The 72,089-nt window shown below is 48.4% G+C and overlaps 1 protein-coding gene and 2 long non-coding RNA genes across 3 annotated transcripts in view; 2 read left to right on the forward strand and 1 right to left on the reverse strand.

Annotated features, from left to right (window-relative positions):
* LOC144591030 (ribonuclease T2-like) overlaps positions 1 to 15,508 on the reverse strand; it is a gene marked incomplete at its 3' end in the record, with an annotated part of 21,779 nt that extends 6,271 nt beyond the window's left edge. Inside the window, exons 1-4 of the mRNA XM_078395377.1 lie at positions 15,411 to 15,508; positions 9,800 to 9,866; positions 4,124 to 4,182; positions 3,031 to 3,085 (exon numbers count right to left, since the gene is read on the reverse strand). Of these exons, the coding sequence (XP_078251503.1) occupies positions 3,031 to 3,085; positions 4,124 to 4,182; positions 9,800 to 9,866; positions 15,411 to 15,463 (234 nt within the window). The remainder of the gene's footprint in view (positions 1 to 3,030; positions 3,086 to 4,123; positions 4,183 to 9,799; positions 9,867 to 15,410) is intronic.
* Positions 15,509 to 28,504: 12,996 nt separating this feature from the next.
* LOC144591029 (uncharacterized) lies at positions 28,505 to 35,629 on the forward strand. Its single transcript, XR_013546665.1, has 3 exons — positions 28,505 to 28,530; positions 34,163 to 34,221; positions 35,575 to 35,629. It is a non-coding gene; the product is annotated as an uncharacterized LOC144591029 (long non-coding RNA).
* Positions 35,630 to 41,131: 5,502 nt separating this feature from the next.
* LOC144591028 (uncharacterized) lies at positions 41,132 to 55,499 on the forward strand. Its single transcript, XR_013546664.1, has 5 exons — positions 41,132 to 41,181; positions 44,493 to 44,579; positions 46,554 to 46,587; positions 50,111 to 50,155; positions 55,460 to 55,499. It is a non-coding gene; the product is annotated as an uncharacterized LOC144591028 (long non-coding RNA).
* Positions 55,500 to 72,089: the final 16,590 nt, after the last annotated feature.

Below are 72,089 nucleotides of genomic sequence, written 5' to 3' on the forward strand. Positions count from 1 at the left end.
ACCTACATAGCTTCACTAGATGAACTGTCCGTAATGTTACCTCTGAACTTAACCTCTGAACCTAGCCGTGCCATCCTCCTTAATAAACAATGCAACTCCCCCTCTGCTTTTTTCCTCACCCATGTCTCTCCTGAAGCTCCTGTACCCCGGATCATTGAGCTGCCAGTCCTGCCCCTCCCTTATCCAGGTTTCAGTCATGGCTATAACGTCCCAGTCGTGCGAACCTAACCACGTCCTAAGCTCATATGCCTTACCCATCAAGCCCTTGCATTAAAATACATGCAGTTTAAACCATCAATCCTTCCTCGCTCTCCGGGTTTTTCCCTCTTCTGTCCATCAACCTTTCCTACACCACCCTCCATTCTAACCTCTCCTGTGCCTCTGTCCTGCACGAGATCCCACCCCACTGCCAATCTAGTTTAAACCCTCCCATGTAGCATTAGCAAACCTTCCCGCTAGGATGTTGTTCCCCTCCAGTTTAGGTGCAACCCGTCCCTTTTATTCAGGTCACCCCTGCCCCGGAAAAGATCCCAAAGATCCTGAAATCCGAATCCCTGCCCCCTGCACAAACTCTTCACGGAGTTGGACAAAAACAATTCACCAGGATGTTGGCTGAAAAGGAGGTTGATAAAGGATAATAAGATCATGAGGGGCATTGACAGCATAGATAGTTGGAGTCCTTTCCCCAGGGTAGGAATGTCCAGATACATGGGTAGGAAAGGAATAGAGAGATGAGATCCCAATGTGGTCAAATGGGGTCATGCAGATGATGATCATGGTCAGCATAGACAAGGTTACCTGAAGGAAACGTTTCTGTGCTGCATTACTCTACAACTCTATAAGCATCGAATTGAGCTCTTTGGCATACTGGGTTCATGCAATTTACCCAACTACACTAATCCCATTTGCCCACATTAAGACAGTATCCCTCTCTGCCAAGTCCTATTTAAGCATTTGTCTCAAAGCTTTTTAAACATAGGATTCCGATTAACATTTAGTGCGGAAACAGGCCCTTTGGCCCAAGTCCTCGCCAACCAGCGACCCTTGCACTATCCTACACACACTAGAGATGGGGTTTTTAACATTTACCAAGCTTACAACCCAAGAGTATGAACATGGAATCCTCCAATTTTGGGTGACCTCTAACAACCCCCCCTCCCCCCCCCCCCCCCCCCCCCCCCCCCGCCTTACCTGGCTCACGCCTATTTCTCCCTTCCCCCTCCTCTTACATCTCTTCCTATGGCTTCACAATTTGTAATCCCCCTCCTCTCTTCCAGCTTTCTTTTCCCCCACCCCTTACAATCAGTCTGAAGAAGTATCCTGACTTGAAACGTCTCCAATCCACATTCCTCAGAGATGTTGCCAGACCCACTGAGTTACTCCAGCACTTTGTTTCTTTGTTTAACACAGACCAGACTTAGACCCAACCAGTGACCCAACCAACACAATCACTGACTTGTCAGACCCTGGTCATCCTTCTCCCTGTTCCCTTCCAGCAGAAGGTACAGAAGCTTGAAAGCGTGCAACACTAGACTCCAGAACTGCTTCTTCCCCTCTGTTATCAAGCTTCTGAACGGTCCTTCCATTAACTGGGGTACTAAACCAATTCACCTCTACTGCATTGCAGACATTGGACTTTGTTTCTGGAACTAATGCACTACAAAGCTGAGAAACATATTCTTAGTTACTCCAGCACTCTGTATCTTCCCTTTTGTTCTATCTATTGCACTCGAGTTTGGCTTGATTGTATTTATGTATAGTATTTTCTAATCTGATTGGAAAGCATGCAAAAGAAAGCTTTTCACTGTATCTCGGAACATGTGACAACAATAAACTTAAGCCGAACCTAGACCTAATATTTTGTCGGAAAAAACTGCAGATGCTGGTTTAAATCGACGGTAGACACAAAATGCTGGAGTAACTCAGTGGGACAGGCAGCATCTCTGGAGAAAAGGAATGGATAACATTTCGGATAAGACTTCTTCAGACTGAAGGGTCTCGATCTGAAATGTCACCCAGTCCTTCTCTCCAGAGATGCCTCCTGTCCCGCTACACCTAATATTCACAGGTGAAATACTACAAGATTGGAAGGCTTGAGTTATTAGGTGACATTAGATCAGCTGTGGACACAAGAAACTGCAGGCGCTGGAATCTTTAGCAAAAACAATGCTGGAGTAAGATGCTGGATTCAGGCAGCATCTGCAGAGGGAATGGACAGGAAACCTTTTGGGTTGGGAACCTTCTTCAGATTGATCAGACTGAACAGACAGGGACTGTTTTCCCTGGAGTGAAGGAGGCCGAGGGGTGATCTTATGGAGGTTTATGAAATCATGGGAAGCATAGAGAAGGCGCATGGTCACAGCCTATACTCCAGCATAGGGGAGTCTAAAACTAGAGGGCGCAGCTTTAATGTGAGAGGGGAGAGACTTATTCCCACATAGGGTGCTGGGTATAAGGAAGAAGCTGCCACAGAAATTGGTAGAGATGGGTAGAATTATAACGTTTAAAAGACATTTGTACAGGTTTATGCATAGGAAGGGTTTAGAGAGATATGAGCCAAACAGGCAAAGCTCACTAGCTTTGGTAGACATCTTGATTGGCATGGATAAGCTGACAGGTCTCTTTGCATGCTGCATGATTCTAATATCAGATATCTGTGGGGGAGTAACATGCTTGGATCTATGGCAGGAGTTCAGATAGTTTATGTGTGGAAATAACAGATACCAGAGTTACAGAGTGGGAAGTCATTCATTGTCTGTAGGAAGTCATTTACATGTTGAATAACAGATACTAGGAGTGGGTTACAAACTGAAGGTTTTCAATGGGTTTGTGTGTTAATGTACACAATCTCAAATACTGCAGCTGAGGCCAATGTAAAATGCCCAGAGTACAGACCTGAGGACACTTCCTGCTGCTGTGTGATTTGAAAAGCCCACCCACCCTCTAGAGAAATTGACCAAAGGCCTGTGTGCCAGCGTGTCACCCCAGACCCAAAACCCACGATGGTCTTGAACCGTAAGTACTACTGACCTTTATTTTGTTGTAGTTATACGGATCCATATTCACATTGCCACCCTTGGGGGGCCTGGAAGATAAATGGATGGGATGAGTTACTACCTCCAAGCTGAAGAGTTCCTGCACTTTGCTGACAACTTCTTCACAGGGACAACACTTCCTGTTCTGTCTCAGTGCCAGAGACCAGGGGCTCCGTGGTAACTCCAGCGTTGCAGAATCGGTGCTCCCACACTGCAGCTTGGAGCAATGACAGCAAATATACCCCGTCCCGGGTTTGCCGGGTGTGAAGTGTAATAGTGAGGAGGTGTGGGAATTGTGGGAAGAACTGAACTGCTCTCTGTCTTATGAGCACTTCGTACCGTGGAAATAGAACTTTATTTTAGTGAAGTGTCTCATAGGTTGAACATGTCTGACCTTGTACTTTTGATCTTTAATGTTAAGGCTGATAAGGGAAAGAAGAGAATTCTGGATCACAATAGTTAACCATGTTAACAAATATACGTGACCCACTCCACATTTCTTGCTATTAAATATGATATTAAAAGGTCGCATGCTCTGAGTCAGCAGAGCAGTCTCTGGCTTGACACGTTATTGTGAACAAAGAAGTTAATTGTCACTCACGTCTTGAATATATTATTCCAACAGAGGTCTGGCTTTGTCTCTGCAGACCTTTAGTGACATCACAACAGATTCTTGGTCCCTTTATTTAAAGAGAGGTATAGCTGCCATGGAAGCAGTTGGGTGAATGGTGAAAGGTTGAGTCCTGGGATGGGGTGCTGTATGAGAGATTGAGCAGGTTGGGCCGAAGCTCACTGGAGATTTTGGAATGAGAGGTGATCTTCATGAATTGTCTAAATTGTGAGGGGGACTGACAGGGTTGTGTCAGATTCAGGGGCGGCCATTTGAGGTGGAGCTGAAGACCTTTGCTCAGAATGCAGCCGTGCAGCTGCAGAACCAGCTGTTGTTCTGGTGCTGGTGTCCAGTTCCTGGGCTCAGTGGAGACCACAGACCAGCACCACAGCCCGACACTACCACTGGAGACCCCCCTGTCAGCTCTCCCTGACAACTCCCATCTCTCACTAGAACCCATCTGAGTAACGAGACTTACCACCAGCCATGGATGGTCCACCATTCAAATTCACATCCTTTGCCGGTCCAGTGATTCACCTGGAGAAAGAACAAAGAAAACCCATCACTGAAACAAAATGGATGAAAAAGGTTAAAAAAAAGATAGATCATTGGGGTCATTGTCAGGCAGAGAGTGGGCAGGCAATGGGAGGGTTTGGCAAAAGGACAGAGGGGTGAGTGAACAAAGGGAGGGGTGGAAGAGACAGGTGGATGGGTCAAAGTGAATGTGGGATTGGTTGCTTCTCTCCAGGTGGATGTTTCTCTGCTTCTCAGGATATGAGTGAGAGGGTGCAGAGGAAAGTGGGACCCAGAACAAGTGGTACACATTGGTACCAATGTGGAGAAGGCAGCAATGGAAGTCTGTCAATGTTGCCAGAGGTGGACAGGTGGCAATCTCTGGGCTGCTGGCACGGCCAGGCTTCAGGGAGAACAGAATATGAAGAGAAGGTGGCGATAGACTGGTAATATCCATGGTGCATGCAGGTACATTCAGATTCAGAGGCAGATGAAACCTGTATGAGATGGACGGGTCACAAGTTAATAGGATTGGGACAATGCCCAAGTCATGACAGTTGAATCAAGATCAGCAGGGTATGGGCATACCAGGCAATAACAGCAAAAATAAATAAGGTGAACAGAGGGTGTGAGTGTTGGATGATGACAGAGAAGGAATTGTTGGATAGGAGCAAATTGAGAGACACAATCTGGTGTCCACAATATACACAGAATGTGATGAGTAAGATTGGTGAGCTGCAGGTACAAAGAGCCATGTGTGATTATGATGTGCTGCTGATCACATGGCTCATTCTCGGCAGAACAGACCTCTTAATATTCAAAGATATGGTGGTCAGAAAAGGTAAGGATGGAAAACAGGAGATGGGAGGCAGAGGAAAATGGTATTATAGACTATCGATTAAACATTCCCTTCTCCAAACAAGACAGCATCAAAGCTTCACCGTCGCCTCTCGCCGATGGACGGATGCCAACTACTATAGACTGAAGAGAGGGGATGTCCTTAAGGCCATGCACAAACTCGCTTGGGCTGGAATTCACTTTGCAAAACTTCCTCTTCTTCCCGACGTCATTCATGCCCACGTGCACAACCACTTCTGGCTGTTCACCCTTCCTCTTGAGGATGTTCTGAAGTCGGTCTGTGACATATTTAACCCTGGCACCAGGGAGGTAACAGACCATCCTGAAGTCCCGCCTGCCGCTACAGAATCTCCTGCCCACACTTCGGACAATGGAGTCACCCACTACTATGGCTCTGCCTGACGTCGGTCTCCCCAGTCGAGTCTCCTTGCCAGGATTGGAGCCACCGACCTGTTCACCGCTTGGACTGGAAGCGTCTTCTGCTCCGACAACTCCTAAGGGGGCATACCTGTTTTCATTCGGCACAGCCACCGGGGTCGCCTGCTCTCCACGTTTACTCCCTTTTCTCCCAGTCACCCACCTGCTCTCCTCCTGAATCACTGGCTTAACAACTTCACTTGTCCAGGAAACTCTCATTTTCAGGATGGCCCTAAGGTCATCCAGCTGCTTCCCCAGTTCCCCAACACGTTCACTCAGGAGCTGCACCTGGACACAATTCCTGCAGGTGTAGTCTCCAGAAGCTCCATAGGCATCCTTGACCACCCATAACCTGCAGGAAATACACTGCACCAACCTGCCTGCCATTTCTTCAGTGGACAAAAAATCACAAGTTTCAAAGATCTGGGATACCAAAAAAAATTAGAGATTGCCAAATTTTATTTGGAGAAAAAAATAAATGGACAGAATACTTTTCAACTCTTGTTTCCTTACGCAAGCATAGATAATGTGCTTTGTGTTAGTAAATCGCGATATGGACTGCTCTCCCCAGTCCTCATGTATCACAAGTGTTGATATTGTGGCAGCTGGCACTGTCACTGAAGAATGGGGAATGTTTTATGTACAGACGAGGAGTATTCCCACACCAGGGAAAAGTAAAGGAACTCAGGTGCTCCCTGGATCACCCAGGAGGGAGTGAAGGAAGGAGTGAGCATGAGGAAGGTGAGACTTCAATGGAAACCCACCTGAATGTGGTGAGTTGGGAGAGGCAGTGAGTACAAAAGGAGAGAGGCTTTTCAAGGGAAAGTGGAACAAAGAGCCTTCCAAAGGCCTGTAAATGGGATGAGCGGAGTGTGGAGATCAGGGTATAACGGAGTGATCTGCATCAAGGTAGAGGCACAGCTGGAACATGGCTGAGGGCATTGTATCACCCGTTATCAGGAAATGGGAGCTGCCAGAAGCGGAGTGATGCAGATCTGGGAGAGGGGGTGGGGGTAACTGATGAGGAGGAGGAGGTAACACTAACAAGTCACTTGCACCGGAAGGGATAATCCCAGGTTGTTAAAGGATGCAAGGGTCATGGAGCAGGTGGCTGTAATCTATGTTGCCACCACCTTCTGTGTGAAGAAATTGACCCTCAGGTTCCAATCAAATCTTGCCCCACTCACCTTTAACCTAAGTCTTCTTGTTCATGATTCCCCCGCGTTCGGTAAAATACCCTATCTATTCCCCTCAAGACCTTATACTCCTTTATAAGATCATTGCTCATCTTCCTGCACTCCAAAGAATAACGTTCTCGCCTACACAACCTCTCTCTGTAGCACAGGCTCACAAGTCCTGGCAACATCCTCTTCAGCTTCTCTGTGCTCTTTAAGCTTAATGACATCCTTCCTATTGCAGAGTGACCAAAACTGAACACAATACTCCAAATGCAGCCTCAAAGTCTTGTGCAACTGTAACACAATATTGCAACTTCTTTACTTAACACCCTGATTAATGAAGGTACCAAAAGCCTTTACTACCCATTCCTCAAACCTCCCTGAGAGGATGTTAGTCCTTTTCCAGTTTTGATGCACCCTGTCCCTCTTGTACAGGTCACACCTGCCCAGACGTTATCCCAGTGATCTCATCAGCTAAAGGCCTGTCTTCTGCACCAGTTCTTCAGCCATGCGTTCATCTATTCTAGTGTTACCATCATTGGCATATGGCACTGAGAGGAATTTTGAGATTACACTCTGGAAGTTCTGCTTTGTAAACTTCTACCAAACTCTCTAAGTTCACCCTGTCGGATCTCACCTCTCGTTCTGCCTAGGTTGTCAGTACCATTGTGTACAACAATCTCAGCTGTTTTCTCTCCCCTTTCACAATGTCCCGGATCCAATCCAAGACATCTCTGTCCTTGACACGAGAGAGGCAACAAACCATCCTGGGATCTCGCTCTGAGCCAAGGGGAAGTCCATCTCTTCCCCACACCACAGCTCACTGAGATGTTTCCTTGCCCTGCTGTGCATCACAGCCAACTGTGGTGCCACACCTTGGCTACTGCTGCAACTTTCCTCTGAGAGACCTACTCTGTCTGCGAGGGGAATGACCACAGGGCACTCACTCCTGCACGACCTGCCTGCACTTACTGCTCCTCCTGGTCATCCACCTCCTTCCTTTCTCTACCTGCAGTGTGACTAATTGTTAAATTCAGTCAACAAAGTTCTCCGTAAATCAAATTCTCCACGGCACTACACAGTGGGAAGCTGCAGCTGGACACAGCCTCCTGCAGGTGTAGTCAGACACACCAGAAATGTTCCCAAACTCCCACAGGAAGAGCAGACCACTGGCCTAACCTCCATAACCTTTCCTCTTGTTCTACCCTTATTAGACCTTTGATGTATATGGTCTCACTTCCACCTGGCATTGCTCTGCCCATCTTATTAGATCAATATCACCATATAACCAATCACTCTTCAGACAGAAATCCAGATAGACACATTCTGTCCCAAATAAACCTCCTCACCATGGGTGGCACATTGGCGCAGTAGTACAGCTGCTGCCTCCCAATGCCAGAGACCCGGGTTTGATCCTGACTACGGGTGCTGTCTATATGGATTTTGCACGTTCTTGCTGTGACTGCGTGTGTTTCCTCTGGATGCTCTGGTTTCCTCCCACATCCCAAAGACGTGTGGGTTTGTAGGTTAATTGTCCCTAGTGTGTAGGATAGAACTAGTGTACTGGTGATTGCTGTTCAGCACGGACTCAATGGGCCTATTCCACTCTATATCTCTGAAACTAAAAACATGTACACGTTACTGAAGGAATCACAGATCAGAGGAGCAGGACATGTCACAAGAGAGTCTGATGTCAGAATGCAGCTGTTTTGTGGATCGCTGACTGAGGGCAAACGATCAGGTGGTGACAGAACAAGTTTTAGAGATGCTCGTACAGTATTCTTGTAGCCTTTCAACATCGACACACTCCATTGGTAACAACGAAAAGTGGATTGTCTTATTTGGCATACCTGCATAAAGTGTGTGCTCGGTCGTAAAGAGTTATCATGGAAACAGCCCCATTGATCAAACTCGTCCATGCTGACCAAGGTGCCTCACCTAAGTTAGTCCCATTTCCTTAGGTATGGCCCATATCCCACTAAACCTTTCCTGTCCATGTGCCTGCCCAAATGTCTTTTAAATGCTGTTATTGTACGTGCCTCAACGATCTTCTCTGGCAGTTCATTTTCCATACCTACCACCCTTTGTGTGAAGAAATTCTTATTAATTCTTTCCCCTCTCACCTTAGGCCTATGCTCTCAGGTTCTTATCCTGGGTAAAAAACTGTACATTCACCGTATCCATTCCCTATGACTGATGAAAGCCAATACACTAAAACTCCTCTTTAATACCCAAACCACCCGTGATGCCACTTTCAGGGAACTACACTTTACACGAGCACTTTCACTGCTTAGTTTTTAGTTTAGTTTAGAGATACAACGTGGAAACAGTCCCATCGGCCCACTGAGTGCGCAGATGAGCAATCCCCACACATTAACACTAATCTACACACACTAGGGACAAATTACAATTATACCCCGCCAATTATCCAACAAACCTGTATGTCTTTGGGGTGTGGAAGGAAACCGGAGATCCTAGAGAAAACCCACACAGGTCACGGGGAGAACTTACAAACACTGTACTGACAAGTACGTAGTCAGGATCAAACCTGGGTCTCTGGCGCTGTAAGGCAGCAAATCTGCTCCTGCACCACCGCCCGATCCCTCTGCTCTACAACACTCCACAGGCCCCTCCCATTCACTGCGAAGGTTCTACCTTGGTTTGACTTTACAAAATTTAACATCTTGCACTTATCTGCATAAAACTCCATTTGCCTCTCCTCGGCCCACTTGCCCAGCAGATCAAGACCCTGCTGTAATTTTTGATAACCCTCTTTGCAATCTACGATACCACCTACTTTATTGTCATCTACAAACTTACTAATCAAGCCTTGTACACTCTCATCCAAATCGGTTGTAACCTGAGACAAGCCTCTTCATTGTCCACTATACCACCAATCTTCTCTCAACCTTATTGTTCCAAACGTGCGTTTCAAGGTAGATAAGGAAAGATACAAGGATTAGAAATTAAGGATCTGAAGTGGGGAAGGATGATATGAATGTCATGAAACAGGACCTGGCAAAAGTTGACTGGGAGCAGGTACATCCATAAACCTACCAGTCATGCCATCCAGATTCTAATTATTAATATGGCAATATGATCTCCAAAGCAGCTTCTGTGATAATGACACTATTTGCATGCTCTCACAATCAAAGCACTCAGACTGGCACACAAATAATTCTATTTACCTTACAGGCGTTTGGTGGCCACCTAAGTGCCAGAACATTATCGGTAGGATCTCCCAAGTTAGATTTGCTATAAAACAAAAGTGTTTTCATTAACGGATCTGTGAACTGGCCACACGAGGAAGTGCTGATAGAGCAAATAGTAATTGGCGGTACAGCCCCCGTTCACCTACTGCATATAAACCACCAAAACACACACTCACCTGGTAACTCCAGAGATGGGGGTAGAGATGTCAAAGGGAGGGAAAGAGTCAGAGTGGTCTAGGTGGGAGCAGAGTCAAAGTGGCAACAGGGATCATGAAATGTTTACATTCCATCTGAGTACACCAATCCAGTCATCTAGGTAGACAGAGCTCGGTTCAGTTTAGTTTATTGTCACATGTATCGAGGTACAGTGAAAAGCAGTGAAAAGTGACCAAAGGCAGCAGATCAAAACACCATCCACATTCCCCTCAGCCCCACACTTTCTGAACTTGGACGTTTCCTCACTTGCTTCCAATCCACTCACCACCCTCCCATTCATCTAGGCTGAATCAATGTAAATGCTGCATTCTCCAAGTTTATAATGTGAAGGTGTTTCTGGGGCTACTTGGATTATGAATCCAAATCAGGTCTTACATTGTTCAATCCATGGTCTATAAAGAATATCAAGCCAATAATGAATACTCTCCACATTCCTAGATGTGTGCACTTCCAATGACACTCGGAATGCTTGACTCATGTCTAGATGACCAAGGCGAATAACGCATTTAATGAGCACCCAGTCTATTCACACCCTCCACAGTGATACACCATGGCTGCAGTGTGCCCAGATTAAACTCCATCAGTCGTTTCTCTGCACATATTTTCAACCTTTCTATATCCTGCTGAATCATTCGTCAAGCCTCCTCACTATCCATAACTGCACCAATTAGGCAGCATCTCTGGAGAAAAGGAATAGATGATGTTTCAGGCTGAGTGAGAGTGTCAGTCCGAAGAAGGATTTCGACCCGATACGTCACCTAGACGTTTCTCCGGAGATGCTGCCAGACCAGCTCAGTCTTTACATATGCATGGGCGCAATCCCTTGTTAGGACAGGACGAGGCACTGGCACCTCAGGCTTGACCCGGCCTCTTGGCCTTAGTCTCAGTGGAAGTGCTGGCTGTCTCGGATTTTTTCCTGACAGCCCAGTCTTGACCACACAATGGTACTGGCAGTCTCAGTTTTGTCCCAGTAACTCAGTCTTCCTCGGACTTGTGACAGGGGAACACAGCTAGCAGGGAGCCGTGCCCCTTGCCCCTTGCCCCTTGCCCCTTGCCCCTTGCCCCTTGCCCCTTGCCCCTTGCCCCTTGCCCCTTGCCTTTCCCTTTCCCACACTCTCCCTTTTCGCTAGAATGCCAAGGTTTATAGGGAACAGGCTGAAAAGGTTCTGGTGACCAAACCAATATAAGCTAATTGCCCCCGCTGTTACCAATGATGCTGAGAATTGCCTCTCCTGGCCTGTCAACCAATGAGAGGGATCAGAGTGGCATCTGAAGGAGGGGTCCCTCTCACATTGTGCACATCAACTTTGAATTCAATCTATCAAGTCTCTGTGGATCTCATGTACTTTAGCCTTTACATCAGCCTACCATGAAGGCCTGTGTTGAAAACTTTACTAAAATCCATTTATTCAACACCCATTGCCCTACGTTCAATCATCTTTGTCACCTCCTCAAAAAACTCAACCAATTTTTTAAGATATCATCTCCCCCTCCCAAAGTCATGATGACTATCCCTAAAAAGACTTATTATGGATAGATTAGGATTCTATCCCTAAAAATCTTCTCCACCAATTTTTCTACCACAGCCTCACCATCCTATGAATGACCTGTTTTGTCTCTATTTCCTGCCTCAAATGAAGGAATTGCAATGGGGTACCTGCAGAACTTTGGGATCTTGCATGTGGCTAAAGAGTATACAAAGATCTTTGTCAAGGCCCCAGCAGTCTCCACTCTTGTATTTTCAATGATCTGGGATAGATCCCATTAGGCGCTGGGGAGTTATCCACTATATTATTCTTCTAGAAAACAATACCTGTGCCACAGTGGCGGCACGGTGGCGCAGCGGTAGAGTTGCTGCTTTAGAGCGAATGCAGCGCCGGAGACTCAGGTTCGATCCTGACTACGGGTGCTGCACTGTAAGGAGTTTGTACGTTCTCCCCGTGACCTGCGTGGGTTTTCTCCGAGATCTTCGGTTTCCTCCCACACTCCAAAGACGTACAGGTATGTAGGTTAATTGGCTGGGTAAAATGTAAAAATTGTCCCTAGTGGGTGTAGGATAATGTTAATGTGCGGGGATCGCTGGGCGGCACGGACTTGGAGGGCCGAAAAGGCCTGTTTCCGGCTGTATATATATGATATGATATGATTATCCCCTCCTTGGTTACCCACTTATTTGTCAACAATGAATAAAATATCTTGGGATTCTCCTTAATCCAACTTGCCATGGAAGTTTTGTTTTCTTCTTATTGTCTACATTTCTCAAGGGCCCAATTTCAATTTCCTCATCCTTACATATGCTTCTTTTTTTCTTTTTGACTAATCTTGTCATCGAAGGTTCTTGAGCCTTGCCATTCTTGCCTTTCATCCTGTGTCCCCAGCTCATGCCTAATACTGATGTCATTGGCATCTTCTCAACTTAGCACTCTCCTCCAAGGTCCAGATTTATCCTTATCCGTAACTTTCAGAAAACATATGGAGTTGTGTTTACTGTTCCCAATATGCTCCTGCATTGAAACTCCAATCAGCTGGCCAGGCTCATTTCCCAATACAGGGTCCAGTATGGTCCCTTCCCTGGTTGGATCTAGATATTGTCAAAAAACCGTCCTAGATGCACCTACAAAAATTCTGCCCCATCTAAGTTTGTGGCACCAAGGGGAGTTAAGTCCATATTGGAAAAATTAAAGTCACCCACTGCAACTCCTCTGTTGCTTTTACACTTTTCCCATATATCTGTTCCGGGAGTTTTCTTGGACACAATATTATTCTTCTAGAAAACAATACCTGTGCCACAGTGGCCCAAGGGCGACACAGTGACACAGCTGGTAGAGCTGCTGCCTCACAGTGCCCAGGACCAAAGTTTGATCCTGACCTTGGATGCTGCCAGTGTTGAGTTTGCCTATTCTCCCTGTTCCTACATCCCAAAGACATGCGGGTTTGTAGGTTATTTGGCTTCCGTAAATTGCCCCTGATGTGTAGGAAGTACATGAGAAAGCAGGATAGCATGGAATTAGTGTGTATGGGTGATCAATGGTCGGAATGGACATGGAGAGCCAACGAGCCTGTTTCCATGCTGTATCTCTGAACTAAAGCAGATTAAACCTCCTCCTTCTTGATCACATGTCCCTAGAATATCAATATACCCCTCCCTGATCGCACGATTCTCTCCTTGGTGAATGCAGGTGCAAAGTACTCATTTAGTACCTCGCCCATTTCCAGATCCAAGCATAAATTCTCCAATTTATCCTTGACTGCTCCAATCCTCTATCTAGTTACCCACTTGTTTGTCAACAATGGGTAAAATATCTTGGGATTCTCCTTAATCCTACTTGCCATGGGAGTTTCATTTTCCTCCTATTGTCTATACATTTCTCAAAGGGCCCAATTTCAGCTTCCTCAAACTTCCTTTTTCTTTTTGACTAAACTTGCAGCATCTCTTGACATCCAAGGATCCTGAGCCTTGCTATTCTTGCCTTCCGTCCTCTCTCCCCAACACGTGCCTAATACTGATGTCATTAGCCTCACCTCAATGTAGCACATTCCCCGAAGGTCCAGGCTTATCCTTGTCCGTAACTTACTGCAAATATATGGAGTTGTGTTTGCTGTTCCCAATATGCTCATGCATTGAAACTCCAATCAGCTGGCCAGGCTCATTTCCCAATACAAGGTCCAGTATGGTCCCTTCCCTGGTTGGATCTAGATATTGTCAAGAAACCCTCCTAGATGCACCTACAAAAATTCTGCCTCATCTAAGCTTGTGGCACCACCGGAGACCGAGTCCATATTGGGAAAATTAAAGTCACCCACTACAACTCACCCTCTGCTTTTACATCTTTCCCATATCTCTGTTCCAGGGGTTTACTTGGACACTATAACATGACACAGTTGCATCAGTCACTTCTCCAGCTGTGATTTTTGTTTGATATAAAGGGTGTTAGGGGAAAGTTCAGAGCAACTTGCAATGAAACAGGACAGGATTGGTGCGTAAGATTCAAAATGGTGGCGGTTGCAGTAAAAGAACGGTGCTGCTGGGGTCTTTCCTCCCACACCTTCGGCAGCACTCTGTGCTCAAGGTTGATTGCGGGGTGGCACCCTGGGGATCGAAGGCTGAGCAGTGGCCGTGTGAGGCGAGGGACGACATGTTTATGGGTGGATGTCCCCTGGTCAAAGTGTCGGTGGAGTGGGCCACTGGAGGCCCTGCAGCAGCCGGGGGCTCGAGTGGCTCAGGTGCCGCACTAAGAGGCCGAGTGCGTGGATCAGAACCAGCCTGCTGCAGCACGGAGTGGCGGAGTAGGGGTGGAGGACTTTGATAACATCGTCTGGCCAGATCGGCCGCTGCAACTCCAATGCAGTGCCGCCACTAGGACAACTGGCCTTTATGGCCAAGTTCGGACTCAACATTTTAAACAACCTTGGACTTCAATCTTACAAATAGCGCTGGAAATGTGGTGTGCCTTGTGTAATGCCTGTAACAGTGTAATCTACTATTCCTACACTCTTGTACTTAAGTATGTTTGTGTCTTTGTATAGTAAGATTCTTACTCAAGTGTACGTACCTAGTTACATGTGACAATAAAGTACCATTTAACCACTGGATCAGTAAACATTGAGGTGAGCTGCATTCTGAGTTGGAGACTTAAAGTTAAGAATTAAAGCTGTGCAAACCCATTAGGGCACAGAGGAATGGTCAGTGCATTGTATTTTGTAACATTTTATCTTGCATCATTTTAACTTTCTTGTAAAATTTAATCGCACATTTTATTACGTATTTTATGCCATAATAGTTTTTGATATTTACTTCCAATAAACATTTTAAAGACTAACATCTATAAGTTGAGTACTTTGAGAGTGTTGGCTGGTTTTACCGCCCAGACCGCACTGAGCCTGCACTCCCTGGAATTTAGAAGGATGTGGGGGGGACCTGATTGAAACATCGAATAGTGAAAGGATTGGATAGAGTAGATGTGGAGAGGATGTTTCCACTAGTGAGAGAGTCTAGGAACAGAGGTCATAGCCTCAGAATAAAAGGACGTCCATTTAGGAAGATGAGGAGGAATTTCTTTACTCAAAGGGTGCTGAATCCATGGAATTCTTTGCCATAGAAGGCTGTGGAGGCCAGGTCGATGAATATTTTTAAGGTGGAGGTAGATAGACTCTTGATTAGTACGAGTGACAGGCTTATGAGGATAAGGCAGGAGAATGGGGTTGAGAGGGAGCCATGATTGAATGGCAGTTGATCAGCCATGATTGAATGGCAGAGTGGACTTGATGGGCTGAATAGCCTCATTCAGCTATCACTCATGAACAGATGGGATTAATCCAGACACAATGGAAAGAAAAAGCTCCCCTTACCAGTAATCCTGACTGTACTCACCCAGAACAGCTGGCTGCCACCAGGAAGAGGAGCAGGAGGAATGGCAGACCCATGTCACGGCGGAGACAGTTGTAGGCTATTGTAGCTGTAATGCACAGTGGGATGCTCAGGCTTTATACATCCCCAGGCTGCAGGCTCATGAGATCAGATGGGGCTGTGGTCACACAGGCTTCCTATACGACATGTTCCAACCACAAGTTCTTGCAACTACCAGAGGTACACTCCCTGCTCTTACCACAGGCACCAGAGCCTGCAGCAGAATAGGACAATAATGATAAACAGTCAAAATGATCAACATGCCCTAGAATATCAATATACCCCTCCGTGATTGCACTATTCTCTCCTTGATGAATACAGGTGCAAAGTACTCATTTAGTAACTCACCCATTTTCGGGGAATCCATGCATAAATTCTCTTATTTACCTTTGACTGTTCCAATCCCCTCCTTAGTTACCCACTTATTTGTCAACAATGAATAAAATATCTTGGGATTCTCCTTAATCCAACTTGCCATGGAAGTTTTGTTTTCTTCTTATTGTCTACATTTCTCAAGGGCCCAATTTCAGTTTCCTCATCCTTTCATATGCTTCTTTTTTTCTTTTTGACTAAACTTGTCATCGAAGGTTCGTGAGCCTTGCCATTCTTGCCTTTCATCCTGTCTCCCCAGCTCATGCCTAATACTGATGTCATTGGCATCTTCTCAACTTAGCACTCTCCTCCAAGGTCCAGATTTATCCTTATCCGTAACTTTCAGAAAACATATGGAGTTGTGTTTACTGTTCCTGCATTGAAACTCCAATCAGCTGGCCAGGCTCATTTCCCAATACAGGGTCCAGTATGGTCCCTTCCCTGGTTGGATCTAGATATTGTCAAGAAACCCTCCTAGATGCACCTACAAAAATTCTGCCCAATCTAAGTTTGTGGCACCAAGGTGAGTTAAGTCCATATTGGAAAAATTAAAGTCACCCACTGCAACTCCTCTGTTGCTTTTACATTTTTCCCATATATCTGTTCCGGGAGTTTTCTTGGACACAATATTATTCTTCTAGAAAACAATACCTGTGCCACAGTGGCCCAAGGGCGATACAGTGACACAGCTGGTAGAGCTGCTGCCTCACAGTGCCCAGGACCAAAGTTTGATCCTGACCTTGGATGCTGCCAGTGTTGAGTTTGCCTATTCTCCCTTTTCCTCCATCCCAAAGACATGCGGGTTTGTAGGTTATTTGGCTTCCGTAAATTGCCCCTGATGTGTAGGAAGTACATGAGAAAGCAGGATAGCATGGAATTAGTGTGTATGGGTGATCAATGGTCGGAATGGACATGGAGAGCCAACGAGCCTGTTTCCATGCTGTATCTCTGAACTAAAGCAGATTAAACCTCCTCCTTCTTGATCACATGTCCCTAGAATATCAATATCCCCTCCATGATCGCACTATTCTCTCCTTGCTGAATGCAGGTGCAAAGTACTCAGGAGGAATGGCAGACCCATGTCACGGTGGAGGCAGTTGTAGGCTATTGTAGCTGTAATGCACAGTGGGATGCTCAGGCTTTATACATCCCCAGGCTGCAGGCCTGAGATCATGAGATCAGACAGGCTTCCTATACGACATGTTCCAACCACAAGTTCTTGCAACTACCAGAGGTACACTCCCTGCTCTTACCACAGGCACCAGAGCCTGCAGCAGAATAGGACAATAATGATAAACAGTCAAAATGATCAACATGCCCTAGAATATCAATATACCCCTCCGTGATTGCACTATTCTCTCCTTGATGAATACAGGTGTGTAAGGGGTTTCTGCGCCGAGCTTTCGCCCGACCTAAGGTCCCCGTGCCTTGCTCTGATCCCTTGACCAGGCCGTGCACACTGGTTCCCCGTGAGTGGTTCGACCCACTCACCCCTTACGGTTCTAGACACTGGGCTTAGATGCAGGAGCTCTTATAGTGCAGAAAAAATTTAACCAGACCAGATTTCAAAACCAGGGTTGAAATGAAAAGGCTTTTATTCAGCACTTGGGACTATTGTCCATGAATATATTTATACAGTTCTATAAGACATATCTATAATACACATACCGAATACATGAATACCTTTGATTTATTAATCACGAAACGCACAGTTCACAAGACATATACCCGAATACCCTTTTCGCTGAAAACTTAAAAACACACAGTTCCACGAGACATATATCCGAATACCTTCTTCGCTGAATTCTTGAAACACACAGTTCCACAAAACATATACACGAATACCCTTTTACTTATAATAATAATAATAATAATAATACATTTTATTTATATAGCGCTTTTCATATACTCAAAGACGCTTTACAGAGATTTTGAGAACATAGGGAAATTAATAAATAGATAAATAAGTAAATAAATAAATGAACAGAGAAAGGAGACAGTAGGTGAGGTGACCTTCAGTGGTTCTTATGAATTCTTAAACACAGTTCTGCAAGACACATACACGACTGTCAGATGGGGAACGTACGACGCATCGCAACCTTGACCAACACATATTTTAATACACACCCAACGTTTATTCACAACCACCCTCCCCTCTACACTAAACTATGTCCAGGATATGTAGGATTTGGAGTGCATGCTCACCATGGGGCTATTACTGGGGTTACTGGCTGTTCGTTTTGCAGTATTTCTTCTCCAGTTGCGTGCCTGTTCCTCCCTTTTGCATCCGTTCTTCTTTCCGACTTTCTTCTTGACTTCAGTTGACTTCGAACCCGGTTTTCTCTGCGCTTCTTGACTGTGTCTGTCTTGACTGCTTGCGTTCCCTGCAGGTTTTCTTCTCGAGTTGACTTCACTTATTCACCCAAAAGTAGTGGCCAGTTATACTGTTTCTGACCCGTCCTATCTCCCGCCAGATCTTGGAATCTCTTTGTTCAAAAAGATATGTATGAGGTTTTCTTCTGATCTGCGCTTATGTTCGGGGATACCGGGGATGGCCAGACGGTGTTAATTGGGATTTCGTTGTGAGGTGATGGGTGTTAACTGGTTTCCCATCACCTACCAGGTAGTTTTCTATGGGCTATTGTGCCCCCTCACTGAGATGAACTGTTTAGGTCGGCTTGGGGCATTGTGAGTATGCTGATGTCAGCGCCCCAGTGTCTGGACTCCGACCTGGTTTCGTAGGTTTCTGCATGGCCAATACCCATCCTTTGTTCTGGCCGTAGCTTTGCAGAAACCTAGAGACTGGGTTGTAAGGTTTTTTACCTTTTGTGGCTGGTCACGAGGTCCTGCAGCCATTTTAGGACCCACAGATTGTGACATCCTTTGGTAAACTGACTGCAGCCTTTCTCCGCGATCAGCCCCAGTCTCCCGTTTAAAATGTCCAAACTGCAGCTCTTTGGTTTTGTGTTGATTTCAGAATGAGGGAAAACTTCTCAAATCTTACAAAGTACTCATTTAGTAACTCACCCATTTTCGGTGAATCCATGCATAAATTCTCTAATTTACCTTTGACTGTTCCAATCCCCTCCTTAGTTACCCACTTATTTGTCAACAATGAATAAAATATCTTGGGATTCTCCTTAATCCAACTTGCCATGGAAGTTTTGTTTTCTTCTTATTGTCTACATTTCTCAAGGGCCCAATTTCAGTTTCCTCATCCTTACATATGCTTCTTTTTTTCTTTTTGACTAAACTTGTCATCGAAGGTTCGTGAGCCTTGCCATTCTTGCCTTTCATCCTGTCTCCCCAGCTCATGCATAATACTGATGTCATTGGCATCTTCTCAACTTAGCACTCTCCTCCAAGGTCCAGATTTATCCTTATCCGTAACTTTCAGAAAACATATGGAGTTGTGTTTACTGTTCCCAATATGCTCCTGCATTGAAACTCCAATCAGCTGGCCAGGCTCATTTCCCAATATAGGGTCCAGTATGGTCCCTTCCCTGGTTGGATCTAGATATTGTCCAGAAACCCTCCTAGATGCACCTACAAAAATTCTGCCCCATCTAAGTTTGTGGCACCAAGGGGAGTTAAGTCCATATTGGAAAAATTAAAGTCACCCACTGCAACTCCTCTGTTGCTTTTACATTTTTCCCATATATCTGTTCCGGGAGTTTTCTTGGACACAATATTATTCTTCTAGAAAACAATACCTGTGCCACAGTGGCCCAAGGGCGATACAGTGACACAGCTGGTAGAGCTGCTGCCTCACAGTGCCCAGGACCAAAGTTTGATCCTGACCTTGGATGCTGCCAGTGTTGAGTTTGCCTATTCTCCCTGTTCCTACATCCCAAAGACATGCAGGTTTGTAGGTTATTTGGCTTCCGTAAATTGCCCCTGATGTGTAGGAAGTACATGAGAAAGCAGGATAGCATGGAATTAGTGTGTATGGGTGATCAATGGTCGGAATGGACATGGAGAGCCAACGAGCCTGTTTCCATGCTGTATCTCTGAACTAAAGCAGAGTAAACCTCCTCCTTCTTGATCACATGTCCCTAGAATATCAATATACCCCTCCCTGATCGCACTATTCTCTCCTTGGTGAATGCAGGTGCAAAGTACTCAGGAGGAATGGCAGACCCATGTCACGGCGGAGACAGTTGTAGGCTATTGTAGCTGTAATGCACAGTGGGATGCTCAGGCTTTATACATCCCCAGGCTGCAGGCTCATGAGATCAGATGGGGCTGTGGTCACACAGGCTTCCTATACGACATGTTCCAACCACAAGTTCTTGCAACTACCAGAGGTACACTCCCTGCTCTTACCACAGGCACCAGAGCCTGCAGCAGAATAGGACAATAATGATAAACAGTCAAAATGATCAACATGCCCTAGAATATCAATATACACCTCCGTGATTGCACTATTCTCTCCTTGGTGAATACAGGTGCAAAGTACTCATTTAGTAACTCACCCATTTTCGGTGAATCCATGCATAAATTCTCTAATTTACCTTTGACTGTTCCAATCCCCTCCTTAGTTACCCACTTATTTGTCAACAATGAATAAAATATCTTGGGATTCTCCTTAATCCAACTTGCCATGGAAGTTTTGTTTTCTTCTTATTGTCTACATTTCTCAAGGGCCCAATTTCAGTTTCCTCATCCTTACATATGCTTCTTTTTTTCTTTTTGACTAAACTTGTCATCGAAGGTTCGTGAGCCTTGCCATTCTTGCCTTTCATCCTGTCTCCCCAGCTCATGCCTAATACTGATGTCATTGGCATCTTCTCAACTTAGCACTCTCTTCCAAGGTCCAGATTTATCCTTATCCATAACTTTCAGAAAACATATGGAGTTGTGTTTACTGTTCCCAATATGCTCCTGCATTGAAACTCCAATCAGCTGGCCAGGCTCATTTCCCAATACAGGGTCTAGTATGGTCCCTTCCCTGGTTGGATCTAGATATTGTCAAGAAACCCTCCTAGATGCACCTACAAAAGTTCTGCCCCATCTAAGTTTGTGGCACCAAGGGGAGTTAAGTCCATATTGGAAAAATTAAAGTCACCCACTGCAACTCCTCTGTGGCTTTTACATTTTTCCCATATATCTGTTCCGGTAGTTTTCTTGGACACAATATTCTTCTTCTAGAAAACAATACCTGTGCCACAGTGGCCCAAGGGCGACACAGTGACACAGCTGGTAGAGCTGCTGCCTCACAGTGCCCAGGACCAAAGTTTGATCCTGACCTTGGATGCTGCCAGTGTTGAGTTTGCCTATTCTCCCTGTTCCTACATCCCAAAGACATGCGGGTTTGTAGGTTATTTGGCTTCCGTAAATTGCCCCTGATGTGTAGGAAGTACATGAGAAAGCAGGATAGCATGGAATTAGTGTGTATGGGTGATCAATGGTCGGAATGGACATGGAGAGCCAACGAGCCTGTTTCCATGCTGTATCTCTGAACTAAAGCAGAGTAAACCTCCTCCTTCTTGATCACATGTCCCTAGAATATCAATATACCCCTCCCTGATCGCACTATTCTCTCCTTGGTGAATGCAGGTGCAAAGTACTCAGGAGGAATGGCAGACCCATGTCACGGCGGAGACAGTTGTAGGCTATTGTAGCTGTAATGCACAGTGGGATGCTCAGGCTTTATACATCCCCAGGCTGCAGGCTCATGAGATCAGATGGGGCTGTGGTCACACAGGCTTCCTATACCACATGTTCCAACCACAAGTTCTTGCAACTACCAGAGGTACACTCCCTGCTCTTACCACAGGCACCAGAGCCTGCAGCAGAATAGGACAATAATGATAAACAGTCAAAATGATCAACATGCCCTAGAATATCAATATACACCTCCGTGTTTGCACTATTCTCTCCTTGGTGAATACAGGTGCAAAGTACTCATTTAGTAACTCACCCATTTTCGGTGAATCCATGCATAAATTCTCTTATTTACCTTTGACTGTTCCAATCCCCTCCTTAGTTACCCACTTATTTGTCAACAATGAATAAAATATCTTGGGATTCTCCTTAATCCAACTTGCCATGGAAGTTTTGTTTTCTTCTTATTGTCTACATTTCTCAAGGGCCCAATTTCAGTTTCCTCATCCTTACATATGCTTCTTTTTTTCTTTTTGACTAAACTTGTCATCGAAGGTTCGTGAGCCTTGCCATTCTTGCTTTTCATCCTGTCTCCCCAGCTCATGCCTAATACTGATGTCATTGGCATCTTCTCAACTTAGCACTCTCCTCCAAGGTCCAGATTTATCCTTATCCGTAACTTTCAGAAAACATATGGAGTTGTGTTTACTGTTCCCAATATGCTCCTGCATTGAAACTCCAATCAGCTGGCCAGGCTCATTTCCCAATACAGGGTCCAGTATGGTCCCTTCCCTGGTTGGATCTAGATATTGTCAAGAAACCCTCCTAGATGCACCTACAAAAATTCTGCCCCATCTAAGTTTGTGGCACCAAGGGGAGTTAAGTCCATATTGGAAAAATTAAAGTCACCCACTGCAACTCCTCTGTTGCTTTTACATTTTTCCCATATATCTGTTCCGGGAGTTTTCTTGGACACAATATTATTCTTCTAGAAAACAATACCTGTGCCACATTGGCCCAAGGGCGACACAGTGACAAAGCTGGTAGAGCTGCTGCCTCACAGTGCCCAGGACCAAAGTTTGATCCTGACCTTGGATGCTGCCAGTGTTGAGTTTGCCTATTCTCCCTGTTCCTACATCCCAAAGACATGCGGGTTTGTAGGTTATTTGGCTTCCGTAAATTGCCCCTGGTGTGTAGGAAGTACATGAGAAAGCAGGATAGCATGGAATTAGTGTGTATGGGTGATCAATGGTCGGAATGGACATGGAGAGCCAACGAGCCTGTTTCCATGCTGTATCTCTGAACTAAAGCAGAGTAAACCTCCTCCTTCTTGATCACATGTCCCTAGAATATCAATATACCCCTCCCTGATCGCACTATTCTCTCCTTGGTGAATGCAGGTGCAAAGTACTCAGGAGGAATGGCAGACCCATGTCACGGCAGAGACAGTTGTAGGCTATTGTAGCTGTAATGCACAGTGGGATGCTCAGGCCTTATACATCCCCAGGCTGCAGGCTCATGAGATCAGATGGGGCTGTGGTCACACAGGCTTCCTATACGACATGTTCCAACCACAAGTTCTTGCAACTACCAGAGGTACACTCCCTGCTCTTACCACAGGCACCAGAGCCTGCAGCAGAATAGGACAATAATGATAAACAGTCAAAATGATCAACATGCCCTAGAATATCAATATACCCCTCCGTGATTGCACTATTCTTTCCTTGGTGAATACAGCTGCAAAGCACTCATTTAGTAACTCACCCATTTTCGGTGAATCCATGCATAAATTCTCTTATTTACCTTTGACTGTTCCAATCCCCTCCTTAGTTACCCACTTATTTGTCAACAATGAATAAAATATCTTGGGATGCTCCTTAATCCAACTTGCCATGGAAGTTTTGTTTTCTTCTTATTGTCTACATTTCTCAAAGGGCCCAATTTCAACTTCCTCAAACTTCCTTTTTCTTTTTGACTAAACTTGCAGCATCTCTTGACATCCAAGGATCCTGAGCCTTGCTATTCTTGCCTTCCGTCCTCTCTCCCCAGCACGTGCCTAATACTGATGTCATTAGCCTCACCTCAATGTAGCACATTCCCCGAAGGTCCAGGCTTATCCTTGTCCGTAACTTACTGCAAATATACGGAGTTGTGTTTGCTGTTCCCAATATGCTCATGCATTGAAACTCCAATCAGCTGGCCAGGCGCATTTCCCAATACAGGGTCCAGTATGGTCCCTTCCCTGGTTGGATCTAGATATTGTCAAGAAACCCTTGCACATACAGGACTTCTCAGCTAGCCTGGAGGGGGCTACAATTTTTTCTAAGATTGATTTGGTGCGGGGATATCATCAGATCCCGGTCCACCCGCCGGACATTCCAAAGACGGCTACCATTACTCCGTTCGGGTTGTTTGAGTGGTTGCGCATGTCTTTCGGCCTTAAAAACGCAGCTCAGGCATTCCAGCGTGTGATGGACCATGTGGGTCGAGGTTTGCCGTTCGTGTTTATTTACCTCGATGACATTTTGATTGCCAGCCGTTCGGTCCAGGAGCACTTAGTCCACCTCCGCACTGTATTCCAGAGGCTGCAGGACCACGGCCTGATTCTCCATCCGTTCAAATGCCAATTCGGCCTGTCGGCGGTAGATTTTTTGGGTCACCGGGTTACATCGGCCAGAGCCACTCCTTTGTCAGCTAAGGTGGAGGCGGTCCGCTCTTTTCCACGCCCTACTACCATCAAGGGTTTGCAGGAATTCGTGGGCATGGTGAACTTTTATCACCGGTTCGTGCATGCAGCAGCTCGGGTCATGCGCCCCCTTTTTCAATGCCTCGCGGGTAACCCCGCCGAGTTGGTATGGTCCGCATCTGCAGAGACGGCTTTTGTCGCGGTCAAACAGGCCCTCGCCAACGCCACCATGCTGGTGCACCCGCGCTCCTCCGCCCCCACGGCGCTGACGGTGGACGCCTCAGACGTGGCGGTGGGTGGGGTTTTGGAGCAGCAGGTCGAAGGTCAATGGCAGCCCCTGGCGTTTTTCAGCCGGCAGCTCTCGCGAGCCGAGCTCAAATATAGTGCGTTTGATAGGGAGCTCCTGGCCCTCTATTTAGCAGTCCGCCACTTCCGCTATTTTTTGGAAGGCCGTTCTTTTGTGGCCTACACGGATCACAAACCTCTGACATTCGCTTTTGCTAAGGTTTCTGATCCGTGGTCGGCTCGCCAGCAGCGGCACCTCACCCTGATTTCGGAGTTTACCACCGATGTCCGTCATATTGCGGGTAGGCTGAATGCTGTTGCTGATGCCCTGTCCCGGCCGGCCATTCCCTCCGTAGCCGCGGTAGGTGGACAGGTGGATTTCCAGGAGCTAGCGGAGGCTCAGCGCCTGGAAGGAACTGCCGCGGTGTACACCTCCACAACCTCGGGACTGCGTTTGGAGCAGGTGGCGTGTGGCCCCACAGGTACCAAGTTGTGGTGTGACGTTTCCCTTCCACGCCCTCGCCCGGTGGTGCCTGCCGCCTTGCGGCGTAAGGTTTTTGAGGCCATTTACGGCCTGTCACATCCGTCCATCAGGGCGACTTCAGCCATGGTGGCCGCCCGGTTTGTCTGGCACGGCCTGCGGAAGCAGGTGGCAGCCTGGGCATGTGCCTGTATTCCGTGCCAAACCTCCAAAGTTCATCGCCATGTCCAGCCCCCATACCAGAGTTTCGAGGTTCCCCCAGTCCGTTTTTTCCACATCCACGTGGATTTGGTGGGTCCATTGCCTTATTCCCGGGGTTATCCTCATCTGCTGACGGTGGTGGATCGGTTTACACGTTGGCCGGAGGCGCTCCTATTGACGGACACCTCGGTGGTCTCCTGTGCACGGGCCCTGGCGTTGCATTGGGTGGCCCGTTTCGGCGTCCCGGCTATCATCACCACAGATCGGGGAGCCCAGTTCACCTCCTCCCTCTGGGCCGCGCTGGCACAGTTGTATGGGTTTCGTTTACAGCAGACCACCGCCTACCATCCCCAATCCAACGGGATGGTTGAGCGCTTCCATCGGCAGCTGAAGGCGTCCCTCTGTGCCCGACTGACCGGCCACGATTGGGCTGACCAGCTGCCTTGGGTCCTCCTCGGCATTTGTTAGGCCCCGAAGGCTGAGCTAGGCACATCCTCGGCCGAGCTCGTCTACGGTTCGCCCCTGCGGGTACGAGGTGACATCCTCCCTTCCAGCCCCCGCTTTGCCACCACCCGTTACGTCGGTGTTGGGTTCCCTCCGGGCACGGGTAGGTTCTCTGGCTCCAGTTCCGACCTCCTGGCACGGAAGCATGGCGGTCCACGTCCCGTCGGACTTGCGGGACTGTGATTTCGTGTTCCTGCGGAAAGATTCCCACCGCCCCCCTCTTCAGCCGATTTATCAGGGCCCGTTTCAGGTACTGAAGAGAGGGGCTGTCACTTTTACCTTACAGGTGGGTAATCGCCAGGAACTCGTTTCCGTATCCCGGCTCAAGCCGGCCCATTTGGACCAGGACCTCCCGGTGTCGGTGGCTCAACCTCCGCGCCGGGGCCGGCCTATGGCCGCCCCCCTGCTGCCGCCAGCGGCGCCTTGGTTGCCACCCCTCAGCCCCCCACCGCCTATGGTTGGGCCCGGGCCCCCGTTCCCGATCAAGCGCTCTCCGTCGCCTACGCCCTCCACTTCCGTGGCCCCTCCATCGCCTCCGGCGGCGGCGACCTCACCGCCTCCCATCACATTGGCGGTATCGGGTTCCCCCCTCCGTACGCGTTCCAGGAGGGAGGTCCGGGCACCCGTGAGGTACGGTTTCGAGGGTTCTGGGGGGGGGGGGGGGTCATGTAGGGACATACGGATTAGCGGGGGGGTCTCGAACACTCGGTTGGGCTAACGAGGCACGAGATGCGGGAGCGCGAGGTATAGTTGTGTCACTGGCAGCATCCAAGGTCAGGATCAAACTTTGGTCCTGGGCACTGTGAGGCAGCAGCTCTACCAGCTGTGTCACTGTATCACCCTTGGGCCACTGTGGCACAGGTATTGTTTTCTAGAAGAATAATATAGTGGATAACTCCCCAGCGCCTAATGGGATCTATCCCAGATCATTGAAAATACAAGAGTGGAGACTGCTGGGGCCTTGACAAAGATCTTTGTATCCTCTTTAGCCACATGCAAGATCCCAAAGTTCTGCAGGTACCCCATTGCAATTCCTTCATTTGAGGCAGGAAATAGAGACAAAACAGGTCATTCATAGGATGGTGAGGCTGTGGTAGAAAAATTGGTGGAGAAGATTTTTAGGGATAGAATCCTAATCTATCCATAATAAGTCTTTTAAGGGATAGTCAACATGACTTTGGGAGGGGGAGATGATATCTTAATAAATTGGTTGAGTTTTTTGAGGAGGTGACAAAGATGATTGAACGTAGGGCAATGGGTGTTGAATAAATGGATTTTAGTAAAGTTTTCAACACAGGCCTTCATGGTAGGCTGATGTAAAGGCTAAAGTACATGAGATCCACAGAGACTTGATAGATTGAATTCAAAGTTGATGTGCACAATGTGAGATGGACCCCTCCTTCAGATGCCGCTCCTGTCCCTCTCATTGGCTGACAGGCCAGGAGAGGCAATTCTCAGCATCATTGGTAACAGCGGGGGGCAATTAGCTTATATTGGTTTGGTCACCAGAACCTTTTCAGCCTGTTCCCTATAAACCTAGGCATTCTAGTGAAAAGGAGAGTGTGGGAAAGGGAAAGGCAAGGGGCAAGGGGCAAGGGGCAAGGGGCAAGGGGCAAGGGGCAAGGGGCAAGGGGCAAGGGGCAAGGCGCAAGGCGCAAGGCGCAAGGCGCAAGGCGCAAGGCGCAGGGCTCCCTGTTGGCTGTGTTCCCCTGTCACACGTCCGAGGAAGACTGAGTTACTGGGACAAAACTGAGACTGCCAGTACCATTGTGTGGTCAAGACTGGGCTGTCAGGAAAAAATCCGAGACAGCCAGCACTTCCACTGAGACTAAGGCCAAGTGGCCGGGGCAAGCCTGAGGTGCCAGTGCCTCGTCCTGTCCTAACAAGGGATTGCGCCCATGCATATGCAAAGACTGAGCTGGTCTGGCAGCATCTCCGGAGAAACGTCTAGGTGACGTATCGGGTCGAAATCCTTCTTTGGACTGACACTCTCACTCAGCCTGAAATATCATCTATTCCTTTTCTCCAGAGATGCTGCCTAATTGGTGCAGTTATGGATAGTGAGGAGGCTTGTCGAATGATTCAGCAGGATATAGATAGGTTGAAAATATGTGCAGAGAAACGACTGATGGAGTTTAATCTGGACACACTGCAGCCATGGTGTATCACTGTGGAGGGTGTGAATAGACTGGGTGCTCATTAAATGCGTTATTCGCCTTGGTCATCTAGACATGAGTCAAGCATTCCGAGTGTCATTGGAAGTGCACGCATCTAGGAATGTGGAGAGTATTCATTATTGTCTTGATATTCTTTATAGACCATGGATTGAACAATGTAAGACCTGATTTGGATTCATAATCCAAGTAGCCCCAGAAACACCTTCACATTATAAACTTGGAGAATGCAGCATTTACATTGATTAAGCCTAGATGAATGGGAGGGTGGTGAGTGGATTGGAAGCAAGTGAGGAAACGTCCAAGTTCAGAAAGTGTGGGGCTGAGGGGAATGTGGATGGTGTTTTGATCTGCTGCCTTTGGTCACTTTTCACTGCTTTTCACTGTACCTCGATACATGTGACAATAAACTAAACTGAACCGAGCTCTGTCTACCTAGATGACTGGATTGGTGTACTCAGATGGAATGTAAACATTTCATGACCCCTGCTGCCACTTTGACTCTGCTCCCACCTAGACCACTCTGACTCTTTCCCTCCCTTTGACATCTCTACCCCCATCTCTGGAGTTACCAGGTGAGTGCGTGTTGTGGTGGTTTATATGCAGTAGGTGAACGGGGGCTGTACCGCCAATTACTATTTGCTCTATCAGCACTTCCTCGTGTGGCCAGTTCACAGATCCGTTAATGAAAACACTTTTGTTTTATAGCAAATCTAACTTGGGAGATCCTACCGTTAATGTTCTGGCACTTAAGTGGTGAAAAATGTCTGTAAGGTAAATGGAATTATTTGTGTGCCAGTCTGAGTGCTTTGATTGTGAGAGCATGCAAATAGTGTCATTATCACAGAAGCTGCTTTAGAGATCATATTGCCGTACTAATAATTAGAATCTGGATGGCATGACTGGTAGGTTTATGGATGTACCTGCTCCCAGTCAACTTTTGCCAGGTCCTGTTTCATGACATTCATATCATCCTTCCCCACTTCAGATCCTTAATTTCTAATCCTTGTACCTTTCCTTATCTACCTTGAAACGCACGTTTGGAACAATAAGGTTGAGAGAAGATTGGTGGTATAGTGGACAATGAAGAGGCTTGTCTCAGGTTACAACTGATTTGGATGAGAGTGTACAAGGCTTGATTAGTAAGTTTGTAGATGACAATAAAGTAGGTGGTATCGCAGATTGCAAAGAGGGTTATCAAAAATTACAGCAGGGTCTTGATCTGCTGGGCAAGTGGGCCGAGGAGAGGCAAATGGAGTTTTATGCAGATAAGTGCAAGATGTTAAATTTTGTAAAGTCAAACCAAAGTAGAACCTTCGCAGTGAATGGGAGGGGCCTGTGGAGTGTTGTAGAGCAGAGGGATCGGGCGGTGGTGCAGCAGTAGAGTTGCTGCCTTACAGCACCAGAGACCCAGGTTTGATCCTGACTACAGGTATTTGTCAGTACAGAGTTTGTAAGTTCTCCCCGTGACCTGTGTGGGTTTTCTCTAGGATCTCCGGTTTCCTTCCACACCCCAAAGACATACAGGTTTGTTGGATAATTGGCGGGGTATAATTGTAATTTGTCCCTAGTGTGTATAGATTAGTGTTAATGTGTGGGGATTGCTCATCTGCGCACTCAGTGGGCCGAGGGGCCTGTTTCCACGTTGTATCTCTAAACTAAACTAAAAACTAAGCAGTGAAAGTGCTAGTGTAAAGTGTAGTTCCCTGAAAGTGGCATCACGGGTGGTTTGGGTATTAAAGAGGAGTTTTAGTGTATTGGCTTTCATCAGTCATAGGGAATGGATATGGTGAATGTACAGTTTTTTACCCAGGATAGTGGAATTAAGAACCTGAGAGCATAGGCCTAAGGTGAGAGGGGAAAGAATTAATAAGAATTTCTTCACACAAAGGGTGGTAGTTATGGAAAATGAACTGCCAGAGGAGATCGTTGAGGCACGTACAATAATAGCATTTAAAAGACATTTGGGCAGGCACATGGACAGGAAAGGTTTAGTGGGATATGGGCCATACCTAAGGAAATGGGACTAGCTTAGGTGAGGCACCTTGGTCGGCATGGACGAGTTTGATCAATGGGGCTGTTTCCATGATAACTCTTTACGACCGAGCACACACTTTATGCAGGTATGCCAAATAAGACAATCCACTGTTCATTGTTACCAATGGAGTGTGTCGATGTTGAAAGGCTTCAAGAATACTGTACGAGCATCTCTGAAACTTGTTCTGTCACCACCTAATCGTTTGCCCTCAGTCAGCGATCCATAAAACAGCTGCATTCTGACATCAGACCCTCTTGTGACATGTCCTGCTCCTCTGATCAGTGATTCCTTCAGTAACGAGTACATGTTTTTAGTTTCAGAGATATAGAGTGGAACAGGCCCATTGAGTCCGTGCTGAACAGCAATCACCAGTACACTAGTTCTATCCTACACACTAGGGACAATTAACCTACAAACCCACACGTCTTTGGGATGTGGGAGGAAACCAGAGCATCCGGAGGAAACACACGCAGTCACAGCAAGAACGTGCAAACTCCATATAGACAGCACCCGTAGTCAGGATCAAACCCGGGTCTCTGGCATTGGGAGGCAGCAGCTGTACTACTGCGCCAATGTGCCACCCATGGTGAGGAGGTTTATTTGGGACAGAATGTGTCTATCTGGATTTCTGTCTGAAGAGTGATTGGTTACATGGTGATATTGATCTAATAAGATGGGCAGAGCAATGCCAGGTGGAAGTGAGACCATATACATCAAAGGTCTAATAAGGGTAGAACAAGAGGAAAGGTTATGGAGGTTAGGCCAGTGGTCTGCTCTTCCTGTGGGAGTTTGGGAACATTTCTGGTGTGTCTGACTACACCTGCAGGAGGCTGTGTCCAGCTGCAGCTTCCCACTGTGTAGTGCCGTGGAGAATTTGATTTACGGAGAACTTTGTTGACTGAATTTAGCAATTAGTCACACTGCAGGTAGAGAAAGGAAGGAGGTGGATGACCAGGAGGAGCAGTAAGTGCAGGCAGGTCGTGCAGGAGTGAGTGCCCTGTGGTCATTCCCCTCGCAGACAGAGTAGGTCTCTCAGAGGAAAGTTGCAGCAGTAGCCAAGGTGTGGCACCACAGTTGGCTGTGATGCACAGCAGGGCAAGGAAACATCTCAGTGAGCTGTGGTGTGGGGAAGAGATGGACTTCCCCTTGGCTCAGAGCGAGATCCCAGGATGGTTTGTTGCCTCTCACGTGTCAAGGACAGGGATGTCTTGGATTGGATCCGGGACATTGTGAAAGGGGAGGGAAAACAGCTGAGATTGTTGTACACAATGGTACTGACAACCTAGGCAGAACGAGAGGTGAGATCCGACAGGGTGAACTTAGAGAGTTTGGTAGAAGTTTACAAAGCAGAACTTCCAGAGTGTAATCTCAAAATTCCTCTCAGTGCCATATGCCAATGATGGTAACAATAGAATAGATGAACGCATGGCTGAAGAACTGGTGCAGAAGGCAGGCCTTTAGCTGATGAGATCACTGGGATAACTTCTGGGCAGGTGTGACCTGTACAAGAGGGACAGGGTGCATCAAAACTGGAAAAGGACCAACATCCTCTCAGGGAGGTTTGAGGAATGGGTAGTAACGGCTTTTGATACCTTCATTAATCAGGGTGTTGAGTAAAGAAGTTGCAATATTGTGTTACAGTTGCACAAGACTTTGAGGCTGCATTTGGAGTATTGTGTTCAGTTTTGGTCACTCTGCAATAGGAAGGATGTCATTAAGCTGTAAAGAGCACAGAGAAGCTAGAAGAGGATGTTGCCAGGACTTGTGAGCCTGTGCTACAGAGAGAGGTTGTGTAGGTGAGAACGTTATTCTTTGGAGTGCAGGAAGATGAGCAATGATCTTATAAAGGAGTATAAGGTCTTGAGGGGAATAGATAGGGTATTTTACCGAACGTGGGGGAATCAAGAACAAGAAGACTTAGGCTAAAGGTGAGTCGGGCAAGATTTGATTGGAACCTGAGGGTCAATTTCTTCACACAGAAGGTGGTGGCAACATAGATTACAGCCACCTGCTCCACGACCCTTGCCTCCTTTAACAACCTGGGATTATCCCTTCCAGTGCAAGTGACTTGTTAGTGTTACCTCCTCCTCCTCCTCCTCATCAGTTACCCCCACCCCCTCTCCCAGATCTGCATCCCTCCGCTTCTGGCAGCTCCCATTTCCTGATAACGGGTGATACAATGCCCTCAGCCATGTTCCAGCTGTGCCTCTACCTTGATGCAGATCACTCCGTTATACCCTGATCTCCTCACTCCGCTCATCCCATTTACAGGCCTTTGGAAGGCTCTGTTCCACTTTCCCTTGAAAAGCCTCTCTCCTTTTGTACTCACTGCCTCTCCCATCTCACCACATTCAGGTGGGTTTCCATTGAAGTCTCACCTTCCTCATGCTCACTCCTTCCTTCACTCCCTCCTGGGTGATCCAGGGAGCACCAGAGTTCCTTTACTTTTCCCTGGTGTGGGAATACTCCTCGTCTGTACATAAAACATCTCCCATTCTTCAGTGACAGTGCCAGCTGCCACAACATCAACACTGGTGATACATGAGGACTGGGGAGAGCGGTCCATATCGCTATCTACTAACACAAAGCACATTATCTATGCTTGCGTAAGGAAACACGAGTTGAAAAGTATTCTGTCCATTTATTTTTTTCTCCAAATAAAATTTGGCAATCTCTAATTTTCTTTGGTATCCCAGATCTTTGAAACTTGTGATTTTTTGTCCACTGAAGAAATGGCAGGCGGGTTGGTGCAGTGTATTTCCTGCAGGTTATGGGCGGTCAAGGATGCCTATGGAGCTTCTGGAGACTACACCTGCAGGAATTGTGTCCAGGTGCAGCTCCTGAGTGAACGTGTTGGGGAACTGGAGAAGCAGCTGGATGACTTTAGGGCCATCCTGGAAAATGAGAGTTTCCTGGACAAGTGAGGTTGTTACGCCAGTGATTCAGGAGGAGAGCAGGTGGGTGACTGGGAGAAAAGGGAGTAAACGTGGAGAGCAGGCGACCCCGGTGGCTGTGCCGAATGAAAACAGGTATGCCCCCTTAGGAGTTGTCGGAGCAGAAGACGCTTCCAGTCCAAGCGGTGAACAGGTCGGTGGCTCCAATCCTGGCAAGGAGACTCGACTGGGGAGACCGACGTCAGGCAGAGCCATAGTAGTGGGTGACTCCATTGTCCGAAGTGTGGGCAGGAGATTCTGTAGCGGCAGGCGGGACTTCAGGATGGTCTGTTACCTCCCTGGTGCCAGGGTTAAAGATGTCACAGACCGACTTCAGAACATCCTCAAGAGGAAGGGTGAACAGCCAGAAGTGGTTGTGCACGTGGGCATGAACGACGTCGGGAAGAAGAGGAAGTTCTGCAAAGTGAATTCCAGCCCAAGCGAGTTTGTGCATGGCCTCAAGGACATCCCCTCTCTTCAGTCTATAGTAGTTGGCATCCGTCCATCGGCGAGAGGCGACGGTGAAGCTTTGATGCTGTCTTGTTTGGAGAAGGGAATGTTTAATCAATAGTCTATAATACCATTTTCCTCTGCCCCCCATCTCCTGTTTTCCATCCTTGCCTTTTCTGTCCACCATATCTTTGAATATTAAGAGGTCTGTTCTGCCGAGAATGAGCCATGTGATCAGCAGCACATCATAATCACACATGGCTCTTTGTACCTGCAGCTCACCAATCTTACTCATCACATTCTGTGTATATTGTGGACACCAGATTGTGTCTCTCAATTTGCTCCTATCCAACAATTCCTTCTCTGTCATCATCCAACACTCACACCCTCTGTTCCCCTTATTTATTTTTGCTGTTATTGTCTGGTATGCCCATACCCTGCTGATCTTGATTCAACTGTCATGACTTGGGCATTGTCCCAATCCTATTAACTTGTGACCCGTCCATCTCATGCAGGTTTCATCTGCCTCTGAATCTGAATGTACCTGCATGCATCATGGATGTTACCAGTCTACCACCTTCTCTTCATATTCTGTTCTCCCTGAAGCCTGGCCGTGCCAGCAGCCCAGAGATTGCCACCTGTCCACCTCTGGCAACATTGACAGACTTCCATTGCTGCCTTCTCCACATTGGTACCAATGTGTACCACTTGTTCTGGGTCCCACTTTCCTCTGCACCCTCTCACTCATATCCTGAGAAGCAGAGAAACATCCACCTGGAGAGAAGCAACCAATCCCACAGTCACTTTGACCCATCCACCTGTCTCTTCCACCCCTCCCTTTGTTCACTCACCCCTCTGTCCTTTTGCCAAACCCTCCCATTGCCTGCCCACTCTCTGCCTGACAATGACCCCAATGATCTATCTTTTTTTTAAACTTTTTCATCCATTCTGTTTCAGTGATGGGTTTTCTTTGTTCTTTCTCCAGGTGAATCACTGGACCGGCAAAGGATGTAAATTTGAGTGGTGGACCATCCATGGCTGGTGGTAAGTCTCGTTACTCAGATGGGTTCTAGTGAGAGATGGGAGTTGTCAGGGAGAGCTGACAGGGGGGTCTCCAGTGGTAGTGTCGGGCTGTGGTGCTGGGCTGTGGTCTCCACTGAGCCCAGGCACTGGGCACCAGCGCCAGAACAACAGCTGGTTCTGCAGCTGCACGGCTGCATTCTGAGCAAAGGTCTTCAGCTCCACCTCAAATGGCCGCCCCTGAATCTGACACAACCCTGTCAGTCCCCCGCACAATTTAGACAATTCATGAAGATCACCTCTCATTCCAAAATCTCCAGTGAGCTTCGGCCCAACCTGCTCAATCTCTCATACAGCACCCCATCCCAGGACTCAACCTTTCACCATTCACCCAACTGCTCCAGAACAAGGGGCCACAGTTTAAGAATAAGGGGTAGGCCATTTAGAACGGAGATGAGGAAGAACTTTTTCAGTCAGAGAGTGGTGAAGGTGTGGAATTCTCTGCCTCAGAAGGCAGTGGAGGCCAGTTCGTTGGATGCTTTCAAGAGAGAGCTGGATAGAGCTCTTAAGGATAGCGGAGTGAGGGGGTATGGGGAGAAGGCAGGAACGGGGTACTGATTGAGAGTGATCAGCCATGATCGCATTGAATGGCGGTGCTGGCTCGAAGGGCTGAATGGCCTCCTCCTGCACCTATTGTCTATTGTCTATTGCTTCCATGGCAGCTATACCTCTCTTTAAATAAAGAGACCAAGAATCTGTTGTGATGTCACTAAAGGTCTGCAGAGACAAAGCCAGACCTCTGTTGGAATAATATATTCAAGACGTGAGTGACAATTCACTTCTTTGTTCACAATAACGTGTCAAGCCAGAGACTGCTCTGCTGACTCAGAGCATGCGACCTTTTAATATCATATTTAATAGCAAGAAATGTGGAGTGGGTCACGTATATTTGTTAACATGGTTAACTATTGTGATCCAGAATTCTCCTCGTTCCCTTATCAGCCTTAACATTAAAGATCAAAAGTACAAGGTCAGACATGTTCAACCTATGAGACACTTCACTAAAATAAAGTTCTATTTCCACGGTACGAAGTGCTCATAACAAGACAGAGAGCAGTTCAGTTCTTCCCACAATTCCCACACCTCCTCACTATTACACTTCACACCCGGCAAACCCGGGACGGGGTATATTTGCTGTCATTGCTCCAAGCTGCAGTGTGGGAGCACCGATTCTGCAACGCTGGAGTTACCACGGAGCCCCTGGTCTCTGGCACTGAGACAGAACAGGAAGTGTTGTCCCTGTGAAGAAGTTGTCAGCAAAGTGCAGGAACTCTTCAGCTTGGAGGTAGTAACTCACCCCTTCCATTTATCTTCCAGGCCCCCCCAGGGTCGCAATGTGAATAGGGATCCGTATAACTACAACAAAATAAAGGTCAGTAGTACTTACGGTTCAAGACCATCGTGGGTTTTGGGTCTGGGGTGACACGCTGGCACACAGGCCTTTGGTCAATTTCTCTAGAGGGTGGGTGGGCTTTTCAAATCACACAGCAGCAGGAAGTGTCCTCAGGTCTGTTCTCTGGGCATTTTACATTGGCCTCAGCTGCAGTATTTGAGATTGTGTACATTAACACACAAACCCATTGAAAACCTTCAGTTTGTAACCCACTCCTAGTATCTGTTATTCAACATGTAAATTACTTCCTACAGACAATGAATGACTTCCCACTCTGTAACTCTGGTATCTGTTATTTCCACACATAAACTATCTGAACTCCTGCCATAGATCCAAGCATGTTACTCCCCCACAGATATCTGATATTAGAATCATGCAGCATGCAAAGAGACCTGTCAGCTTATCCATGCCAATCAAGATGTCTACCAAAGCTAGTGAGCTTTGCCTGTTTGGCCCATATCCCTCTAAACCCTTCCTATGCATAAACCTGTACAAATGTCTTTTAAACGTTATAATTCTACCCATCCCTACCAATTTCTGTGGCAGCTTCTTCCTTATACCCAGCACCCTATGTGGGAATAAGTCTCTCCCCTCTCACATTAAAGCTGCGCCCTCTAGTTTTAGACTCCCCTATGCTGGAGTATAGGCTGTGACCATGCGCCTTCTCTATGCTTCCCATGATTTCATAAACCTCCATAAGATCACCCCTCGGCCTCCTTCACTCCAGGGAAAACAGTCCCAGTCTGTTCAGTCTGATCAATCTGAAGAAGGTTCCCAACCCAAAAGGTCTCCTGTCTATTCCCTCTGCAGATGCTGCCTGAATCCAGCATCTTACTCCAGCATTGTTTTTGCTAAAGATTCCGGCGCCTGCAGTTTCTTGTGTCCCCAGCTGATCCAATGTCACCTAATAACTCAAGCCTTCCAATCTTGTAGTATTTCACCTGTGAATATTAGGTGTAGCGGGACAGGAGGCATCTCTGGAGAGAAGGACTGGGTGACATTTCAGGTCGAGACCCTTCAGTCTGAAGAAGCCTTATCCGAAATGTTATCCATTCCTTTTCTCCAGAGATGTTGCCTGTCCCACTGAGTTACTCCAGCATTTTGTGTCTACATTCGATTTAAACCAGCATCTGCAGTTCTTTCCTACACAATATTAGGTTTAGGTTCGGCTTAAGTTTATTGTTGTCACATGTGCCGAGATACAGTGAAAAGCTTTCTTTTGCATGCTTTCCAATCAGATCAGAAAATACTATACATAAATACAATCAAGCCAAACTCGAATGCAATAGATAGAACAAAGGGGAAGATACAGAGTGCTGGAGTAACTGAGAATATGTTTCTCAGCTTTGTAGTGCATTAGTTCCAGAAACAAAGTCCAATGTCTGCAATGCAGTAGAGGTGAATTGGTTTAGTACCCTAGTTAATGGAAGGACCGTTCAGAAGCTTGATAACAGAGGGGAAGAAGCTGTTCTGGAGTCTAGTGTTGCACGCTTTCAAGCTTCTGTACCTTCTGCTGGAAGGGAACAGGGAGAAGGATGACCAGGGTCTGACAAGTCAGTGATTGTGTTGGTTGGGTCACTGGTTGGGTCTAAGTCTGGTCTGTGTTAAACAAAGAAACAAAGTGCTGGAGTAACTCAGTGGGTCTGGCAACATCTCTGAGGAATGTGGATTGGAGACGTTTCAAGTCAGGATACTTCTTCAGACTGATTGTAAGAGGTGGGGGGAAAGAAAGCTGGAGAGAGGAGGGGGATTACAAATTGTGAAGCCATAGGAAGAGATGTAAGAGGAGGGGGAAGGGAGAAATAGGCGTGAGCCAGGTAAGGCGGGGGGGGGGGGGGGTTGTTAGAGGTCACCTAAAATTGGAGGATTCCATGTTCATACTCTTGGGTTGTAAGCTTGGTAAATGTTAAAAACCCCATCTCTAGTGTGTGTAGGATAGTGCAAGGGTCGCTGGTTGGCGAGGACTTGGGCCAAAGGGGCCGTTTCCGCGCTGAATGTTAATCTGAATCCTATGTTTAAAAAGCTTTGAGTCAAATGCTTAAATAGGACTTGGCAGAGAGGGATACTGTCTTAATGTGGGCAAATGGGATTAGTGTAGTTGGGTAAATTGCATGAACCCAGTATGCCAAAGAGCTCAATTCGATGCTTATAGAGTTGTAGAGTAGTGCAGCACAGAAACGTTTCCTTCAGGTAACCTTGTCTATGCTGATCATGATCCTCATCTGCATGACCCCATTTGACCACATTGGGATCTCATCTCTCTATTCCTTTCCTACCCATGTATCTGGACATTCCTACCCTGGGGAAAGGACTCCAACTATCTATGCTGTCTATGCCCCTCATGATCTTATTATCCTTTATCAACCTCCTTTTCAGGCAACATCCTGGTGAATTTTCTTTTGTCCAACTCCGTGAAGAGTTTGTGCAGGGGGCAGGGATTCGGATTTCAGGATCTTTCGGATCTCTTCCAGAGCAGGGGTGACCTGTATAAAAGGGACGGGTTGCACCTAAACTGGAGGGGGACCAGCATCCTAGCGGGAAGGTTTGCTAATGCTACATGGGAGGCTTTAAACTAGATTGGCAGTGGGGTGGGATCTCGTGCAGGACAGAGGCACAGGAGAGGTTAGAATGGAGGGTGGTGTAGGAAAGGTTGATGGACAGAAGAGGGAAAAAGCCGGAGAGTGTGGAAGGAGGGATGGTTTAAACTGCATGTATTTTAATGCAAGGGCTTGATGGGTAAGGCATATGAGCTTAGGACGTGGTTAGGTTCGAACGACTGGGACGTTGTAGCCATGACTGAAACCTGGAAAAGGGAGGGGCAGGACTGGCAGCTCAATGATCCGGGGTACAGAAACTTCAGGAGAGACATGGGTGACGAAAAAAGCAAAGGGGGAGTTGCATTGTTGATTAAGGAGGATGGCACGGCTAGGTTCAGAGGTTAAGTTCAGAGGTAACATTACGGACGGTTCGTCTATTGAAACTATATAGGTGGAGCTGAGGAACAAGAAAGGGATGATCAGGAAAGGGGTGTACTACAAACGTCCAAATAATCAACGGGAATTAGAAGAGCAAATGTGCCAGGAGATTGCAGACAGCTGCAGGTCAAATAAGGTTGTTGTAGTAGGGGATTTTAACTTTCCTAATATAGACTGGGAAAATCATAGCATGAAGGGTTCAGATGAGGTTTAAGAAAGCTATGGATCGGGATGGAGAGGGTCCATGTGTTAAAATGCTCAACTGTGGCAAGGCCAACTTTGAGGGTATGAGAGACCCTTCAAGTTGACTGGAGCAGGTTATTTGATGGGGAAAGGAACATCGGCCAAGTGGGATGTTTTTAAAAGTGTACTAAAGAGAGCTCAGGATGTGTACGTCCCCGTTAGAGTGAAAGGCATAGCAGGCAAACAAGGCAGCTTGGCTGATGAGGGAAATTGAGATGTTAGTCAAAAACAAGAAGGATACATGGGACAGGTATAGGCAGCTGGGATCAAGTGCACCCCTGGAGGAGTTTTGGGAACTAAGGAGCAACTAAAAAAAGGAGAACAGAAAGGCTAAAAAGAGGCCAGGAGATAGCTCTGGCGAGTAGCCTCAAGAACAATTCCAAAAGATTTTATAAATAATTAAGGGAGAAAGGGTAACTAGAGAGAGAGTGGGACATCTCAGGAATAAAAACTGTCACCTCTGTGTGGAGCCACAGGAGATGAGCAAGGTCCTCAAATGAGTATTTCTCCTTTGTATTTACTGAGGAGAAAGACAGTAGGGCAGAGGAAATTGGAGCAGTCACTGGAAGTGTCATGAGAGTCATTGTTACCGTCAAGGAAGTACTGAAGGTACTGTCGTGTATGAAGGTAGACAAATCTCCGGGGCCTGATCAGATATATCCGACGACATTCCGGGAAACTAGAGAGGAAATTGCGGGAGCCCTGGTTGAAATTTATGAGTCATCCTTAAATACAGGAGAGGTGCCAGATTGGAGGGTGGCAAATGTTGTGCCTCTTTTCAAGAAAGGCTGCAGGGAAAATGCTGGGAACTATAGGCCGGTGAGCTTAACATCTGTAGTTGGTAAGTTACTGGAGAGTATTCTGAGGGATAGAATATACAGGCATTTGGATGGGCAAGGGCTAATTAGGGATAGTCAGCATGGTTTTGTACGTGGGAGGTCATGTCTCAGAATTCTGATTGATTTTTTTGAAGACGTGAGCAAAAAGGTTGATGAGGGCAGAGCTGTAGAAGTTGTGTTAATGGACTTCAGTACGGTGTTCGACAAGGTTCCACATGGTAGGCTGCTCTGGAAGATTAGATCTCATGGGATCCAAGGAGAGACAGCTGAAAGGATAGCAAATTAGCTCCATGGAAGGAGGCAGAGGGTGATGGTGGAAGGTGGCTTCTCAGAATGGAGGCCTGTGACGCGTGGTGTGCCTCAGGGTTTGGTGCTGGGCCCATTACTGTTTGTCATCTACATCAATGATTTGGATGAGAACATACAGGGCAAGATTATCAAATTTGCTGATGATACCAAAGTTAGTGGTTTTGCAGATAGTGAAGATGGTTGTGAACAATTGCAGCAGGATCTGGATCGATTGGCAAGGTGGGCGGAGGAGTTGTGATGGAATTTAATGCAGAGAAGTGTGAGGTGTTGTATTTTTGGACGTCAAACAAGGGTAGAACCTACACAGTAAAATGGTAGGCCTCTGTGTAGTGTTACAGAGCAGAGGGATCGAGGAGTACAGGTGCATGGTTCCTTGAAGGTCACGTCGCAGGTAGATAAGGTAATCAAAAAGGCTTTCGGCACTTTGGCCTTCATCAGTCAGAGTATTGAGTATAGAAGTTGGGAGGTCATGTTACAGTTTTATAAGACGTTGGTGAGACCACATTTAGAATATTGTGTTCAGTTCTGGTCACCATGTTATAGCAAAGATATTGTCAAGCTTGAAAGGGTTTAGAAAAGATTTACAAGGATGTTGCCAGGACTAGAGTGTGTGAGCTATAGGAAGAGGTTGACTAGGCTGGGTCTCTATTCCATGGAGCGTAGGAGGATGAGGGGAGATCTTATAGAGGTAAACAAAATCATGAGAGGAATAGATCGGGTAGATGCACAGAGTCTTTTACCCAGAGTAGGAGAATCAAGGACCAGAGGGCATAGGTTCAAGGTGAAGGGACAAAGATTTAATCGTAATCCGAGTGGTAACCTTTTCACACAGAGGGTGATGAGTGTATGGAACAAGCTACCAGAGGAGGTAGTTGAGGCTGGGACTATCCCATTGTTTAAGAAACAGTTGGACAAGTACATGGATAGGACAGGTTTGGAGTATTATGGACCAAGCAAATGGGACTAGGGTAGCTGGGCCACTGCTGGCCGGTATGGACCAACTTGTTTGCAATCCAGCTGCTATTGTGATGTGATGTTCTCTTTCTTCTATTTTCAGTTTTTATTTCACTCTTGTCCTGACACAAACTTAATTTGTTTATTTTCAGGATTTAATAGAAGAGTTGACCGTCGTTTGGCCCGATCTGTCTAGCCATAACGCTCTTTGGTAAGCAAGTGGGACTAGGGTAGCTGGGCCACTGTTGGCCGGTATGGGCGAGTTTGGCCGAAGAGCCTGTTTCCACACTGTACCACTCTATGACTCTATAACTATAAATCTACGACTCAATATTCAAGTCTACACATAACTTTTGGGTTTCTGTTAGATTATGTGGAAATCCTCACTTGGATTCCAACCTGTAATTCCTGAGTATCTGTTTATTTACAAACCCCCAAATCCCTGGATTAGATCCCACCCTATTCCCAGATACCTGCATCTGTTTTCATATAGCTGTTCAACTTGATTGCAATCCAGCTGCTATCGCTGTGTAGGGTATGTGATGTTCTCTTTCTTGTATTTTCAGTTTTTATTTCACTCTTGTCCTGACACAAAATGTTAATTTGTTTATTTTCAGTCTTTACAGCCTGATTTGGACAAGGTTTGGCCCGAACTGTCTGGCAAAGACACTCTTTGGTAATGGTTTGTACCTAAGGTGGATAAATCCCCAGGGGTTGACCAAATGTATACTTGCACCTTGTGAAAAGCTCGGGTAGAAATTGTGGAGCCCTTGCACAGATATTACCATCATCTTTAGGCACAGGTGAAGTTCCAGTAGACTGGAGGGTGGCTAATGTACAGTTATTTAAGGGCACCAAGGACAAGCCAGGGCACCACTGGTGAGTGAGCCTGCATCAGTAGTGGGTACGTAACTGCAGGTGATTCTGAGGGACATCATTTACCAGCAGTTGATAGATAAAGACTGATCAGGGATAATCATAGGAAATCATATCTCACAAAGCAGACAGTTTTTTAAAGAGGTGACCAAGAGGATTGATTGAGGTTAAAGATCGTTGTCTATGTGGACATTAGCTGGGCCATGACAAGGTCATAAGTGATTGGAGCAGAATTAGGCCATTCGGTCATTCCACAATAGTGACCCAGCATCGATCCCTGTGGCACACCACTGGTTTCTGATCTCCAATCTGAATAACAACTCTTTACTATACCCTCTGGCTCTTGCCATCAAACCAATTTTCTCACCAATTGGCTAGTTTGCCGTGGATCCCATGTGATCTAACCTTCCAGCCGAGCTTACAATGCGATACCTTGTCAAAGGCCTTGCTGAATTTAGCAGGCCACACTGCCCTCATCAATCCTCTTCTAACTTCTAAATGTTGTGAGAGTCACTGCTTCCACTGCCTCGAGCAGTGTGTTTCAGATTCCAACTACCCTCTCTTGAAAAAGTTATTTTCAGATCTCTAAATCTTTTCCCACTTCTCCTAAAAGTGAGCCATCTAGTTTCCTACTATCTGCTCTGTCTCTTACTCTCATACCTTTGTGCATGTCCACCGGGTCCCCTTCAGCCTCCTCAACTCCCGGGAAAGCTAACGCTGTCTATCCAGTCGTTCCTCATAATTCAGGTGCCTAATCCTAGATCAGAATTATACAGTACTCCAGGTGTGGCCTGACCAATAGATAAAGTTGTAACACTGTTCTTATTTAGTGCCTGACAAATGAAGGGAAATATTGTGCACACCTGTGCTGGCAACCTTGTGTACTGCACACCTGCAATCCTTGGGTTTGAACACCAAAGTTTGTCTGTTCAATGGTTTAGGTGGCACAGTGGTACAACTAGTAAAGCTACCACCACACGGCTCCAGTAACCCCTGGTTCAATCCTGATATCTGCTGCTGCCTGTGTTTGTACATTCTCCCTGTTATTCTGTGGGCTTCCCAAGGGTGCTCTGGATTCTTCCCATATTCAAAAGATGTGTGAGGGCTACGTTAATTGGCTGCTATAAATGAAGGGGGAGAATCTATGGGGCAATTGATCATAAAATGGGTGCTTGGTGGTCAGTGCAGACTCAATAAGCCAAATAACTGACTGCTGTGCTGTACCTTCATATCAGTCAAATCTCCAACCCACTGGATCCCCTCCCACGGACACTCTCTCCACCATTCTGCCCCATCACCCACTCTCCCCACCCACTCTGCCCCATCACCCACTCCCCCCATCACCCACTCTCCCCCATCACCCACTCTCCCCCATCACCCACTCTGCCCCATCACCCACTCTCCCCCATCACCCACTCTCCCCATCCCCATCCCTCCCATGGACACTCTCATCACCCACTCTCCCCATCCCCACCCCTCCTATGGACACTCTCCCCCATCACCCACTCTCCCCACCCCCTTCCCACCCTTCAACGGACACTCGCACCACCCACTCTCTACACCCCTCCCACGGACACTTTCATCACCCACTCTACACCCCTACCACGGACACTCTCCCCCATCACCCACTCTCCCCACCCATGGACACTGTGCCTCATTACCCACTCTCCCCAACCCCACCCCTCCTGTGGACATTCTCCCCCATCACCCCTCCCCTCCCATGGACACTCTCCCTCATCACCCACTCTCCCTGCCCCCACCCCTCCTCTGAACACTCTCCCCCACCACTCACTCTCTCCACCCCCTCCCCACCCACGGACACTCTCCCTCATCACCCACCCTCCCTGCCCCCACCCCTCCTATGGACATTCTCCCCCATCATCGCTCCCCTCCCATGGACATTCTCCTTCATCACCCACTCTCCCCACCCCCACCCCCACCCCCACCATGGACACTCTCCTTCATCACCCACTCTCCCCACCCCCTCCCCTCCCCTCCCCTTCCAACTGGACAAATAATGTTTTGGTTCCTGATCTTCAGACTGGAAAAAATGGTCATCTGTGCATTTTCTCCCTGCAGATACTGTCTGGTCTCCACCAACTTGTTTTTAATTTCCTCTAAACATTTCTATCCAAATGCCTGTCCAAATGTCTTTTAAATCCATCTCTACATGACCTCTGTCAGCTTATTCCATAAATGTAGCACCGTCTGTGTGGAAAAGATTGCCCCTTATGTCCCCTTTAAATCTTTCCCCTCTCACCTTAAACCTATGCCCTCATGTTTTAGACACCCCAACCCTGGGAAAGCAGTCACTTTATTGCCTTCTTCGCTCCAGAAAACAGCCCCAGCCTGTCCAGTCCCTCCATATCATTTAATCCGTCCTGTCCCTGTTACATCCTCATCAATCTCTTCTGTACCCTTTCCAACTTAATGACGGGGTTCCCATAGTTGAAATTATTCCTATATATTTAGTTGGAATAATTCCTGTAGTTGGGTGACTGGAACTCTGCACAATAGTCCAAGTGTGGTCTCACCACCAATATCATTCAAAGACAGTTTCTGTTTCTCCTTCAATCCATCTTTCAGCTCTGCACTCTTGAAAACTCTTCATATTGAAACATTGCTGTTCCTAATCTCTTTCCACAGGCCCCAACAGTGGTATGCACACGGGAAGCCTGCTACTCAGACATTAACAGTGCATCGGTACTTTGAGAAAGGTCTGAACTACTACAGGTGAGGACCTGATGTGTGTATCTCACTGACATACAGCCCCACCACCACCATCCACGGGAGGAGAGAGAGACAAAATGAGGAAGGGTGGCAGAGACACAAATATATGGAAGAAGATAGACAGAGGCAGGGAGATGGAGAGAGAGAGAGAGAGAGAGAGAGAGAGAGAGAGAGAGAGAGAGAGAGAGAGAGAGAGAGAGAGAGAGAGAGAGAGAGAGAGAGAGAGATGGAAGGAGGGAGAGGAGGAGGACGGACAGAGAGAGAGTCTGAGGGAGAAGTGATGGAGAGAGTAAGAGTGACAGAGGGGGAGACAATGAGAAGGAGAGGGGAGATTGAGGACAGAGCACAAAGAGATGGGAAAAGATGGAGAGTGGAAGGAGAGAGCAACAGTGTATGAGTGGCAGAGAGAGAGTGGGAGATAAAGGATGCAGCGAGGGAGAGAGAGAAGGGGGAGATGCACAGACGCCTGACAAAACAAACAGATGTGGGAAACAGGCAGACACAGGAAAATAGATAGATAGTTACAGATAGATGTGTGAAAAGAGGGGAGGAGGACAGATGTGAAGAGATGGAGAGCTATACAGGCAGGGAGAAAGAGATGGATGGGTAGAGGGAGAGGCAGAATATAGATCATATAGACAGAGAGCTACGCAGCATGGAAACAGGGCCTTCAGCACCTCTTCCATGCTAACCAAAGTGTTCACCTCGAGCCACACCCATTAGGTTGCGTTTGGCCCATACTCCTCTAAACCTTTCCAATCCATGTACCTGTCCGTATAACCTTGAAATATTGTTATTGTACTCGCTCCTCCTACCTCTTCTGGCAGCTCATTTCATACTCCCACCACCCTCAGATCCCTTTTAAATCTTTCCCCTCTCATCGAAAATCTAGTTTTACACTTTCCCGCCCTTGGGAAAAGACTGTGATCATCCACATGATCAAAGTTCCCTGTGTTACACCCTGCATTGTTCCAGGCCTATCAGTACAATGCAGCACAGGAACAGGCCCTTTGGCCCACAATGTCAGTGCTGTTCATGATGCCAAGATAAACTAATCTCCTCCACCTGCACATGATCCACATCCCTCCATTCCCTGCATATCCATGTACTTATTTAAAGGCCTCAAATGTCACTATTGTATCTGCCTCCACCACCACCCTCAGCAGTGTGTTCCAGGCACCCACCACTCTCCTTTAAACTTTGCCCCTCTCACTTTAAAGCTTTGCCCTCTGCTCTTTGAATCTGGTCCTTATAAATTAAACCCTCCATAGCATTATCTGCAGAGGAATCTTGAGGAGCAAGTCCATAGTTCACTGAAAGTGGAAGCACAACATGGATAGGGAGGTAAAGAAGGCAGACAGCTTGCTTACCTTCATCAGTCAGATGTGGGTTTTACAATCAGGTGATCATGTTGCAGCTTTATAAACTTTGGTCAGGGCACATTTGGAGTATTGTGTGCAGTATTGTGTGGGGGGGGGGAAGAGGGGGGAATAAAAGAGAAATGAGGGATCTGGGGATGGGAGATGAGCACACTGAGGAAGGAAAATGGTGGGGTGTGAAGGGGCAGATGGGAGATAGTGAAATAAATGGGCTGCACCAGGTGTAGGAGGGGGGAACGGAAACGAGAGAGGGCATGGGGGTATTACTTGATATTGGTGAATTCAATGTTCATACCATTGGGTTGTGAACCTGTGTAGATGGACAGAGAGCTGCACAATGCAACAGGAACACAGATCAGTTTTTGTTCACAAATCGTTGCTACTCTCCAATGTGATTGTGTGCCAGAGAGGGAGAGTGTGTGGAGAGGTGGGAATACTGAGAGGGAGCGCATGGGTTAATGGGGATTAAGCAGAGAGGGTGAGGAATGTGGGGACGGTATGTTGGTGAGGGGGAGGAAGGGATACAATAATTTGTATTTACTTATGAGCGTTGAATGTTGATGTGCAGCGGAAACAAAACTTCTTTGTTTTGTTGCAGACGTGTGAAAGGTTGTGTAGACCAAGACCCAGAGGTAAGTCATGCTCAATTAATGGTTCTTTGTTACAAGGTGTTTATGTTCTGAGACAGGGACCTAATGTTACCAATGTACAGGAGTCCTCGGCGCTGTCTCTTCCGTATTACCCCCCGTGTCATATCTCCCCCCCCACCCCGTGTCATATCTCCCCCCCCCCCGTGTCATATCTCCCCCCCCCATGTCGTGTCTCCCACCCCCAACCCACGCATAAAATGTTACAAAAACTCATTGGAGTCTCTTGCATCTTATCTGCCAGAGGTCTGCCAGGCCTTATTTTTTTGCCCTTTAGTTTTCCTTTACGAACATCCTTTACAAGGATGTTGCCAGGACTTGAGGGCCTGAGCTACAGGGAGTGATTGGGCAGTCTAGGACTTTATTCCCTGGAATGCAGGAGGATGAGGAATGAACTTACAGAGGAGTGAGTATAAGATCATGAGTGGAATAGATAAGGTGAATGCACAGTCTTTTACCCAGAGTAGGGGAATCAAGAATCAGAAGCCATAGGATTAGGGTGATAGGGGAAAGATTTAATAGGAACCTAAGGGGCAACTTTTTCACACAGAGGGTGGTGGGTAAATGGAATGTTGGGTATATGGATGGGTACATGGATAATGAAGGAGGGATATGGGCCAAGTGCAAGTAGGTGGGACTAGTATAACAATCAAACAATCTCCTAGATGTTCTAGTGGCCAGAGATCCTAGGGTAACGGAGGAACTGAAGGAACATTAGGCAGGAAATGGTGTTGGGTAGACTGATGGGACTGAAAGCTGATAAATCCCCAGGGCCTGATGGTCTGCATCCCAGGTTACTTAAAGAGGTGGCTCTAGAAATTGTGGACGCATTGGTGATCCTTTTCCAATGTTCTATAGATTCAGGATCAGTTCTTGTGGATTGGAGGGTAGCTAATGTTATCCCACTTTTAAGAAAGGAGGGAGAGAGAAAACGGGAAATTATAGACCAGTTAGTCTGACATCAGTGGTGGGGAAGGTGCTGGAGTCAATTATAAAAGATGAAATTGCAGAGCATTTGGATAGCAGTAACAGGATCGTTCCGAGTCAGCATGGATTTACGAAGGGGAAATCATGCATGACTAATCTTCTGGAATTTTTTGAGGATGTGACTAGGAAAATTGACAGGGGAGAGTCAGTGGATGTTGTGTACCTCGAATTTCAGAAAGCCTTCGACAAGGTCCCACAAAGGAGATTAGTGGGCAAAATTAGAGCACATGGGTTTGGGGGTAGGGTACTGACATGGATAGAAAATTGGTTGGCAGACAGAAAGCAAAGAGTGGGGATAAATGGGTCCCTTTCAGAAAGGCAGGCAGTGACTAGTGGGGTACCGCAAGGCTCGGTGCTGGGACCGCAGCTATTTAATATATACATTAAAGACTTGGATGAAGGGATTAAAAGTACCATTAGCAAATTTGCAGATCATACAAATCTGGGTAGTAGTGTGAACTGTGAGGAAGATGGTATAAGGTTGCAGGGTGACTTGGACAGGTTGTGTGAGTGGGCGGATGCATGGCAGATGCAGTTTAATGTGGATAAGTGTGAGGTTATCCACTTTGGTGGTAAGATTAGGAATGCAGATTATTATCTGAATGGTGTCAAGTTAGGAAAAGGGGACGTACAACGAGATCTGGGTGTCCTAGTGCATCATTCACTGAAAGGAAGCTCCAGGTGCAGCAGGCAGTGAAAGCCAATGGAATATTGGCCTTCATAACAAGAGGAGTTGAGTATAGGAGCAAAGAGGTCCTTCTGCAGTTGTACAGGGGCCTAGTGAGACCGCACCGGGAGTAATGTGTGCAGTTTTGGTCTCCAAATTTGAGGAAGGATATTTTTGCTATTGAGGGCGTGCAGCGTAGGTATACTAGGTTAGTTCATGGAATGGCGGGACTGTCATATGTTGGAAGACTAGAGTGGCTAGGCTTGTATACACTGGAATTCAGAAGGATGAGAGGGGATCTTATCGAAAGGGGAAATCATGCTTGACTAATCTACTGGAATTTTCTGAGGATGTAACTAGGAAAATTGACAGGCGAGAGCCAGTGGATGTGGTGTACCTCGACTTTCAGAAAGCCTTCGACAAGGTCCCACATAGGAGATTGGTGGACAAAATTAGAGCACATGGTATTGGAGGTAGGGTACTGACATGGATAGAAAATTGGTTGACAGACAGAAAGCAAAGAGTGGGGATAAATGGGTCCCTTTCAGAATGGCAGGCAGTGACTAGTGGGGTACCGCAAGGCTCGGTGCTGGGACCGCAGCGAATTACAGTATACATCAATGACTTGGATGAAGAGATTAAAAGTACCATTAGCAAATTCGCAGATTTGGTCTCCAAATTTGAGGTAGGATATTCTTGCTATTGTGGGCGTGCAGCGTAGGTTTACTAGGTTAATTCCTGGAATTGCGGGACTGTCATATGTTGAAAGACTGGATTGACTAGGCTTGTATACACTGGAATTTAGAAGGAGGAGAGGAGATCTTATCGAAATGTATAAGGTTATTAAGGGGTTGGACACGTTAGAGGCAGGAAACATGTTCCCAATGTTGGTGCAGTCCAGAACCAGGGGCCACAGTTTAAGAATAAGGGGTAGGCCATTTAGATCGGAGATGATATGGATAGGTATGTAGTTTAAATGACTGGGTAAATGTAAAAATTGTCCCTAGTGTGTGTAGGATAGTGTTAGTGTGCGGGGATCGCTGGGCGGCGCGGACTTGGTGGGCCAAAAAGGCCTGTTTCCGTGCTGTATCTGAAATATGAAAGAAAAAAAAAGAAGAAAAAAAATGAGGAAAAACTTTTTCAGTCAGAGAGTTGTGAATCTGTGGAATTCTCTGCCTCAGAAGGCAGTGGAGGCCAATTGTCTGAATGCATTCAAGAGACAGCTAGATAGAGCTCTTAAGGATAGCAGAGTCAGGGGGTATGGGGAGAAGGCAGGAACGGGGTACTGATTGAGAATGATCAGCCATGATCACATTGAATGGTGGTGCTGGCTCAAAGGGCCGAATGGCCTACTCCTGCACCTATTGTCTACTGTCTAATATAGATGGGGCATATTGGTCAGCATGGGCAGGTTGTGCCTATGGGCCTGTTTCTGTGCTGTGTGATTCCATTACTATAAATGTGCCCTGCAGTCCACTACATTCTCCAGGGATACGCTTTGTCCCAGCCACCTGGACCTGATCCAAGCCTCCTTTTTCCTGACCTTTTCAGGACGTTTCTGCAACTTCAATTACCTTTTGTGCTTTCCTTTGCCGATACTGTAGTGGGATCTTGAACCTGAAATGTTAAATCTGTTTCTTTCCCTATAAACGTTACCTGACTTGCTGAGGTTATTTATTGTTTTCTATTTTATTTAGATTTCCAGCCAATCCGTCATCCAGTAATATGTGCTGATGTAATGTGCTCGGAGCACTTCCCTCTCCGCGTTTCATTAGTTTGTCATCGTCTTTTCTGTCTGAAGGATCATAGCTGGTCAGTCCACTCCTGGTAACCTCCACTTTCCTTTGTTCACAGAAAGCCAAAGCATGCTTCACAAATCTACCATCTGTGAAGAGATGTGTAAGTATCAGGTCCTGATGGAAAAAGCTCACAACCAGCCCATAATCCATGTTCCCCTTGATATCCAGAAATCTAGTAATCTCTGTTGTGAATGCCCTCAGTGGCTGAGCTCCCACACCCCTGTGTGATGAAATCTAAAGAATCGCCACCTATGAGGATGGGGATTTTTTTCTTATCTCAGTACTCAACAGCCTGTCCCAACTTGCAATCCCAACAACCACCTACTTCTACACTTCTCAACTAGAGGAACCAACATTGCAATAAATCCCCTCCCAAAGCCTATAATGGATATGCAAATCATCAAGAGGTTATTACTCATTATTTTCCACTCGAGAGGACAGGCCCATTCTGCTTAATCTCTCCTCAGGACAAAATCACTCTGGTCCAAATGTACCACAACAAGTTCACCCTGAGCTGCAACCCCTTAAAATTACAACAGATTTTGACAATAGACAATAGGTGCAGGAGTAGGCCATTCGGCCCTTTGAGCCAGCACCACCATTCAATGTGATCATGGTTGATCATTCACAATCAGTACCCCGTTCCTGCCTTCTTCTCATACCCCCTGACTCCGCTATCTTTAAGAGCTCTAACTAGCTCTCTCTTGAAAGCATCCAGAGAATTGGCCTCCACTGCCTTCCGAGGCAGAGAATTCCACAGATTTACAACTCTCTGAATGAAAAAGTATTTCCTCATATCCGTTCTAAATGGCTTACCCCTTATTCTTAAACTGTGGCCCCTGGTTCTGGACTCCCCCAACATTGGGAACATGTTTTCTGCCTCTAATGTGCCTAATCCCTTAATAATATATGTTTGAATAAGACCACCTCTCATCCTAAATTCCACCGTATACAGGCCTAGTCGCTCCAGTCTTTCAACATACGACAGTCCCACCGTTTTGGGAATTTACCTAGTGAATCCATGCTGCACGCCCTCAATAGCAAGAATGTCCTTCCTCAAATTTAGAGACCAAAATTCCACACAGAACTCCAGGTGTGGTCTCACTAGGGCCCTTTACAACTGCAGAAGGACCTCTTTGCTCCTATACTCAACTCCTCTTGTCATAAAGGCCAACATGCCATTAGCTTTATTCACTGCCTGCTGTACCTGCATGCTAACTTTAAGTGACTGATGACCAAGGACACCCAGATCTCTTTGTACTTCCCCATTTCCTAACTTGACACCATTCAGACAATAATCTGCCTTCCTGTTCTTTCCACCAAAGTGGATAACCTCACATTTATCCACCTTAAACTGCATCTGCCATGCATCTGCCCACTCACACAACCTGTCCAAATCACCCTGCATCCTCATAGCATCTTCCTCACAGTTCACACTGCCACCCAGCTTTGTATCATCTGCAAATTTGCTAATGGTACTTTTAATCCCTTCATCCAAGTCATTAATGTACTTCGCAAGAATGGCGTTGGAGAGAGAACTGAAGGCGACAGGAGGAGAGTCATACTGCGCGGAAACACGCCCTTCGGCCCAACTTGCCCACACCAACCAACATGTCCCATCTACACTGGCCCCACCTGCCTATGTTTGGCCCATATCTCTCTAAACCTGTCCTATCCATGCACCTGTCCAAATGTTTCTTAAACATTGTGATACTACCTGCCTCTACTACCTCCGGCAGCTCATTCCATACATCCACAACCTGTGTGAAAGTTACCCCTAGGTTCCTATTAAATTTCCCCCCCCTCACCTTAAAACTATGTCCTCTGGTTCTTGATTCCCCTACACTGGGCAAGAGGCTCAGTATGTCTACCCAATCTATTCCTCTCATGATTTTGTACACCTCTATAAGATCACCCCTCATCCTCCTGCGCTCCAAGGAATAGAGTCCTGCTTGCTCAACCTCCATATAATTACGACTCATAAATCTCAGGCCCTTGAATCCTGGCAAGATTCTTGTAAATCTTCTCTGCACCCTTTCCAGCTTGACACCATCTTGCCTAATACCTAATCAATGTCTGATATAAATGCAACAGGACTTCCCAACTTCTATACTTAATACTCTGACAGATGAAGGCCAGTGTGCCAAAAACCTTTTTGACCACCTTATCTACTTGTGTTGCCACTTTCAACAAACTATGTACCTGCGCTCCTAGATCTTCCTTCTCTACAACTCTCCCCAGAGACTTACCGTTCACTGTGTAGATCCTGCCCATTTTAGTCTTCCCAAAATGCAACACCTCACATTTCTCTGTATTGAATTCCATCAACCATTCCTCAGCCCTCCTGGCCAACCGATCAAGATCCTGCTGCAATTTTTGACAACTGTGGCAACGTATCGAGAAAGGCCCGAAATAAAGGCAAGGAGCCGGGTATTTCGGGAGGTTTGATTTTATTACGTTTGCTAGACCGGTCAAGTCTGTCAGAGTGAAATCGCGCCCAAAACCTTGTCCTTTATAACCGTAGCAAAGGGCCGTCCCCCTGAACCGGTCCATTCCCGTGCCGAGGGGTCGGTAGTGGTATGGCCCGACCCTTGGGAGCCGCCACAGGACACCGCCCCCCAGAACCGGAGGCACGAAACGCACTGGTGGTCGCACTACCCGACCGGACTGCGTACGAAAATCGGCCAACAGAGGGGCCGGCGGAGGCACAGTTGGAGGGACAGGTGGTGGGACCTGCAAAGAGGGGCAACCTCGTGACCGAGGCTGGGCAACCCGCACCGGTTGGTCGATGTCCAAGTGGGCCGGCTTCAAGTGGTCAATTGACATGGCCTCCGTCCGGCCCCCCATGTCCAAGACAAAGGTTGTCTGTCCGTGCTCCAGCAACCGGTACGGGCCCTCATAAGGCCTCTGGAGTGGCGTCCGGTGGGTGTCACGGCGCAGGAACACATGGGTGCAGTCCCGGAGGGCCGATGGCATGAACAGGCGGAATGTACCATGGCGGGACGTCGGCACAGGTGCGAGCTTGCCAACTCGCTCTCGAAGGCGCTGTAGTTAAGCTCCATCTTAACTATCTAAAATACCACCCACTTTCGTGTTATCTGCAAACTTGCTAATCATGTACATTCCCATCCAAATCAATGATATAGATGACAAACAGCAATGGGCCCACCACCAAACCCTGAGGTACACCACCAGTCACAGGCCTCGAGTCTGTGAAAAGAAACCTTCCACCATCAGCCTCTGCTTCCTTCCATGAAGCCAATTTTCTATCCATCCAGCTATCTCTCCTTAGATCACATGTGATCTAACCTTCCAGATGTTACAGGTGTTCCGGATGTGGCCTTCATTATATCGGTGACACAAAGCATAGATTCAGCGACTGTTTTGCCGGACACTTGAGCTCGACCCACCAAAGATGACTGGATTTCCCAGTTACTAACCACATTAAACCCCCTTCCCATTCCAACACTGACTTTTCTGTCCTGTGCTTCCTCCATTGCCAGAGTGAGGCCAGACACAAACTAGAGGAACAGTGCCTCAAATTCCACGGGTCGCTTACAACCTAATAATATGGACATTTAATTCTCCAATTTGGGTAACTTACCAAACTCCCCCACCTTCTTCCCCCCTTCCTTCCCCCCAGTCCATCTCTCTTCCCTGTGCTACACCTGGGCTCATAACCATTTCTCTCTCACCCATTTCCTTCCAACTATATTCCTTCCTCTAGCTTCACAATTTTCAACACACCCTCTGGACTTTGTTCAACCATTCGCTGATCAAAAAACCTTTGTCTGTATCCACCCGTGACTCATAGGCTTTGTCCTGCCCTTCCTCTCATCCAACTTCCTTCCCACCCCCCCCCCCCCCACCCCCAAAATCAGTCCAAAGAAGTGTCCCAACCTGAAACCTTAATGTCTTTCGAAGTTGCAACAGGCAGGAATGAAAAAGAGGACCCAGTTGATATGTATTTGGACTCAGAGGCCTTTAATAAAGTGGAGTATAGGAGGTTATTAAACAAAATTTACATGCTCGGCCATGAGGATAATATACGAGCCAGGACTTGGTCAACTGAGAGAAGATGGAGTGGGATAAAATGGGTCATTTTTTGGACTGGGTGGCTGTGACCAGGAATGATGCTGGATTAATGCTGGGCCCAGCTGCTCACAATTGATATCCCTGAATTGTATTAGAAGATCAGGTTGGATATGTCCAAGCAAAACACAAACTGCTGGAGGAACTCAGCATCAGTGGAGGCAGAGGGATGGTGCCTGTTTGGGGTCAGGATCCTGCACCAGCTCACTGCATGATATATCCAAGGTAGCTGACGATACCAAGCCAGGATTATGCAGAGACATCGGGCAGAACATGGCGGATGGAAAATAATGTGGAGAAAGTTGGAGAATTTTAAATGGTGGGAAATTGAAAGGTGTTGGTGTTGGGAGAGGTCCAAGTATGGGGTTCTTGCACACCAACCACTGAAAGTTCACATGTAGGGTAGTGAGCTATTTGTTCTGTGTTGAGCTTTATTTTAAGAGGATTGGTCCAATTATATGGGGCACTGGTGAGACAGGATCTGGAATATGTACAGATCCGCTGTACCTGCCTGAGGAAAGATTACCCTCAATGGAGGGTGAGCCGCATTGCTTTACCAGGTTGAATGGTGGGTTGGGATGGGGTCTGGCTGCTCCTCTGTAGAGAGAACGAACAAACTTGGTCTAAACTCTAGTTCCAAGAATGAGAGGTGATCTCATTGAAACACAAATTTTTACTGGATTTGATATGAATTTGATGTTTCCATTGCCTACAGTCTGAAATACAATTATCCCCCACTCTCAGCCGCCGGTCCATGCTGCTACCCAATCTTTAACCCCCTCTGGCCCAGTTTCACACAGCCTTGAGGGTAGGACTTCATCAAACCCCTGAAAGCCCTCTCAGAGATTGAATAGATGGAGGATGGCAGGAGAGAGGGAGAGCAGAAGATACGGGGGGGGTGGGGGGGGGGGGGGGGAAGGGGATTGACAACAGCAGAGATGTTTCAGGCGAGGAACTCCAGTGATCTGGGATGTGCTGCCTGAATGGAGCTCAGTAGATTCACAGCATTGGGTAAAGGGAACTGGAGAAAGTCTGGACTGTGGGGAGGAATGGGGAGTGAGACTCAGCAAGGAGCTCCACCATCAAGCTGGAACAAGCCTGATGGGCTGAGTGGACTCCTGTCATTCACCGATTCTCAAATCCAATCTGGAATTCCAGAGGGGGAGGGGATGTGGGACTTGTTCCCACCCTGTGCCTGGCTCTCCCTCTCCACGGTTCAGTAGTTGATAATCTCTCCTTATTTCTGCTCCTGATGTCCTAACTTAGATCCGTCCGTACCTGGTAACCTTATCTTTCCGCTCTCTGTTCACAGCAAATAATCTGGGGAAACGTAAATGGAAACAAAGTGAGTATCAAGTCCTGAGTATAAAAGCGAACACTCGATCCAGAGAAGGTGTCTGCAACTAAGCGCTAGTGGGGAGAAGTGATGTTGGTGACAGGACAATGGGTGGAACAGGAAGTGAGTGAGAGAAGTGAAACAGAGAACTGGAAGGCAGAGTGAGGTGAGAGGGGTACAGGGGAGAGATAGTTTGGGGGGAGAGTGTGAGGGAGGCAGATAGGTAGACCGGGAGGAAGGAGAGGGAAATAGAGAAGAGAAGAAAGAGTGGCAAAGAGAAATGCAAGGGTTATGGCCACATCATGCAACACAGAACCCTCAGTCCATCGTGTCCATGCTGACCATCAGATATCCAACTCCAACCACTTGGTCCGCACCCTACTCAGTCTTGGTAATTCAGGAGCTCATGCAAATGTTTCTTCAACACTGAAAATTTCTGCCTCCACCATCCCTTCAAGGAGATCATTCCAGATTCCAATCACCCTCTGAATGGATAAAGGTCTTCCTCGGATCCTCCTTAGACCAACACCCTCTGTCCCTAGACACATGTACCATTGGGAAACATTTCCTACAATCTATCTCTTACAGCATGGATACAGCTGCTTCGGCCTAACCTGTCCACACCGACCAAAATGCCTCAGATAAGCAAGTTCCATTTGCCTGTGTTTGGCCCATATCCCTCAATGTCTTTCATATCCATGTGCCTGTTCAAGAGTCTTTTAAATGCTGTTATAGTTCCTGCAAGAATGATCTCCACTGGCACCTAATTCCATGACCCAACATCCTCTGATTGAAAAAAGTGGTCTTCAGGTTCCTATTACATCTTGCCTGTTTCTTCTTAAATCTAGGACCTCTGACTTTTGATTGTCTATCCTGGATAAAAGACTCTATTCACTCTCCTCATGATTTTAAACACCCAAAACACATCACTCTCTCTAACTCAGGCCATCAAGCCATGAAAAATTCTGGTAAATTATTTCTAGATTATTTAGTCCTGTCGACTGTGCCTTCCCTCCACAGATGCTGCCTAACCTGCTCACTTCCCCTAGCAGCATGGTTTTCCCATCTATTCTTGGGCAGGGACAGACCTGGAGTGACAGAGCCCCAGAGGATGAATGGGTGGATGGGGCGGTGGTCGTCAGTGAATGGGGGGGAGGGGAGGGGGGAGGTAGTAGGGTTTGGGTTGACAAGGACAAGGGCCTGCCAGTGGGTTGGGGTGATAGTTTCTGAGTTAATGGGGGGTTTCCACAGTGAGTGAGTGAGGGGTGACCCTTCACCGACTGTTGGTCACCCTCACTCCAGCTCCTTTCCCAGAAAGGTTTTCACCACTTTCTTTTGCCCGCAGATTATTACTGAAGCACTATTGTATTTCTAACCGTACGGACCTCACAGCCAATCAACTGCACAGCACGCTACGATTCTGCAAATGCTCAGCGGGACAGGGGATGGAAAGGGATGGAAGAACAGAGACTGCCAGAGACACTCTGGTGGATGGATAAACAGGAAAAAGAGGCAGGTTGAAAGAGGGAAAGAGAGAAAGTTGGAGGTGTTCATGTGTTAGTCCTGTCGAGCTGCTAAATTCTCACTGCAGTTATCACCTGAAGGTAATATTCTTTATTGGAGACTCAGCTGTGACCTGTGCTCACATCACACATCGTCACTACATGGACATGCACCTTTCAATGTTCTCAAAATTATTATGGGGAGAGACCTAGAGGAAACATATGTACAAGCAGAGGAAGGACACCACACAAACAGGCAAAGAAGTGGTGTGATAGACAGATTGAAACTCCAGGGGTTCAGCAAATGCGAGCTATGCTTTGCTTTGTGGCTTTTAAGCAATAAAAAATCATTTCAAAACTTGTCTTGTATTGGTTATGTATGTCTGGACCTCTCCTGGTGCCATGGATGGAGACAGGAGGGGGTGCAGGTGAATGTGTGACCCACAACTGATGCAAGAGGAAGGACTTGGATTCCTGGGGCAGGGCAGCCAAACTGAATGGTCAGGCTCAGAGCTGGATTGGCAGAGTGAAGGGAAACCCACAATGATTCAGGACCGTTGGGTGCCTTCAGTAAATGAGTCTGCAAAGCAGATGAAACAGGCTGGAAGAAAGAAAACCAAGTAGAGGGTACAGTGGAGCAGCAGTTAGTGCTGCTGTCTGCCAGCTCTAATCCGTGTGCAGTTTATATGCTCTTCCTGTGTCCGTGGGTTCCCCTGGCACTCCTCCCACATCCCCTGCCCCACGGGGTGATCTGGGCCACAGGTAAACTTTGTGGGCCAATACGATTGCACAGACTGGAAGGACTGAAAGGGCTTTCCTCATAAAGAAATCCAGAAATGTGTAAAGGTTTTGAAGGGGTTAATTGTTTGTAGTTCAGTGTGTGTGGTTGGGGTGAGGTGGGTCAAAACGGCTTTTTGGCACATTGGCTTTCATCAGTCAGAGTATTGAGTATAAAAGTTGGGAGGTCATGATTTGAGGCAGCATTGAGAGGGTTGTGTCCTGTTCTGGGCACCATGACATAGGAAAGATGTTGTCAAGATGGAAAGGGTGCACAGAAGATTTATGAGGATGTTGCCAGGACTCGAGGGCCTGAGCTACAGGGAGAAGTTGAGCAGGCTGGGACTCTATTCCTTGCAGCGCAGGAGGATGAGGGGTGATCATATAGACGTGTACAAAATCATGAGAAGAAACGATAGGGTAGTCGCACAAAGTCTCTTGCCCAGAGTAGGGGAATCACAAACCAGAGAACATAAGTTTAAGGAGAGGGGAAAAGATTTAATAGGAAACTGAGCAGTAACGTTTTCACAGAGTGTATGGAATGGTGGATGAATGGAACGAGCTGCCGGAGTTGAGGCAGGTACTAGATTCAGGATTCAAGATTCAAGATTCAATTTATTGTCACATGTACAGTGAAATTTGAGTTACCATACAGCCATCTATCTATATACAAAAACTCTTGTTTGTTTGTTTATTTGTGACTGAACTTCAGCCAAAACTGTACTAGATAGCACAACATTTTTAGGCCCACCTATCACTGATTAGACCAAGCGGACCAGCTGGGCCCAAACTCCTCCCGCATTCGCGCAGCGCCCGATCCCCTCTCCCCCCCCCCCCTCTCCTCTCCCCCCACCTCTCCTCTTCCCCCTCTCTTCTGCCCCCCTCTACTCCCCCCCTCCTCTCCCCCCCTCTCCTCTCCCCCCTCTCTCTCCCGCCCTCTCTCCTCTCCCCCTCTCCTCTCCCCCTCTCCTATCCCCCTCTCCTCTCCCCCCTCTCTCCCACACTCTCTCCTCTCCCTCTCCTCTCCCCTCTCTCTCCCACCCTCTCTCCTCTCCCCCTCTCTCTCCCCCTCTCCTCTACCCTCTCTCTCCCACCCTCTCTCCTCTCCCACCCTCTCTCTACCCCTCACCTCCCCCCCTCTTCTCCCCCCTCTCCTCTATCCCCCCTGCTCTTCCCCTCCTCTCCTTGACCCCCTCTCCTCCCTCGCCCCCTCCCCTCCCTCGCCCCCCGCTTCTCCCTCGCCCCTCTCATCCCTCGCCCCCTCTCCTCCCTCACCCCACTCTCCTCCCTCACCCCACTCTCCTCCCTTGCCCCTCTCCTCCCTCGCCCCCACTCCTCCCTCCCCCCTCTCCTCCCTCCCCCCTCTCCTCCCTCCCCCCTCTCCCCCCCTCTCCTTTCCTCCCTCCCCCCTCCTCCCTAGGAGATAGATTTAAACTTTAAAATGTGAATAACTTTAAAAAATATAACACCTATTTCGATGAAACATCTTCCAATAAGACCACCGGACGATGGTAAGGTGGGCTTAAAATTGTCGTGCTAACGTGTACCGTTTTGGCTGTAGTCCCGGAACAAACAATACCTATCTCTTTTTAATATCATGCCAAGAGGTAGGACTTAAAGGGAACGTTTTCGACGGCGCGGGTTGTATTGCATAGAGCGCAGGAGGATGACAGCTGGTGTACAAAATCAGGAGAGAAATAGATAAGTTAGATGGGCAGAGTATTTTTTTGTGTATTTTTTTGAGTAATGGTATCAAGAACAAGGGAGCAGTTGGTAATTGTGCAAAAAGACAAATGATTACGAACCGTACGGACAATGTTTGTACACAGAGGGTGGTCGGTATATTGGGCGGACTGTCCGAGTGGTTAGTTCAGGTCGGGACTATAACCACATTGGCAAAGAACATTTCGGCAGGTACATGGATAAGAACGGTTCAGAAGGATATGTGTCGCCCACACTGCTCCCTTAGTACTGCCCCTCCCACAGTGTGGCGCTCCCTTAGTACTGCCCCTCCCACAGTGTGGCGCTCCCTTAGTACTGCCCCTCCCACAGTGTGGCGCTCCCTTAGTACTGCCCCTCCCACAGTGGGGCGCTCCCTTAGTACTGCCCCTCCCACAGTGCGGCACTCACTTAGTACTGCCCCTCCCACAGTGTGGCGCTCCCTTAGTACTGCCCCTCCCACACTGCTCCCTTAGTACTGCCCCTCCCACAGTACGGCGCTCCATCAGTACTGCCCCTCCCACAGTACAGCCCAACATTAATCTCCCATCCGCTATGTCCCCAAGCTGGCTACCACCCAAGTCTTTCTCACCCAAGATGGTACCTCACATTCCCCTTACTCCAAGCTGGCAGCGTCCCAATCCCTAATTCCCCTAAGATGGCTTCCATCCAGTCCCAATAGTCCCCAAAGCTGACATCCTGCCATCCCTTACCCCCATAAACTGGCTACCTCCAATTCCCTTTTTACCCACCCTGGCTACATTCCATTCCCCCAACTCCCCCTAGCTGGCTACCTCCCATCCCTTACTCGCCCAATCTGGCTAACTCCCATTACTTTTTTTTCCCAACCTGGCTGCCTCCCATTCCGCTTACACCCCGAAGCTAGCTGTTTCCCATCCCTTACTCCCCCAAGCTGTCTTCTTCTCATTCCCAATACACCCCCAACATCCCATCACCCTTACTCGCCCAAGCTGGCATCCTCTCACCCCTCCCCCCCCCCCTCAATCTGGCCACGTCCCAAACGTTACACCCCAAGCTGGCTGCCTCTCATCTATTACTCGCCTAAGTTGGTGACCTCACATTCTGCTTCCTCCCCTAAACTGTCTACCACCCAACCCATTCATCCCCAAGCTGGTAGCTCCCATTTCCCTAACTCCCCCAAGCTGGCAACCTCCCATACGTCACTTCTCCCATACGTCACTCCCTACCTCCACCACTTACTAACCTAAGCTGTTTTCCTCCCTTTCCACTCAATATCCCAAGCTGTCTATATCCCATCCCTTACTCCCATGAGCGGCCTGCCGACCATCCCTTACTCCCCCAAGCTGACCACCTCCCATCCCTTACTCCCCCAATCTGGCCACGTCCAATCCCTTACTCCCGCTAGGTTGCTACCACCCATCCCTTACCCCCCCCCCCTAAACTAGCTACCTCTAATCCCCTACTCCCCCAAACTGGTTAACTCCCATTCACCGGACTCCCACAAGCGGGGTTCCTCCTATCCCTTACTCCCACAAGCGGGCTTCCTCCCATCCCTAACTTCTCCAAGTGGTCTTCCTCCCATTCCCAATACTCCCACAAATTCCCAATCCACTTACTCTCCCAAGCAGACATCCTCACATCCCTTACCACTCTAAGCTGGCAACCTCCCATTCGTTATTCCCCCAAGCTGGCTACCACCCAACCCTTTCTCCCCCAAGCTGACAGTCTCCCAATCCCTAATTCGCCTAAGCTGGCTTCATTTCAGCCACAGTACTCTCCCAACCTGGCATGCTCACATCCCTTACCCCCGTAAGCTGGCTATCTCCCATCCCTTACTCCCCCAAGCTGGCTACCTCCCATTCCCTTGTTTCCCAACCTGACAACCTCCAATTCACGGCGCTCCCCGAAGCTGGCTTCCTCCCGTTGGGCCCATTCCCACACCCCCCATTCTCTCCTCCCCCAACCCTAATCTTACTCTCCCCACACTCCCCCTTTCCCCACGACCTCCCCTTTTCCCAGTACCCCTATTCCCCCCACCACCAAGCCCCCTCCGGACGACCCCTGTTGTCCCCCTCCCCAGTCCCCATTCTCAGACCCCGCCACCATTCTCTCTCCCCCAGACACACTCTTACTATCCCCCACCCCCCCTTTCCCCAGCACACCCCTTTCCCCTACTCTCTCTTGCCCCCAGCACCAACAGGTCCGGGGGGGGGGGCGGGGAGCGCATCAGTGAAAGGTCCGGGGGGGGGGGGGGGGGGGGGCGGGGAGCGCATTAGTGAATGGTCCGGGGGGGGGGGGGGCGGGGAGCGCATTAGTGAATGGTCCGGGGGGGGGGACAGCGGGGTGATGGTCTCCCGGGTGTGGGAGAGAGGAGAGAAGCAAGGGGAGAGAGGAGAGGGGAGCCCATACGCACAGACGCACAGCAGCGTCACGCTGAAAGCCTTCAATAAATCAGTAGGAGGGGGGTTGCACGAACTCTTGTCACATGGGCATTATGACGTCACACGCTGAAGGCAATGGAAAAAACGGCTGATTTATTAATTTTTTTACTAAAACCTCTGTAACTTAAAAAATACACGTCCGAATCAAACAAAAACATCATTTTCCAGCAGCGTTCAGCGTGGTGATTAAGGCGGTGCAAAAATTGTGGCGCTACGGTTTACCGTTTTGCCGCAATCAGCCGGAGTTTCGTGTGCAGTTTTGGTGTAATTTCAGGAAGGCAATCCTAGTATGGAGTGAGGGCAGGGAAGTGACAGAAGGAATATAGTTTGCAAAGTGTGGAGTCACGGAATGAAGGCATTGACTATTTTCTAAATGGGGTGAGAATCCAGGAATCAGAGATACAAAGGGACTTGGGAGTGCTGGTGCAGGACTCCCAAAAAGTAAATCTGCAGGTCGAATCGGTGATAAAGAAAGCAAACTCAATGCTCGTATTTATTTCGAGGGCTTGTATACAAAAACAGCGAAGTAATGTTCAGGATCTATAAGGCGCTGGTAAGGTGGCAGATAGAATATATTGAGCAATTTTGGGCACCATGTCTGAGCTGTCTCCAAATGCCAAATTCGCCTAAGCTGGCTTACTTCCAGTCCCAAAACTTCCTCCAGCTGGCATCCTCACATTCCCGTACTCCCCAATCTGGCTACCTCCCATTTCCTTGTTTCCTAACCTGGCGACTCCCATCCGCGAACTCCCCGAAGCTGGCTTCCCCCCATCCCTTACTTCCCCAAGCCGGATTCCACCCATTCCCCTTCAACCCTCAACATCCCATTCCCCTTACTCTCCCCAGCTGGCTTCCTCCCATCCCAAGCTCTCCCAAGCTGGCTAAGTCCTAACCATTACTCCCCCATGCATGCTACCTCCCATTCTCCATACTCCCACAAGCTGGCTACCTCCCATTCTCCATACTCCCACAAGCTGGCTACCTCCCCATTCCCCATACTCCCCCATGCATGCTACCTCCCATTCCCCATACTCCCCCATGCATGCTATCTCCCATTCTCCATACTCCCCCATGCATGCTATCTCCCATTCCCCATACTCCCACAAGCTGCCTATCTCCCATTCTCCATACTCCCACAAGCTGCCTATCTCCCATTCTCCATACTCCCACAAGCTGCCTATCTCCCATTCTCCATACTCCCACAAGCTGGCTATCTCCCATTCTCCATACTCCCACAAGCTGGCTATCTCCCATTCCCCATACTCCCACAAGCTGGCTATCTCCCATTCCCCATACTCCCACAAGCTGGCTATCTCCCATTCCCCATACTCCCACAAGCTGGCTATCTCCCATTCTCCATACTCCCACAAGCTGGCTATCTCCCATTCTCCATACTCCCACAAGCTGGCTACCTCCCCATTCCCCATACTCCCCCATGCATGCTACCTCCCATTCCCCATACTCCCCCATGCATGCTACCTCCCATTCTCCATACTCCCACAAGCTGGCTACCTCCCATTCTCCATACTCCCACAAGCTGGCTACCTCCCATTCTCCATACTCCCACAAGCTGGCTATCTCCCATTCCCCATACTCCCCCATGCATGCTACCTCCCATTCTCCATACTCCCACAAGCTGCCTATCTCCCATTCTCCATACTCCCACAAGCTGGCTATCTCCCATTCCCCATACTCCCACAAGCTGGCTATCTCCCATTCCCCATACTCCCACAAGCTGGCTATCTCCCATTCTCCATACTCCCACAAGCTGGCTATCTCCCATTCTCCATACTCCCACAAGCTGGCTATCTCCCATTCTCGTTACTCCCACAAGCTGGCTATCTCCCATTCTCGTTACTCCCACAAGCTGGCTACCTACCAAGGGCATTGGTGAGACCACACCTGGAGTATTGTGTACAGTTTGGGTCTCCTAATCTGAGGAAAGACATTCTTGCCATAGAGGGAGTACAGAGGTTCACCAGATTGATTCCTGGGATGGCAGGACTTTCATATGAAGAAAGACTGGATAGACTCGGCTTGTACTCGCTGGAATTTAGAAGATTGAGGGGGGATCTTATAGAAACTTACAAAATTCTTAAGGGGTTGGACAGGCTAGATGCAGGAAGATTGTTCCCCATGTTGGGGAAGTCCAGAACAAGAGGTCACAGTTTAAGTATAAGGGGGAAGTCTTTTAGGACCGAGATGGGAAAGTTTTTTTTCACACACAGAGTGGTGAATCTGTGGAATTCTCTGCCACAGAAGGTAGTTGAGGCCAGTTCATTGGCTATATTTAAGAGGGGGTTAGATGTGGCCCTTGTGGCTAAAGGGATCAGGGGGTATGGAGAGAAGGCAGGTACGGGATATTGAGTTGGATGATCAGCCATGATCATATTGAATGGCGGTGCAGGCTCGAAGGGCCGAATGGCCTACTCCTGCACCTATTTTCTATGTTTCTATGTTTCTAACCCTTACTACCCCAAGCGGGATTCTTCCCATCCCCTAACGCCATTATGCGGGCTCACTCCCATTCCACTTACTCCCCGAATCTGGCTTCCTCCCATTCCCAATACTCTCCCAAGCTGGATTCCTAACATTCCCCTTAATCCAGCAAGCTGTCCAGTTCCCATCCCTTACACACACTAGCCGGCCATGACCCATCCCTTACCCCCCTAAGCTGGCTAACCCACATCCCCTAACTCCCCCAGGATGGCTACCTCCCATTTCATTTTTTACCCAACATGGCTACCTCCAATTCTCCGAACTCCCCCAAGCTGGCTTCCTCCCATTTGTTACTCCCCCAAGCTGGGCTACCTCCAACTGCTTACTCCCCAAAGCGGACTACCTCCCATCCCTTACTCTCCCAAGCTGGCTACCTGCCGTCCCTTACTCCCCAAAGCTGGCTTTCTCCCATCCACGATCTCCCCCAGATGGTTATCTCCCATTCCTCATAATCCTCCAAGCTGGCTACCTCTCAACCCGTAATTCTCCCAAAGCTAGCTTCAGTCCCATTCCTAATACACCCCCAACCTGGCTGCCTCCCATTCTTCTTCCTCTTACTCCACCCAACCTTTTCACCCGCAAGCTGGTACCTCCCATTCCCCTTACTCCAAGCTGGCTGCGTTCCAATCCCTAATTCCCCTAACCTGGCTTCCTTCCAGTCCCAATACTTCCCCAAGCTGACATCCTCACATCCCTTACCCCAGTAAGCTGGCTGCCTCCCATCCCTTCCTTCCCCAAGCTGGCTACCTCCCATTCCCTTTATTTCCCAACCTGGCTACATTCCATTCCCTGAACTCCCCCAAGCTGGATAACTCCTATCCCTTACTTGCCGAATCTGGCTTCCTCCAATTCCTTTTTATCCCAAACTGGCTGCCTCCCATTCCGTTTACACCCCGAAGCTGGCTGCTTCCCATCCCTTACTCCCCCAAGCTGTCGTCCTCCCATTCCAAATACACCCCCAGCTTCCCACCACCCTTACTCCCCCTAGCTGGCATCCTCACACCCCTTAACCCCCTTAAGCTGGCTACCTCCCATCTGTTACTCCCCCAAGACGGCTACCTCACATTCCCCTTATTCCCCCAAGCTGTCTACTACCCAACCCATTCATCCCCAAGCCGGTAGCTCCCATGATCCAAACTCCCACAAGCTGGCAACCTCCCATACGTCACTCCCCCAAGCTGGCTACCTCCACCCCTTACTCCCCAAAGCTTGCCTCCTCCCTTTCATTGCAATATCCCAAGCTGTCTATAATCTCATCCCTTACTCCCACTAGCGGGCTACCTGCCATCCCTTACTCCCCCAAGCTAGCTTCCTCCCATCGCATACTGCCCCAAACTGTCGACTTTCGCTTCACATCCTTCTAATCTGGCTAACTCCCATTCCCCGAACTTGCCCTATGCCCCAATCTGGCTATGTCCAATCCCTATTCCTGCTAGTTGGTTACCACCCATCTTTTACCCCCCCCCCCTCCCTAAGCTGGCTACCTCTCCACAAAGATGACTACCTCCCATTCCCTTTTTTCCAACTTGGCTACCTCCCATTCACCGGACTCCCACCAGCTGGCTTCCTCCCATCCCTTACTCCCCCAAGCCGGCCACTTCCCATCCCTAATTCCTTTAAGCGGTCTTCTTCCCATTCCTAATACTCCCCCAACTTCCCAACCCACTTACTCCCTCCCCCAAGCTGACATCCTCAGATCCCTTACCCCTCTAAGCTGGTAACCTCCCATCCATTATTCCCCCACTCAAGCTGGCTTCCTCCCACCGCATACTGCCCCAAACTGACGACTTTCGCTCCACATCCTTCCAACATGGCTAACTCCCATTCCCCTAACTTCCCCAAGCTGACTACCTCCCACCCCTTCCTCCCCCAATCTGGCTGCATCCAATCCCTTACTCCCGCTAGCTGGCTGCCAACCATCCCTTACCCCCCCCCCCTAAACCAGCTACCTCTCATCCCCTACTCCCCCAAACTGGCTATCTCCCGTTCTCTTTTTTCGTGCAAGGCTACCTCCCATTCACCGGTCTCCCATAAGCTGGCTTCCTCCCATCCCTTACTCCCACAAGCTGGCCACTTCCCATCCCTATCTTCTCCAAGCGGAATTCCTGCCATTCCCAATACTCCCCCAACTCCCCAAACCACTTACCCCCCAAGCTGGCATCCTCATAACCCTTACCCCTCTAAGCTGGTTACCTCCCATTCTCTTGTTTACCAACCTGACAACCTCACATTCCCTGAACTCCCCGAAGCTGGCTTCCTCCCAACCCTTACTTCCCCAAGCCTGATTCCACCCATTCCCTGTATCCCCCAAGCTGATTACCTCCCAAAACTTACTCTCCGAAGTTGGTGACCTCCCATCACTTACTCCCCCAAGCGGGCTTCTTCCCATTTCCCTCAATATCGCAAGCTGGCTATATCCCATCCCTTACTCCTACTAGCTGGCTATCTGTCATCCCTTATTCCCCCAAGCTGTCTTTCTCCCATCCCCTATCTCCCCCAAGATGGCTACCTCCCAACCCGGAATTCCCCCAAATCTGGCTTCCTCCCAATACTCCCCCAATATGGCTGACTACCATTCCACTTACTCCCCCAAGCTGGCTGGCCACAAACTGGCGACATTCGCTCCACTTATCCTTCCAACCTGGCTACCACCCATTCCCCTTACTATACCCCAAGATGACTACCTCCAATCCCTTACCCCCCAACCTGGCTACGTTGGTTGAATTCCCTACTCCCCCAAGCTGGCTACCTCCCATTCCCTTTTTTCCCAAACTGCCTTCCTCCCATTCCCTTTTTTCCCAACCTGGCTTCCTCCCATCCCTTACTCCCCCAAGCTGGCCACTTCCCATCTCTTACTCCCCCAAGCTGTTTTCCTCCCATTCCCAATACACACACAACTTCCCACCCCACTTACTCCCCCCAAGCTGACATCCTCACATCCCTTACCCCCCCCCCCCAAGCTAGCCGACCTCCCAGCCATTAATCGCCCAAGCTGGCGACAACCAACCCCTTTCTCCCCAAAGCTGGAACCTCCCTTTCCCCTTACTCCCCCAAGATGGCTGTCTCCCAAAGCCTAATTCGCCTAAGCTGGCTTCCTTCCAGTCCCAATACTCCCCCAAGCTTACATCCTCATATCCTTTCCCCCCCGTAAGCTGGCTACATCCCATCCCTTGCATCCCCAAGCTGGCAACCTCCCATTCCCTTGTCTCCCAACCTGGCAACATCCCATTCCACGTACTCCCCGAAGCTGGCTTCCTCCCATCCTTTACTTCGCAAGCCGGATTCCACCCATTCCCCATACTCCTCCATCGGACTACCTCCCAAGCAATACTCTCCCATCACACTTCGCAACCTGGCTTCCCTCCATACCCCCCCCCCCCCCCCGGCTGGCAACACCCCATTCATTCCCCTTACTCTCCCCAGCTGGCTTACTCCCATCCCCTACTGCCCCAAGCTGGCTACATCCTAACCATTACTCCCCCGTGCATGCTATCTCCCATTCCCCTTACTCCCACAAGCTGGCTACCTGCCAACCGTTACTACCCCAAGCGGGCTTCCTCCCATCCCTTACTACAACTAGGTGGTTACCACCCATCCCTTCCCTAAGCAGGCCAACCTACATCCCATAACTCCGCCAAGCTGGTTACCTCCCATCGCTTACTCTCCCAAGTTGGCTACCTACCTTTCCCATGTTTCCCAACCTGGTGACCTCACATTGACCCAACTCCCACCCCTTACTTCCCCAAGCCGGATTCCACCCATTCCCCGTACTCCCTCAAGCTGGTGACCTCCCATCCCTTACTCAACCAAGCTGGTGACCTCCCATCCCTTACTCAACCAAGCTGGTGACCTCCCATCCCTTACTCCCCCAAACTGGCTTCCTCCCATCACACTTGGCAACCTGGCTTCCCTCCATACCCCTTCCTCCCCCATCTGGCACATCCCATTCCCCTTAGTCTACCAAGCAGGATTTCTCCTATCCATTACTGCACCAAGCTGCCTTAGTCCTAACCATTACTCCTCCATGCTAGTTAGCTCCCATTCCCCATTACTCCCACAATCTGGCTACCTCCCCTTCCTCCCACAAGCTGTCTACCTCCCAACACTTACTCCGGCAAGTGGACGTGCACCATCCCCCTAACCTACTCATGCTGGCTAACTCCCATTCCCCTTACTCCCCCAAGCTGGCTAACTCCCATTCCCCTTACTCCCCCAAGCTGGCTTCATCCCATTCCCCTTACTCCCCCAAGCTGGCTTCATCCCATTCCCCTTACTCCCCCAAGCTGGCTAACTCCCATTCCCCTTACTCCCCCAAGCTGGCTTCATCCCATTCCCAATACTCCCCCAAGCTGGCTAACTCCCATTCCCCTTACTCCCCCAAGCTGGCTAACTCCCATTCCCCTTACTCCCCCAAGCTGGCTTCATCCCATTCCCAATACTCCCCCAAGCTGGCTTCATCCCATTCCCAATACTCACCCAAGCTGGCTTCATCCCATTCCCAATACTCACCCAAGCTGTATTCCTGCCATTCCCCTTAATCCAGCAAGCTGTCCAACTCCCATCCCTTACTCCCACTAGCTGGCTACCACCCATCCCTTACCCCCTAAGCTGGCTAACCCACATCCCCTAACTCCCTCAGGTTGGCTACCTCCAATTCCCTTTTTCCCCCCAACATGGCTACCACCAATTCCCCGAACTCCCCCAAACTTGCTTCCTCCCATTTGTTACTCCCCCAAGCAGGCTACCTCCCATTTGTTACTCCCCCAAGCAGGCTACCTCCCATCCCTTACTCTCCCAAGCTGGCTACCACCTATCCTTTACTCTCCCAAGCTGGGCTACCTGCCATCCCTTATTCCCCGAAGCTGTCTTTCTCCTATCCCCTAACTCCCCCAAGACGGTTACTTCCCATTCCCCATAATCCTCCAAGCTGACTACTTACCAACCCATAATTCACCCAATGCTGGCTTCCACCCTTTCCCAATACACACCCAAGCCGGCTACCTCCCATTCTTCTTCCTCTTACTCCACCGAAGTTGGCTACCTCCCATCCTCTACTACCCCAAGCTGGCTACCACCCATTCCCTTTATTTCCGAAACAGGCTACATTTCATTCCCCGAACTCCCCCAAGCTGGATACCTCCCATCGCTTAGTCCCCCAATCTGGCTACCTCCCATTCCTTTTTTCCCCAACCTGGCTGTCTCCGATTCCGCTTACACCTCAAAGCTGGCTACTTCCCATCCCTTACTCCCACAAACTCTCTTCCTCCCATTCCCAATACACCCCAACTTCCCACCACCCTTACTCCCCCAAGCTGGCATCCACACACCCTTTACCCCCCCCCCCCCCCCACCACCTCCCAACCGTTACTCCCCCAAGCTGGCTATAAACTGCCTACCTCACAATCCCCTTCCTCCCCCAAGATGTCTACCACCCAACCCATTCATCCCCAAGCTGGTTCCTCCCATTCCCCTAACTCCCCCAAGCTGGCAACGTCCCATAGGTCACTCACCCATGCTGGCTACCTCCATCTTTTACTCCCCCAAGCTGTCTTCCTCCCACCGCATACTGCCCAAAACTGTCGACATTTGCTTCACATTGTACAGGGCATTGGTGAGGCCGAATCTGGAGTATGGTGTGCAGTTCTGGTCGCCAAATTATAGGAAGGATGTCGACAAAATGGAGAGGGTACAGAGGAGATTTACTAGAATGTTGCCTAGGTTTCAGCACTTAGGCTACAGAGAGAGGTTGAATAGGTTGGGTCTTTATTCTTTGGAGCGTAGAAGGTTGAGGGGGGACTTGATAGAGGTTTTTAAAATTTTGAGAGGACGGACAGAGTTGACGTGGGTAGGCTTTTCCCTTTGAGAGTGGGGAAGATTCCAACAAGGGGACATAGCTTCAGAATTGAGGGACAAAGGTTTAGGGGTAACATGAGGGGGAACTTCTTTACTCAGAGGGTTGTGGCTGTATGGAATGGGCTTCCGGTGGAAGTGGTGGAGGCTGGCTCGATTTTATTATTTAAGAGTAAATTGGATAGGTATATGGATAGGAGGGGATTGGAGGGTTATGGTCTGAGTGCAGGTAGATGAGACTAGGTCAGGAAGAATGGTCGGCGTGGACTGGTAGGGCCGGACAGGCCTGTTTCCATGCTGTAGTTGTTATATGTTATATGTTTTATATCCTTCCAACCTGGCTAACTTCCATTCCCCTAATTCTATGAAGATGACTACCTCCCATCCCTTACTCCCCCAATCTGGCTACCACCAATCCCTTACTCCCACTAGCTGGCTACCTGCCATCCCTTACTCCCCCAAGCAGTCTTTCGCCCATCCCCAAACTTCCCCAAGTCGGCTACATCCAATTCCCCATAAACCCCGCAGCTGGCTACTTGTGATTCCCCCAAATCTGGCTTCTTCCCATTCCCAACACCCCCCCCCCCCAATAGGGCAGCCTCCCATTCCACTTACTTCCCAAAGCTCGCTACCACCCAACCCTACTCTCCCAAATCTGTTACCTCCCATTCCCCTTACTCCCACATGCTGGCTTCCTCCAAACCCATACTCCCCAAGCTGGCTACCTCCCATTCCCTTTACTCCACCAAGCTGCATCCTCACATCCCTACCCTCCCTTCAGTTGGCATTCTACCATTCCCCTTGCTCCTCCAAACTGGCTCCATCCAAAACTAATTTCCCCAAAGCTGGCTTCCTCCCAGTCCCTTACTCATTCAAGCTGTCATGCTTCCATTCCCAATAATTTCCCAATCTGGCTTCCTCCCATATGTTACTTCCCCAAGCCAGCTACTTCCCATCCTTTACTCCCCCAAGCTGGCTTCCTCCCATTCCCCACAATATCCCGTTGGCAATCTCTGATCCCTTACTCCCACTAGCTGTCTACCTGCCGTGCCTTACTCCCCTAAGATGGCTTTCTCCCATCACCTAACTCCTCCAAGACGGTTACCCCCCATTCCCCATAATCCTCCAAGCTGGCTACCTCCGAACCCGTAATTCCCCCAAATCTGGCTTCTTTCCATTCCAGTACTCCCCCAAGCTGGCTGCCTCCCATTCCCCTTACTACCCAAAGCTGGCTACCACCCATCCCTTTCTCCCCAAACTGGCATCTCCCATTCATTCCCCTCACTCCCCCAGCTGACTCCCTCCCATCCCTATCTCCCGCAAGCTGGGAACGCCCATTCCCCGTACTCCCAAAGCTGGCTTCCTCCCATCTTTCCTTCCATCCGTTTTTCTCCTATGCTGGTTTCCTCCCATCCCTTACTCCTCCAAGCTGGCTACTTACCATCCCTTAATCCCCCTAGCTGGCTACTTACCATCCCTTAATCCCCCATGCTGCCATCCTCCCATTCCCAATACTCCCCCAACATCCCACCACACTGAGTCCCAAGCAGGCATCCTCACATCCCTTACCCCCCTAAGATGGCTGCCTCCCATTTCACTTACTCCCCCAAGCTGGCTACCACCCAACCCTTTCTCCCCCAAGCTGGTACCGCCCATTCCACTTACTCCCGCAAGCTGGCTTCCTCCATCCCTTACACCCCCAGGCTGGCTACCTCCCATTCACCTTACTCCACCAAGCTGGGAGGTAATCAGCTTGGGGGACTACAAGCAATGGTGGAATCAGGCTTGGGGAAGCAATGGGTGGGAGGAAGCCAGCTTCAGGGAGTTCTGGAAATG

The sequence above is a fragment of the Rhinoraja longicauda genome, unplaced genomic scaffold (genome assembly GCF_053455715.1).
Source record: "Rhinoraja longicauda isolate Sanriku21f unplaced genomic scaffold, sRhiLon1.1 Scf000514, whole genome shotgun sequence".
Taxonomy (NCBI): Eukaryota; Metazoa; Chordata; class Chondrichthyes; order Rajiformes; family Arhynchobatidae; genus Rhinoraja; species Rhinoraja longicauda.